General features: G+C 39.8%; 1 protein-coding gene across 1 annotated transcript; it reads right to left on the bottom strand.

The window, feature by feature from the left end:
• Positions 1–4035: 4035 nt before the first annotated feature.
• On the bottom strand, positions 4036–54143 carry fam20ca (FAM20C golgi associated secretory pathway kinase a). The gene is made up of 10 exons (XM_085454091.1): positions 52616–54143; positions 51985–52169; positions 48375–48453; positions 12470–12562; positions 9884–9999; positions 8332–8512; positions 8089–8198; positions 7925–8006; positions 7018–7077; positions 4036–6428 (listed from the first exon to the last, which is right to left on the bottom strand). The coding sequence occupies exons 1-10, from the start codon at positions 53164–53166 to the stop codon at positions 6170–6172; spliced, it is 1716 nt and encodes a 571-aa protein (XP_085310217.1). The 5' UTR covers positions 53167–54143; the 3' UTR covers positions 4036–6169.
• Positions 54144–64694: the final 10551 nt, after the last annotated feature.

The following is a 64694-nucleotide window of genomic DNA, read 5'->3' as shown; positions in this document are numbered from 1 at the left end:
TTTCTTTTTTTCACACGTTCACAAAACAAACGAGACTCAGTGGCACGCGGGCGTATCCGCGTGCTCGCCTTCGGCTCAAGGGCGATTGATTTGGAGTTTAATTTCTCCCCACCGGGTTCTTGACGCAAAAGGATGCGCCTCCGTCTGACCTTGACGGCAGACGGGGTGCGGGGGTGGGGGAAGTTTCGGGACACGCGCTTACATTACCTCCCCAACGCAGACCCCCTCTACTCTCTCTCTCTCTCTCTCTCTCTCTCTCTCTCTCTCTCACTCACTCACTCACTCACACACACACACACACACGGGGCATGGTCACCTGAAAACGTCTAAACCGTCCTATGCGCTTTTATAAATGAACGCTTTCCATCTGCTTTCTAATTATAGCTAAGGCAGGGCTAACTCCCAATTTTAGCTGCAGCCGCGAAATAGCCGTCTTTTAATCATTCATGAGCTCAGACACAGAGCGTCCTCCTGCTGCTGGCACAAGCGCGTAAGCTACCGCCAGGCTGTTGTTCAGCCGAGTGAAAAACAACGTGGACAGGCCCCGCTGCTCACAGAGCAACAATGCCCCCTTCCTTCCCTCCCATAAGGTGAAATGGGACACAAAGATGTCAATCTGACAGGCAGGTGACATTTCGGCCTCGTCCACCTTTAAGGCGATGCCACTGAACGCGCAGAGCCAAACCAAACCACGCAGGGCCCTGAATCATTTCGGTGCAGCTTATCCTCCTGGGGACGCATTTGTTTTCTTTTCTTTTTTCTTTCTTTTTTTGATCAGTGCGGATCTGAGTGGAGCGTGATTTTGCCTACAGCGCTGACATCAGTGGAGATGGACCGGGGTTAGAAACGAGTGCCTCTGAAGCCGCGTTTGAAAGCGCCTCTCATCTCAGCTCGCCATACGCTCTGACGCACACTTGCGAGCTGGGTTGTGTGAACAGTTTGAAGGGAGAGCGGTGTGTTTGTTTACCAGTCAAATATATCTGGGAGGAAGCAGCTCTCTTTGCTTATAATAATAAGTCAGTCTGCGGCACTGAGCCGTGGATCTCAGGGGTGGATATCGGCGTTTTTAAATGGTGTTTATCATCGTTTTGTTTAGTTTTGTGATTGTTTTTTGCCTCCTTTCAGAAGTTCAAAAGTTTGGATTTCAAGAAATGCCAACTCGGCCATACTTCAAGTTCACTGATGGGGGAAAAGCACGGGTGATGCAAGGGTCACGGTCATCCAGGACTCAACCACACACACATAGACACACACGCACACACCTTGGCTCAACTTGGATCAATGGGAAGGAGGACAGGAAAGGGGTGGCTCTCTGTTGCCATAGAGACGGGAGGACAGTGGTGTTGGATACTGTTACTAGGCAGGAGAGGCCGCCATTCTGAAAGCGGGGTGACCTGCTGTGGAGGGGGAAACAACATCAGGGCCGAGAGTGAGGGAACATTAAATATTTCTGTTTAGGTCATTTCCCTCTGGTCAAGTAAACTGCAAATGGTAATCTGGTGAAGTGTGTGTGTGTGCCATGTTTCATTAAATAAATACGTACATCCATGAATAAATAAACAAATCCCAGAATTTGACCTTTTCAAACACAGACTCGATATTCTTTCTTTTTTAATTTTTTTTTACAGACAGCTATTTACAGTTACACGAGTCAGTCTAAAGTCTAATCCCAGCCTAGTGGCAGTGCTATTAATTGCAACAACATGGCTAAAATAGCTTTTTCACCCCCCCCCCCCCCAACACACACACACACACATCATCATCATCATCACCCAAATTGCATCTGTCTTCTTTTGATGTTTATTTTATTATTTAATTATTTATATAGTTCACTCGTGCAGTGCTTTTTTTTTTTTTAAAGCATGTGCTTCCGACCCTCCTCAAATGTAATTTTGACACTTGTAGCATCACGTGATTTTGTTCAAGAAAGGGCAGAGAAACTGGGCTGCTGCCATCAATCCAGTCTAGATGGTTAAACAGGACTACAGGACAGAGTGAGGGAAAACGGATATATTTAATTTTGGGGGGAGCTGTTCCTTTAACCCTTTTCACAAACAAACGAGTGGCGTCATGCCGACACCGTGTGTGTGTGTGTGGGTGTCATTATACCTTCAAACCGACTGACGCTGTCCCATGCTGGTAGCCTCTGTGTCTTTGAGGGACAGCGAAGGTCACGAAAGCTATAATCAAACCAAGCTCATCAAGCGCAGCGAGCACGCATGCACGCGTGTACGCATCACCGTCTGCGTGCACAACCCAGGACAACAAATAACGTCACCTCCACGACACAGATGTAAACAACTCAAACGTGAACGCGAGGTTCGAGCGCCACCTATTGAAATGTGTCCGGGAAGAACTGATTAGATAAACTACCCACTGGCGCCATCTGCTGGGGAGTAATCGGTGTACTTTTATTTAATGAGAAGCAGGAAAGCGGCGCACAAAAGTAGCCATCGAAAAAAACGGGCACGGAAGCCATCATCTGCCTTTGACTGCGACTTTTAAAAACACCAACAGCTAAAAGAAAAGTCCAGAGATAAAGCTCACAGCCACTAGAAGGCTCCAGTCGTCACACCTCCTAAAAGTGTGGCTGCACATCCGCTGCCCCACAAACACCAGGCGCTGTCCGCGGTGCTGTTCGCCGCACTGCTGAGATTACACCGGCAGTAATTTTAGCACCACGGACAGCGCCTCGGTCGCCATTATTAAGCACACCATTAATTTAGTACCTTTTAACACCATCAGCGCTCTGGGATATGTGCATGTATGTGTGTGTATGCTCGGACGACTAATGCAAAGCTCGATATTCTCGCCTTTAAGGACTAAAAGCGTTCTCTAACTGAAGGTTTAAGTGAAAGGCCGAGAATCAGGCTCTATGGAATGAAAGACTGAGCCGAGATTTACACGTGACATCAAATTATGTGATGTTCAGGGTTTGTCTGACTTAAATAAACGGAAGTTGTTTTTTTTTTATTACATCAGAGTTATATACAGCTATATACATTTTGGTTAACAAGTTAGGATGCTGTGAAAAACAATGATTTGCAGATTAATTGAAGCTTACATAAAAAAAGAGAGGCAAAGCATAATTTGAATTTAGCGCCAGATAGACTTTTTTAATGCTGCTGGAGGAACAACACTATTAATCTGGTTAACTGGCATAACATATACCAACATGATCTGTGCCAAGTCTCGTTTAAGACTTACTGAGATAAAATGGAAATCTGGACAGTTTATAAGTCAGCATTTGTAAACCTAGTGCCCGTAACATGTGAAGTCCCCATTATTGGTGAACATTATTTTCAGGTTTGGGACATATATTGTATTATTTCAGCACCAAACCTTTACACATACTCTGGCCGCATGAACCTGTAAGTAAGAGAGGGGTTATCTAGATTCGAGTTCAGTCCTGTGACCCATTAAAAACATTTGGTGCGTTATTCAATGTAAAAAGAAATACAACAAACATGCCCCGAACAACAGATCCCGAACACTTGGGCACTTATTTTTTGGATTGTGTTGCCACTTGTATCAGAAAAGATAAAAGGAAATTGTAGGTGAAATGCTGCCGTCAAAAATGCAAATTGAATTGTTTGTAGTTGTGTGTATAGCCTGGACTCTGCTCACCCTTAAAGCTGCCAGCCTATATTATGGAAATGACCAAGTGGGGTCATTTATGATTCCACTTTATGAGCTATTAATATTTTTTAATGGTTCTATTTGTGTTTGTCAATCTGTTTTCTTCATGTGACAGATATTCTATAATGTGCTAATGGTTCTAATTATAGTTTTCAATCATTTTTATGATTAGTTAGAGCTTGCCTCAAGCCTTCTGCAGCAGTAAATATTGGTATTTGAGGTCTGTTAGCTGTGGTTCACTGCGAACATTAAAATGTCATTATTAGAAATGATGAATTACATTTAAATCAAAGAATATAATGACAAAGAAAACAAACAAACAAAGACTCATAGATGAGCCAGCACAGCTTTTTGTTATCTATGCCACACCAATTTCTGTAAAAGTAAAAATGACAATTTGTAGACGTACATAAAAATGTAAGTTGTTGTTTTTTTTTTATATTTAAATATCACAATAGCCAGTTATTTATATGGCAATATCCTTATAGCTCGAGTCCTAAATGACACCACTTGGTAACTTGAAGGCTAAGTGATCAAACAGCCATGATGAATGTGCAGTTTTTTCATTTAATATTCAGAGGTTGAAGAGTGTTTTGACTGGAAACTCTTGAGTAATCCCAGCCTCGTTTCTATGAGGATGTTAGTCCTCACGGGCAAACACATTTACATCCACCCATGCGTAAAATAAAGAACAGTATAAATCACACATCTGCAGAAACATGCAAACACATGCGCACGCTTTCATGATCCTGGTATCCGGTTGGTTTGGATCTTTCAGTCTTTTGGTTACTTTCTGTTTTGTTATTTGCATGTGCCTCTTTTGTGATTGGTCCGTCCTCACTGTTTATACCTGTTTTAAGTGTCCCCACCTGTGTCTGTGTATAGTCTGGTCTTTTCCTCTGTTAGGATTTCTGCTTAGGCTACCTGAGTTAGTTAGCGGCTCACTCCATGTTGCTGTTTTACTTCTGCATGTTTCCTTGTGAGTTTAGTTTAGTTTTACTAATAGTTGTTGCTGTTGGCCAATAAGGGCTCATTCCACTTCGTCCTCCTGCACTTCATGGTGCACTCTTCACCATTGCTACTCTTGACACACAGGGATTTGTCCTCACTTTTTGCTTTTATTGCACACTTAAATCATTTAGTAAACAGGTCTTCACAGTAACAATGCAAGAGCAGAAAACAGAAGCAAACCACTGTGCAGTGCAGCTTGATAGATCTTCAAAGTATTTATCGGTATTTACAATGAAAATACAAAAAAAGGACTTCGATGTCCCCGTGTCTATCCCTGGCATTTTAACGTCGCTATCCCTGCCAAGTGTTTTCCAAACTTGACATCAGCCACTCAGACTTTTGTTGCTCTGTGAATCCGGTCTGTACTGCCAACCCCAAAACATTCAAGTACTGTATTTCTGTCATTGCACAGGTACTGGGTTAGCCAATACAGAGGACTCTTAGAAGGAAAGAGAAAATTCTACTGGTCCCATGTCAGCAACTTGATTGGTTTTTCCTATCATTTCAAACATAAAAAATATACACAATGGCAACTTAAATAGGATCCAAATTCAAAAGTATCCTCCTGTCCAACTGAATGCAACAGGAAGCAAAACCAGGATGGAAAAAACAGGCTTTTGTGATGCTCTGGGAGCTATTTGGACACAAAATCTGTAACAAGTCTGCATCACAGAAACTGTGATGTTACATCAGGTTGCCCTAATGAATGGCTCATTTGATGTACGTGACCATCATGTCAGTGTGGTGCCGAGTCTTAACATTTGAAGTTTTTTGGTAAATATCGTGGTGTTGTAGTGATGTGCTGTACGTAGTGCAAGCTTAACTTTCGTGGGAGGAAGGGGGTGACAAAAAATACACAAAGCTGAAATAAGGCAATGTGAAGGTACTGTTTGAACTACAGTGTGAAATACTTGCACTTATGTTGTCGAGCTTGTGCCAAGACAAAAACCTTATAAATATAGATTATTGGAAAACTTGATATTCTCCTGGTCGTCGTTTGAGCCAGGAATGACTTAAAACTTGAAAACATTCAATGCAAAACACTGAATTCTGACACATTTTGCAAAAATGAAACGTTTTCATACATCGTCATAACTCATAAAGCTTATTGTCTGACCATATATTCCCTAGTCAGTGTAGGTTCTCATTTGGTTATGTTCTAATATAATAAAACACACAAAGCAAACCGATGCCCTCCATACTCAGGCCAAACAGGACAAAGTCAGAACACAGCAGTGGTTCCTTGATGTCTCATACAACATCTGGTAGAACAAAAATACATCTGTATCTAACAAATACAAAGTGCTGCGTGTGGACAGTCTTTTGTGGTATTTGTAGACAGTTTCTTCCATATAAACACACTTAAAAGCAGTTTCCATATAGGCAAAGATGGCAAGTCTTGGAATTCACTGAATTCAGCTTGATATCAGAAGTAGAATTTATTTATTTATTTTTGTGTGTGTGTCTAATCCCATTAGTTGAACAGCCACGGTCCATTGGTGTCAGCTCTTCGCACTCACTACCTGTGGCCAGGGCCCCTGTGGGTGGCTGTGTCCCCAACTAAATCTTCCTCCACAACATTAACATATCCTTCTTTCTCTATGCAGCCAGCCACGACCTGCAGCACCAGCCGGAGCCTGCGGTCCATGGCCTGAAGGTGAGGCTGAATTAGAATAGGGGATAGGCGGTCACGCAGCAGCGACTCCTCCATCATGGAGCTCAGCTGGTACTCCTCTTTGGCCAGCAGCTGGAGACGCAGGTAAGTTGACTTCCTCATCCTTGAAATGGTGGAAAATAAAAAGGGTTATTGTCCATCTCTTAAGAAAATAGAAACTTTTTGTGTTTAACACGATGATCATAAAACACATGAATCTAGTAAACCCACCAACTAGTACTTTTTTTTCAATTTAATTAAAATGAATTTTATTTATATAGCACAAAATCACAACAGCACTCTCCTCATGGTGCTTAATACTCTAAGGTAAAGACCCTACAGTAATACAGAGAAACCCCAACAATGAGCTGACCCCCTGTGAGCAACAACTTTGGCGACAGTGGGAAGGAAAAACTCCCTTTTAACAGGAAGAAGCCCAAAAACATGCTGTGGAAAAATAAAAGTGAAAAGTTTATTTCATACTAACAAACCTATTTGTTTCAGCGTACCACTAGACCAAATCATATGGTGTGTCCAAAACTGAACTTTTATTCCACGGGGACTGTTGATCTCTGGATTTGACCTTAATACTTGTTTGTTTTTATCCACAATATGACTGTTTGATGGGGCGATCAGCCTCCTTTAGTCCTAAAGCTAAGAGGAGAAGGAACCTATCAAAATAACTGTCATTCACTAACTAACTAAAATCTTACCTGCAGCACTGACTCAGAGGTACCAGGATGGAGAGCTCATCGTGAGAATGCTTTCCAAACCTGCAAGTGTGGGGATAAAGAAAAAAGAATGAATTATCACAAGGATTAAGTTTGTTAGACAAATTTCGAGTTTATTTCCTTATTAATTGTGAAAATGTCCTCTTGAAATGGTTTTTAAAATACTCTATAATGAGAAGAACGATTATGAGGTAAGGTCACAAAGTTCTGCAGCTAGTAGCATAACAATAAAAACAAAACATACTTGATTTAAATCTTATAGGCTTTTCTACTCTACTGGAGCACTCAAAGCAATTTATACAACATGCCTCATTCACACAAGCACTATTTTCTATTCCCAAGTTCTTTCTATCTAACAGTCACACTCTGATGAATCCGCCGGAGAGCAACGAGGGTTCAGTATCTTGCTCAACAATAGTTTGGTATGCAGACCGGTGCCTTCCAATTACTGGATGACCTGCTCTACCTCTGCAGACACCCTAGGTAGTCACAGAGGGTGGAGCTGTATTGCTTCCACTGCTTCCAGTTTTTAGATGACTCACTTCCAAAAAAAAAAAAAAGATGACTCCCTTGTGCACTTGTGCTGTATCTCCTTCAGCGTGTCTTCTATTCACTGCTCATGATCCAGTGAATCCAGAAAAAAATATTGGAATCCTCCTCTTTAGGCTCCTGACCTGATACACAACTGTCGGGTTTGGAAGCTGTAAACTCGTGTGTTTGGTCACACTTTTTGGGCAAAGTTACATATACCGCAAATGTATCTTAATTACTGATTATAATCTGCTACCAACAGCAAAACAATGATGTTTTCATCCATTTGGTGCCGAAGTAGATCAAACCTAAACTGGTTACCAAGACAGACCCTTTTAAATTAGTTGAATATCTTTACCCTCTTCCATTGTCAAGGTGAATGATGAAGGTGTCGTTTCCAAACTTCTCAAAAGTTTCATAATGATGGCGATCCATGTTACCTGTACAGGGGGAAATGGCACATTAGAAGACTCACAAACACACCTTTTTATCATTTTAATGTTTACTTGGTTTTCCTCTTACCCATTAAGAAGTCAAAGATGGTCATGTCCATGATGTCCAGCAGTCGAGTGCCTCGGTCATACGGGGGTGTTTGCTTCACCTCGTCACAGTAATCTGGATCCACCTCCCACCTGTGAATATGCAGAAAATCACTTAATACTTAATGAGTAATTGTTTTTAATGACTCATATGTTTGGACTGGCTAAAGGCATGACTGTGATCACAAACATATATGAATGTTGTGTCTCAGTATCGTTTTCTTACTCTGCTTTCTTGCGTTTGTGGTAGGAGCGCCTCCAGGGGTTTCTCCAGGTCTTGCGTTTGGCTAGGTTCAGATCTGGGAGGAAGGCTGCGAGTGAGCCTTCAATTTGGTCCGGTTTGCCACACAGAGCGTGCTCGGTGGAACAGTAGTAAGAGCATTCACCATAGAAGCAGACATTATTGGCTGACAAAAGAAAAGGTGAAGGCACGGATTTAGAAATGCTGATTTAGTTCACACGGAGACACAGAGGAGAAAATGATTAATGGCGGCGATGAGGAACCGCTGACCCCGGTACAATCAAAGACAACATGCGAAAACTTTATTCACGCCCTCATGCTGAGAGGATGTAAACAAGCATAAGCATTAGACCACAGGCTGCCACATTGCTTTCACTGTATCCGTGTGTGCTGTTCAGTGAACACAACGGGAGAAATAAATCATTCTACATTTCAAAAGAAAGCCTTTTTGCAGTTTAACAGAAAATGACTTCTTACACTACATCAGATTAATCCATCTTAAACACGTTACACACAATGCATCACAACTTCTGATTTCAGCCACTTAAGTGTGATGTTTTTGGGTTTTTTTTACCTTACATGCAGTTTTCTGAAAAGAAGTTACTAAAGAAAGGTTTCTAATCTAAACCATTTACTTTTAAAGTACTTAACATTAACTATAACCAAAATACAGGGGACTGACAAATTAAAGGAAAAAACAGAACCGAAAAACACTTACTTTTGCTGGGTGACCAAACATCTGAAGTACACATGTGTTGGTTCTTTAATTTGCCTCATAAGACCTGAACAAGCTCCAAAAACTTATAATAGGTATTTAAAACCTAGACCGTATGAAGTACATGTAGTTTCCTCTTATTTCTTATTTCTGTTTTACACAAAGGTCTCTATGTTTACACTGTAAGTTTCATTATGATAGCTCCTTTCTGGAAGGCATCTGTGAATTGGTGGCTCTTGATCCACTGACAGCATCTCAGTCTTCCTTGTGAAATTTCTTGAATTGACTTTAAAGGCTGCATTCGTTTCTGTTGCTTGTGCATGTTTACAACCACGTACTCCAAACCTAGCTTACTATCTCAGAAAAGTGGTGTAATACTTGTCTTACATGTGATGAACACAGAAAATGTGAAAGTTTATCTTTTTAAATGAAGTCAGAAAGATCTTATTATTATTAGAACCTGGAGTGTTTCTATAAAAAACAAACAAATCCCAAAACATCCTAATTCCTGCACTGATGAGGTTTGTGTGTTGTCTTGCAGTGCCACCATGTGGAGAGTTCTGGCTATAGCTTTATATGACTTAATTTTTTTCCACACTTGGCATTTTTATTACTTTAAAGAGGAGACCAGGACACAGTGACTGACACTACCCTAAGCTACAAGTCCATACTCCACTTTGCAAATTACAGTTTACAGTTTAACTGAAGTCTTACTAGATAAGTCAGTGAGTTGGGGTTGCTCTGTGCTGTTTCCAAGTTGGATTTATGATGCAGTCAAGTAGCTGCATCTCTCTGCTAAGCTGCAGAGACCTAAGTCTCTACCTGGTGAGATGAAGAAGGTCCTCCACAGCTTCTTATCACGTGTCAGGTCTCTGATTTCTCTCGTCATGTTCACCAGTCGTCCTGCTACTGGGGGAACTCTCCGGAAGTCAAGAATCCTATAAAGCAAAAGAAAGAAGTGCAGAAAAAGCGAATCATTCAGTATTTAAACACAAGTGATGATGCACAGAAGCAGATTTTGCTATAGTGGCAAATTGGAAGACTAGGTCCACATTTTACTGCCTTTAAACCATCGGACAAAATTTACTTTGTACTGAACAGATGATGCTACATAGCAACTTCAGCCTGCAGCTCATTCTCCTGTGGTGCTCCAGGCAGGGCTGAGTATTTCCAGCAAAGCAAGAGAGCTCTGAACGTTGAGCACCTGCTTTGTTTTAACAAACAGCTTTGAACTTCCTCTTTTATCCTGCTTGCACTTTATCTTTGATACACGCACGCCAACAGAGGCTTAAAAGGAAATATTTTCATGTAAGAAGGCGTCATTCTGCAGATTAATACTATGTGCTCGATCAAGTAAAAAGGTGGAAACATTTATAAACTGCTGCCATAAAACACATAAAAAAACTATAATTTAATAAAACTCATCCAGTCTGGATCAACTTGTATGCATAAACGTGTGACTCTTTCTCTTTCTCCATGGCAAATTGCTGAAGGCTCACTCACACGTATTGTTTGCTTACGTAGGTATGTCTCGTAGAAGCAGACTCATATATATTAATATATAATAATAAGAAACACTTCATGACAGTTGTTTTTAAACACAACTGAGATGGGTGGTTAAAATGTGTTATACATGCTGTAAAAACCATTGTAAAAAAAGTTCAGCTAGAAAGTTGTTACTAGATGTAACTCTGGTTCTAAGAATATACACAAGGTCCCTAATGGGCCTGTGGTTGTGTGGGGCTGACCAGAGGGTTGTGAGAGACACTCCATGGCTCTGCCCCTTCACACAAGTCCATTTGTGAATGAATAAAGACTGGCAAAGTGAGACATCAGGAGTTTTTCTGTATTTTGATATTATATTTAGTGACTTCTAGTTAAATTTTACACTACATGACATCATTTTTATGACTTCAGCATTCAAGATGTAGCAATAAATTAATCATCTTTACTGGACAATCTGTTTCCCTCTGTGAATGGCACCAAAACAAAATCAATTTATTTGAACCTGTTGACACCTTTTTTGTCTTTATTTAACTTCCAATACAAGATATACACAGACCATTCACATGATCACGTTCGTTTCTCACCACCAGTATTCAGATCAGGGTAGTTCTATGTTCCTTGGCCCAATTCTTCCTTTCTGTCTCCGCCTTTCAATCTCTTCTTTTCTTATATTATGTCACATAAGGCACCTATTCAACCCCTGTTTAGCCTCTCCCATTATATGTTTGCCGTCTAATAGATCTTGATCTATTTGAAACTAAAGCTAAGCCTCCTGGGAGCAGACAGACACACACAGACAGGCTCAGTGGAACAGAGTTGGCGAAACTTAAGCCCACAGAGGAGAGCATTCAGGAGCGACAAAATGCACCGTCATTTTGGGCCGTGACGACAAAAGAGCACCTGTTCTTCTACATGCATGTGTGTGCCAGTGTGTAGTCTCTGTGAGAGCACACTCAGGCTTTTATTCGTGTGCACTCCACCTTTTACACGCCCTTGAGTCATGCATTGTTCAAAACAGATGGCACGACAGTAGGCAAAGAACAAGCGGGTTTGAAAGTAACCACTGGAAAGCGGTTACTTTTCCTAGTATCATCAAGACAGGGTGGTACAATTTGTAAGAAGTGTCTAGTTTTAGCAGGGCCAAACAACCTCCTACTCTGCATCAATATGAAGTAATATAACAGTAGTAGCTCAGTCTGGTATCCAGAGGCTGCAGTGGTCGGGCAGCTGCACTATAACTCACAGGCACCCCCACATAGTGAATGTGACCTAAAAACAAACAGCTCTTTAGGGGTAACACAGGCACCACCTCCCTGCAGCAAATAACCATGTTCTGGGTGTAATGGCATGTTTGAGATTTTCCTATTTGGCTCTATCTGCCTACCCACATGAACATGTGTTGGCGATCTCATCTAAAAGAGAGCGAGATTGCGTGTTTGTGAGCATGTGTCAGATAATTACCGCACCCTCAAGAAATCCTAAGATGCCCAGTAGTCCATTTATCATCCTGTCTCAGAATCCCAAATGATCAAATCTGAGTGCTCTTCTGTTGATATATTTTTCTACCTTGTCAGCTTAAGTCCTCAGAGCCAAGGGATCATGCTGAAATCAGTATACTCAGCACCAACTAGAGGAGATGATCCCTGCTTTTGGCGTGTTATCTAATCCCTCGTGTACTTAATCCCTTTCAGATTTTCACAGTTTAAGTCCATTATGGCACACCTCCGGTTTATAATGGGGTAAAAGTCGCGGTCGGTGTGACCTGTCATTCTTTCTGGAACAGACTGTGAGGGATGATTAGAAAATGGGCGAAGTAGGGAAGCACATGGGTCACATTCTGGCACCACATGTATGTTTCCTTTTCTTTTTTTATAGTTGAGTGGTAAAAGATGGAAAACTCACCGATCCAAATGAAAAGCAGCGATCTCAGCATTGTGCCTCTCGAAGTCGGAGAAATAGAAGAAATCTGGAGGCGTTTCCTGCTCCCGCGTCTGCCTGAAAGATAAAACACAGCATAAAGCACCGCATCATCAGGAGAAATCAAAGCAGTTGCTTTTTTAATGTGATTTCCTTGCATATACATATATGTCTACACACACACATATACTTTATATATATAATTACTTTTTGCTTAGGAACATGACGATGTGCATTAAAAATTCTGAACGACAAAAAATCAACCCCTGCTTTCATTTCTTTTCAAGATAATTCATCAGGAGGGTGATCTTATAAACAAGTCATTTTATGAATCAGATGTGTTTTAATTTGAATTATGCAGCCTTTTGATTCGTGACATTCTCTTCCCGTCTATGCAAATCTTTTCAACTTTCATCAGATTTTTGCTTCCTGCAGGGCCAAACTCATCTAAGCCTCTGCATCCTTTTCTAGGCCAGAATCTGACTCATACGACTGTAAAGCCTGTGTGGACAAGGCTGCTGAAGGGAAGCTGCACGAGATTCTCCCTCGCATCCTTCAGTTCCTCTCAGCAAACACAAGAAACTCGGAATCTCTGCCAAGTAAGGAAATGCTAGAAGCCTCTTTGTGCCGGTCTTTGTCTTTGGCTCTCACTGTCTGCTCACCCGTCTGGGAGAAGAATATTATCTCTCCATTTTCACTCACTTTCTTTGTTTTTCTCCCAAACCGCACATATATTGACGCACCTGACAACAGCCTGTGCTATAACTCCTCTGCTTGCACAATCCACACATGCACATACTTGTGAATGCTAACACTTTCTGCTCTGCCCTGCCTTGTTGTTTTTTTCCCCCGTCTCGTCTCCTCAGACTTAAGGGCAGAGTGTCACATTATCCCCACTCCACCCTTTCTATTTTCTTGAAAATCTAAAGCGGTGACAACAGAAAATGACCTGTCCTCCTTCTCTTTTACATTTCAGGGAAGCAGCCATTTACCCATAAATCAATTGCTGCCATTGTAATCCTTTCTTTCCAACCCAGAGGAGGGAGGGGAGTAATGGTGTTTTCATTTTCAGGGTGCAGGGTGGGGGATAAAAGATACCGTGTAAGTGGAGAGGGAGCTGAATAAACAGCAGCAAGAGTCTTGGATTTTAAAGGTGACCCCGTGAGTCATCGCACTGCAAGCCGCTGTGATTTCAATGTGACATCAATTAAATAGTTTGCAATTGAGGCGGACTTAAATGACTTGAATGCACTTATAATTACCAAAGGGAATAATATTATTACCTTTTTTTCTGGCATTAGACAATTGCTTTTCCAAAAGTATTCATTTTTAATTATACTTAAGTGTATATTCTGGTTGTTTCTGTGTTCGGATGGGTATCCATACACTTACACTACTGTAAAAGAGATTTTTAATCTCAACAGTTTTACTTTTTTCCTGGCTAAATATGGATTAAATAAAATCATAGATAATCAGGTTTGTGGACACAGCTTGGGAATCCAGAAAACTGCGCTTCCGAGATGTAAATGATAAGTTTTACTACAGTAAGTTGCTCTGCTCTATCGGCAGTCAGCGAGGGAGCCTTTTGTCTTCTGTCAGTAGCTGTGCAGATATATTTTGCTCCAAGCTTTTTAAGCATGCATAATATTTCTGCTTCTGGTTTCATTTTCCGCCATGTGTAAAAAAACGATTGTGATATAAACCCGACTGTTGGGTATTACTTCATCGCCGAGTTGCAAAACCATTTCTGATAAAAGGCTATGGTAGGTGTGTGATGGAAAACCTATAACACAGGGCACAAATACACCGATACAGATCTGCATACGCAAACAGTATTCAAAATCTCAAACAAATTTCCTCTCACACTTGTGTAGACCCTTTATCAGTGAGTGTCCTTGATAATAAAAAAGGCTTTTTATCTGAAGCCTTGTGTGATTAGGCTACAGCAGACCTACTGTATGCAGTTCAGCAGAATGTGTGAGCATGATGAAGCTGAACTGCTTGCCTATGTGGACTCAGTTTGTGCTGACTCAACCGTTTTAATGCTCTTTCATGAGCTTAGGCCTGCACAGTGGGGGGTTATATTAGAGGAAGATGGGAGAGGGAGGGGTGAGAAGAACAGCTGTGTCCCAGACTCTTTTTACACACACACACACACACACACACACACACACACACACACACACACACACACACACACACACACACACACACACACACACACAGAGCCAGGCTGATGATGCATGTTTGTGGCAGACAGGGGGCAGTAGAGACAAACCCACAGACAGAAACTCAATCACCTGGAGCACCATTAAACTGATGAGGGAATAAACAGCTCTGTTCATATTCTCCTGCGAAATAAAGATTAAAGAGTTTTTAGCTTGTTTTTACAAGCCAGGTGTAGGCAAAGTGAAAAGGATGTTTAGGGATGATTCATCTTCATCACCTACCTACAGATAGAAATAGAAAAAACCCCACATGCAGCCACAATCAAAATTATTCAAACTTGCATGTGTAAGGCTTTACAGATAGTGTTTTCTAAGAACATTAATAAATGGGCATAAACCTAAGTTTGCAAAATGGCTATGTCATGATTTAAATCATATTTATTACAGCTGGTTTTTTTTGATAACTTATGGTTATGTGAAGCTACCGCAATGTTCTAAAATCAAGTTAACCTTTCACGATCTGAATTGTTTGAAAGGTATCTTGAAGCTGAAATAAGAACGCAAGATGATTCACATTTATATATAAAAGATGATATGCAAGTGTAGGACTCTTGGCATGAAAGAATGAGAAATTTATCAAAGGGGAATCAGATGTTTGAAAAGAACAAGTGAGAAAAAATAGAAGGTTTCATTGAAGGCATGAACAAAAAGTACAGAATCATTAAGAGACTTCAGATTGCAGAAAGAGTGCGTAAAAGTTGATGAAAACATAAAAAACTGGGATAGATTTAAGATCTTTTTGAGTGATGAATGTTTCTGTGAAACTATTTATATCCTCCTGAGGTCTGCACTCTTCACTGTGATGCATTTTTAATTTCTCCTAGCTATTTGGGATTAACTGGACCTGATAAAATTTAAAACCTAGGCATGACCTTTTTCTAGAAAGTAGAGCACAACATAATAATGCCAGCACCATATAAAGGATAAAACACTTTTCTGAGCCCAAATCTCAGTTCAGAAACTGTTACCTGAACAGCTGAATCACACTTTCTTTAAAGCAATGAAATTCAAAGAAAGTAGCACATAAATCACAGAATATTTAATAAGCTCAAATATTTTGCACATAAGCTGTAAAATGGCAAAGTGTGTGAGAGGCTGTGAGACACCTGTGAGAAAATCACTTAATCTAGGTATTAAGGATATGTATGCTTTCATTACACAAACATGAGTTAACTTCACAATAATAACTTGCCTGTATTTACAACTGCAACTGTTACATATACCCCCACTAATCTGGTTTTGTAATGTTAGCTGGATTCTGATTGAAAATAGAGAATAGGAGAAGGAGCAGGAGAGACAGAGAGATCTGTCATCTATTCGTAACCCACAGCAGATTTCAGCCCTCCTCTGACAGGCTTGTTTGTCTGTCTGTCTGGCCCTTTGTCCTGTGGGCAGGTGGCTAAGAAGACATGGACGGGGCTTTGCCATTGAGACACAATGTATAATATGACGCTGGGATTAATGCTACAGTGCACACATATTACACTGAATGTAATGTATGTATGTATGTATGAGTCAGATGCAAGCATTTGACAGCATCAGACTACAAACATTCATAGTAGTTGGATTATATTTGAATCAAAGGTTTCACTGGGTGTTAAAGTTACCATTTTACATCATATCTGATCCCAGTGAAACGTGATCATGGCATTAAAACATACAAGTACACAAAATAGAGATGCAATGTTAAAAAATGTCATAATACTCCAATATTAATGTTTAATAAAACAGAAATTTATGTGGCTGTCAATTATATTACACACTGGATGTCTTGCAGAGCCCAAAGTAAACATTATACTGTAGGGCCAGGGGCACAACACTGTAGATTCAAGAGTAAAACTGTTAGCAGACAAGTAATGTGCATACACATATTATTTCTGGTCATATTTCTTTAAATATGACTACACGTGCTTGTTTTTATGAATCTCAGTCATGACGAAATTGTGTCCATATGCACAGGCCTCCCCTCTTTAGCTATGAATGGAAGTAGATGCTGTTTACATCACAAGTTTATGAGACATGGCGGTGTGAAAAACAGCCAAACATCGCCCTAAGTATGCAAAGCAGAGAACCGTGATTTAATTCTGGGGTTTTCTTCTGGACTCACAAAGAAAATCAAAACTACTGAATGGAAAAAAGTTAAAGAGGCTATCAACTTTGGAAGTTCCGAGTGAATGGTCCGTGCAGAAGTAAAGAACAAATGGTTAGATTATGAATGAGAGTAAAAAAGTATCAGTTCACACAGGAAAGGAGACTCAGTAGGTACGTGTCAAGTTCAAATATCTCACATTATTTCTTTATGAATAATAACAGTTTATGTGTGAGGAGACGAATTCCTTTGGAGTTGTGTCATGAAGGACATCCAGCATGGTGGTGACTCCTTGTAAATAAGGGAGCTATATTTTAGCAATAAAGAAAACTGGAAATATTTTATAAATTGGTACAACTGTCTCTGTAAATGTCCCACACCACTGGTTGGAAACCTTGGTGTCATCATTGGAAACATCAGCAGCATATTTAAAAGTTGTTAAAAAAGCACCATAAGCACCTCAACTTCTGTTACTCCACAAGACAGCTATCAGTTTTAGCTTAAATATGATCATACCACATCTGTACTGACTAATTATATTGGCTTCCAGTTACATTTAGAATTGATTTTTAAATTTTAAAGGTAATTTTTAAAGCTCTGCATGATTAAGAGATACTTCTTACATCTATGTAACCTGTAAACATATAGGTTATGTATAAACAAGCTAGATCCCTTTGGCCTTAGCGTTCTGTGGATACTCAAAGCACTTTATACATCATTTCTCTTTCACTCTAACATTTGCAGTTCAGTGAAAGCATCAGGAAATCAAAGTTCCTGATCTTGCCCAAGGATACTTTAGCATGCAGACTTAAAGAGCCAGGGATCAAACCACCAACCCTCTGATTAGTAGATAACCTTCTCTACCTCCTGAACCACAGCCAGCATAGTGGCTGGTAGTCTAGCTCGTAGTCTTAATTATCATTACATTTAATTTCTGTTTGTTTTATAAATTTTGGTTTAGTTTTGAGAGGTTAACATGTTCTCTTTGCATGCAAAAGAGCCCCTGGGAGACATAAGCACACTCTTAGGGGGTGTAAGCTTCTGTTCTCCTACTGCTCTTTCAAGCCGGGTTAAATACGTCAGGAATGACATCCAGCGTTTCATCTCTGCCAAACCAAATATGCGGACCTCTTGGGAAATAGGGGAGCAGCCAAAACTACATTTCTAATTTTGTGGTTATGGTAAGTAGTGGTGGTGGTGATACTGATTATTATTAGATTTAATTTATACTTCTTTTAAGGGTTTTAAGACCTGTATTTTCACATTTTTGCTGGTCTGTTATTGGTTTTGATTATTAACTCATTAGATTCCTATTTGTTCCATGGATTTAACTTATTGCTGCTTTTTGCTTGTTTTGTGTGCTTTCGTACTTACTATGAAATCCTCCAAGTCAGATGTGAATGTGCAGTAGTTTAGTGGATATACTAAGAAGACTAAAAAAACCCGAACAATCACTTCACCTAAGAATGATCTCAAGTGCTTCAAAGAAGAAAAGTAGAAAGAAGACCCTGCTAAGTGTTTTCTAACCTGCTTTCATTTACCAATTTTTTGGTTACCATGCAGCCAAATCCAATTCGCTCTCGCTATCCTGACCCTACTTAACTCCAATTATCAAGGATCCTGCAGCTTTTCTCCTTTTTCCTAACATGTTTTTTCCACATACACTTCTATGGTTTCATCTCATCTCTGCTATTTGTCTTATTTTCTCCTCCTATTTTGATGTTTCACAAACAAATTTGAACAAATCACATTTATTTTTCATCCCTCTTTGGATTATGTTTTCAAAAAGTGCTGCATTACAAAATGCCTAATTCACTATGAAAATAGTCCACATAGAGTATTTTTAGTATGCAAGGCTTTTCGAGGTATACAAGTGATTAGCGTGACGTATTCAGGACACTCCTGGGTAAATGGCACCTTGAAGAGTACTCACAACACATCTCAAGGTGACAGACAGGTGGAAGAATGTAGGACCAGAATGAAAGATTGGGAGATAAAACCTCTTCAGCCTGGTGATTTGTGTCAGAGTGTGCTCGTCTGTCAGCAGCACTGCACACAGAAGACAGAACACTGTCGAGGCTCTGTTTGTGTGTGTGTTCTTTACATCTGCAAACAGCAGCTTACTCTGTGGATATATATACATTTTCTGAGCATTCCTGACTCAGTGTCTGCATTTTTCTCTTTATTTTCCTCCACCACTGCTATCGGCGAGAGATGTAAAGAATCGGCCCAGGGCGCCAAGGTAGCTGTCTAGATTGAATTTCAAATCAATGTTACACAAGTTGTGTTCCAGCCTCAGCTATTTTCAACACACAGGGTGAGACACTGCCAGGAGGGAAAGGCAAGTCATCTGCATGTGTGGGAAGTGGTATGTGCGGTATTATCATAAGAATGCTGGGGAAAAGACTTGACTTGAAGAAGATGGATGTTAGCCTGAAAGCAGTGCTTCATTTTCAAAGTTATTAGATACTCGCAAGGTGGGACTGTCACGGTCCTGGGTCTTATGACCCAGTGTTTTGAGTTTTAGTTCATTTTGATGTTTATAGTTTATGTTAAGCCCTTCAGGTTTTCTAAGTTCATTTGTTACCATGCCTAGGTGATTTTAGTTCTTATTAATTCCCCCTTGTGTTTCCAACCCATGTTAAGTCTCCCCTGCTCTTCATGTGTTTCATGTCTGTGTCTTACGTTGTCAAGTTCTGGTTGTCATGTCTGCGTTTCATTATGTTTCCTGTTTTATTTTGGAAGGAGTCGTGTGTTCTTGGTTCTTTGTATTTAGCTTCACTGCTCCTGTCATTAGGTTCATGTTAGTCAGCTGTTTCCTCATGTGTCTCCACTTCCCCTGATCACCTCATGTGTGTATTTAAGTCCTCTGTTTTTGCATGTCATTTGTCAGGTCGTCTGCTCATCCATGCCCTCACTTCAGCATTCTATGTCAGTTCACCACGTTTAAGGTTTTTCATGTTTAGCTTTAGTTCACCCAGTTTAGGCTATGGTTTAGTGTTCACCTGTGTCCTGCTGTTTGTACTCCCCTTTTGCTGGCCTCAATAAACGGCTTATTTTCTGTTAAATCTACGCCACGTTCAGTTTATGGAGTTGCGTTTGGGTCCTTTTGCCAACACCTACAGTCTGCCCTCGCCAGACTGTGACAGGGACAGCGTGGAATTAACACAAAGACTGAAATTCTCAGTGATCAGGTTTCTGGAGCCCAAAGTTTTGATGCAGGGTTAGAGGTTATTCAAATAGTGCACATTTTATTAAACATCCACTGAACTACCAAAAGGAAAGATGCATATTATTTGTCAAGTTGTCCAAACTGGCATATGCCGTTCACCGGGAGGAAACCTAAAGATTAACAGTTACATGTTTGCTTCTTAAAAAGTTCTTTAAATATATTACAGGCATGTTAAATTGACTTGTTTGCATGCACAGCATACTTTCGCCGCCTTTATGCTACCTTTAACGGTCTTTTATTGAACTCAAATATGCATCACCATCTACTGCAGTCTGTAAAATGTTTACCATGGGACATGTATTGCTATGTGGGCTGAGAGAACAGTGTTAAAAACTGGTCAAAAGCTCCTCAGCCTGTGGTTTACTAGACAGAGTTTAAACCTATCAGCTGTAAAAAAAAAAAAAAAAAAAAGGTCATTTATTAAGATTTGTTTTTTTATTTATACATTTATCAAAAATTCTTGCAAGGAAGTCATATGAATACTACCCTATTACCCTAGCTCTGTATCAGCAGTGATGATTGATAAAACTCAATATTTTTGCTTCCAAGTCATTGTGATTTCAAGCTGTGTATGTGTTTGTCTTTTTTTTCCTTCTGTTTTTAAATGTAGGGAGTGTAAAGTTGATCAAGCAGCAGGCCCGAGGGCAGAAAAATGAAGCCAGTGCATAGGTGCCAAAAAGTGCAGTTCCTCTAATGGCCACTTAAAGCTGGCTCTATTCCCTGTAGACTCAAGTGTTAACATGCTCAAATGCACAGCATTTACAGGTGGTTTACAGCTGGTGGAAAAAAATGGTTTGGCCTCTATGCATAGCTTCCCTCTTTATAACCACTGTTTGTGGGGTGAACTCACCTGTTTGGATACTTGTGAGGGTTGAAAACAGTCGTGTGACAGGTGGACAGAGAGCTGTACCCTTACTTCTGCTAACTGGATTATGCAACAAATAATACTGCTTGGTTATGGCGTTATTTTTGTGCTTTCAGTGATTGCTATTATCCACACACACACACAATAGCAGCCCCTCTCGCTCAGTTTTTGCATTTGCACTCGCTGGCAATGTGTTGCTCGCGCTCCCACCATTTCTGCCCATGCACGCTCAACTCTTTCTCTACACCGTTATAGTTGTGCCACAAAACCAGCCAATCACAGACTTGGATGCAAAGAAATCTGATTGGCTGTTCTGGTCTCCAATCAGCTCGAAATGACGAAATGCAATATCCCAAAATCCATTTAGTTCAAAACTCAATCGAGGCAGTGGCGGAGGAACACAGAGTGGCAGAGTTTGAAATATTACTCTTTCTGGGTCACAAAATAAACTTTTAAGATATTTTCATGCGAGAATGGTGCTGTGTAAACTTCAAATATCTGCTCGATTCATCACGACATCACATATTTGCATAAGTGCTCTAACGTTTTCGGAGATGCCTGTTACCCACCAGCTGACCGGGTGGTCACTCGGGTTAAACATAATATATAAAGCTGAACTGAAAAATCATAAAGCCTTTGAACTAAAACAAACGCTGCTGTGACAGTGACGTACACTGTCTTGTTGGTATATATGTATGATTTGTATCATCTTCATTTCCAAACCGATATCATGAGCAGCGGCTTTTACAGCTGTGGCTCCAGCAAACATCAGCTGATACTAGAAATTAATTTTAAATAAATTATAACAACAGCTTATCAAGTTTGAACGTGCTGCTGTTGTTGTTTAGCGCAACATCCGCTGGTTTCCTGTTTCTGGCGCAAAGTGGGAGATAAACAAACAAGAGAGACGATCAGCTGATCATTGATCAGTTTCATGATTGAAATAGCAACAGGAGAGGGAGGGGGGGGAGAAGAGGCAGCTGTGCAACGTAAAGACAGAATAACTCCAGCTTTGTCTTTTTTTCATTCTAGCTAAAGTGCAGGACTAATCGCGTTCCTTTTCCTCTCAATACGGATGTATTGTAATTGGTCCAGTCCAGAGTTGATCATGACGAATTGGCTAATCCACCACCTTTCATTGTTTATACCGTTACAAAAACAAACATAAAAATGAAAAATTATCATCGGCCCACCAGGCAAATGTCCGGTATGCCCAATGGCCAGTCCAGCTGTGTGGTCAGCTGGTGGGTAACAGGCATCTTCGAAAACATCAGAACACTTATGCAAATATGTGATGTCTTGATGAATCGAGCAGATATTTGAAGTTTACACAGCACCATTCTCGCATGAAAATATCTTAAAAGTTTATTTTGTGACCCAGAAAGAGTAATATTTCAAACTCTGCCACTCTGTGTTCCTCCGCCACTGCCTCGTTTAAGTTTTGGACGAAATGGATTTTGGGATATTGCATTTCGTCATTTCGAGCTGATTGGAGACCAGAACAGCCAATCAGATTTCTTTGCATCCAAGTCTGTGATTGGCTGGTTTTGTGGCACAAATATAACGGTGTAGAGAAATAGTTGAGCGCGCACGGGTTAAAATGTTGAGAGCGCGAGCAACAAATTGTTACTTAGCAGGCATACATGTCTGCCGTAGTTCAGAATACTTATAAGTGCTCAAACGACATGCTTAAAACATTTCTTAAAAAACACTGAGGTGACTGAGGTGATTTGAAAAGTAAACAATTTCTTATCTAAAAGTATGTTGTTAAAGTATGTTACTGAGCGTCTAATTAAGTATTAAGTTTTAAAATGTTAGCATGACATCTTAATGCAACCTTTTAAAGTTATAGAGTGTGTATTATTCTGTGTCTTCACTTTATCTCGTGTCTCCTTCCTCATTCTTTCATCGATGTCTGACCTTCTGTCTACATTAAAAGCTGCAAGCATGAAGTCAGCCCTTGAAATTAGACTCTAAATGTGGGGCTTTGAGGGAAGCTGCATAGCTCTGGGCTAGGTCACTATCTGTGACCACCAGAGCTCACTGGCAACTCTTGAGATAGATGACAGAACCCCTCAGAACCAGTGTAAATCGTGTCTGTGAGTTAGAGGGAGCGCGTGTGTCTGCACGAGTGTGCGGTTGAGTCACGACCAAGAGTCAGGGAGTGAATGCGTCTGTCCGACTATCTCATCTGACCAGATGACTGCAAATCTCTGTCTGTGCAGCCCTTTGCAGACAGAGGATGTGTAACATCGCTGGCTTCATCACTTTATTAAAGTGACAGCATTCGATCAGTCGGACGTAGGTCACTGTCACGTTAATGTTCTTGACATTTTCATTCAGACATTTCCGCAAGATTGAAAGAGAGAGCCACTGTACGCAACGCAATATGTGACAAATGTGCTACAGACAAGTACACCACATTTAGTAATCTGCACATTGCCACTAAGAACTGGGTCATTCTGTATGTTCCACACAACGGCTAATGTCTATTGCAAAATAAAAAGAGATTAGTTTTAAGGGCATTCTGCAAACAATCATGTTGTGGATGCAGTTCAGACATCAGTGTTGATCACTGTAGAAGAAAACACCCATGTGTAAATCTTTATTCCCGTGTAGGATAATTTACTGACCTAACAAGCTATCTCAGATATCATGCTGGGCAAATTAGCCATGTGTTGCTATTTTTTTTCTACATTAACCGCCGCGAATTACAGGCTGTACACACTGATTATATAATAGCATATATTATCCCAACTATTAGTTCTTTAAAATAGCAGAAGGTATTTTCTTGCTGACCTTTGGCTTGTCCTGGTAAAAACTTTACACACCTCTGTGACTGTATCGGCAATGATGGACTGATTAAAAAGTTTGACCATATTGTTCAAACCTAATTGCTGATTACTGTGACCTTTATGGAAAAGGCTGCTCATTTAGACATTAAGCAGACACATTCAGTTGCTGCCAGATTAATAGAAAGGAGTGCATCTCTGATAGGGGCTTATGTGTCAGGGATCGCACCATGGCTTATAGGTCTGCTAAGTCCTGCTGCTTTCTAACTACTTTCTGGCTATTCATTTCAACAAGACAGGCCAAACATAGTACAGATGCGTGTAAATAAAGCACACAAACTATTGTGTGAAAGACTCAGAATCAGGGTTAACCACAGGAGTACAACTTTAATATCTATCAAAAGCTCTTAACAAAATTTGACAGTCAATGATTGAAAAGCTTTTAATGCCCCGAGGAGGATTAGTACACATACAATAAGGGCACATTAAGCACATTAACAGCAACGTACTTCATCAATTTAAAATGAGTTTTATCATAATCCCTTCCTACAGTTTCTCTTCTCAAAGACTTTTTTTTTTACAGTGAAAGAGAGAAATGGTGTACATTTCTCTCTTTCACTGTAATATGTCAAATGGAAACTTCTTTGCATTGAGGTTTTAGAAAGGAAAATGTTCCGGAAACATCAGGGCATCAGCTTAAAGTAACTTAACAAACAAGCTAAGCAATTGTCCTGCTATGGGTCACATACCTATATTACTTTTGCATCTGATATGTATTTCCCCCCCAAATTTCTACTCCATCATCATCTTTGACCAGGTCAGGTCTATGGCTAAGTATTCTTCATTTCAAATGTACAACTGTTATTCCACTGTGAAGGCCAATGCATCATGCTTCACAGTCACGTCAGTAGTGATGTGTCGGTCGCGAACGAAACGGCTCTTAGAGCCGGGTCTTTGAAGTGAACGACGCGAGCCGGCTCCTTATTGGGAGCCATGGTTTTTTTTCTTTCTCTCACCCTCTCTCTCGCACTTTTTTTCCGCTTCACTCCGCAGGCGAGCCTTGTGCTTTGCGCTGGGAAGAGGGGGGAGGGGCGGTAGTTACACTCGCAGTAGCACGGGAACAGAGCAGGATGGAGAGACAGAGAAAAAGAGCCAGGAACAACAAAGTCACATTAGAAAGGTATAGTAATGATCCACAACTATTTTCAGTTGCGGATGATAAAGGATTCAGAAAGTGTATTCCTGCAGGCCTATATGACTAGTGATGGTAAATTTGATTCTTTTTACTGAATCAAGTTTTAATGAGTCACTCACCAAAGTGAATCGGATTTTCGAGTCATTTGATTCACTGAGTCAGTTGACCAGAGAGTGCAAAAAATTTACATTTTCACTCAAACTTAATTTGTTTCTCTTTTCATGTAAATCCTACTGCTAAGATGAATGATTCTAAAAAAAACCCCAACTATTTTATAGAGCAAAAATGAGCAAAAACATTTCTAAAATTAAGCAATTTCCTATCAAAATTGCTTAATAAACATTTATTTTGTTTCTTTTTATTTTATTAGTATTTTCCTTAAATGTGTTAAATATACATTTTCTCATCTAAATGTCCACTGAGCTGTGAGCCAGGGGGCGGTGATGCGCCTTAACATTGGTTGCCAACCAAGAAGAAGAAGAAGCTGTGAGCCAGGAGGGAGAGGGTGAGTGAGTGAGTGATTCGTTCATCTATGATTCAGCACAGGAGGGAGGGGGTGAGCGAGTCCTGAGTGATTCGCTTACGCTTATGATTCAGCACAAGAGGGAGGGGGTTAGTGTGTCCTGAGTGATTCGTTCGCTCTATGATTCAGCACAGCAGGGAGGGGGTGAGTAGCTCAAATGTGCTGTTAGCATGTTAGCAGAGCGATGCTACTGTGAACCGAGGAGCTATATTCTTGATGTGAGCTTCTACTCAGGGTTTTTTCTTCTAGTTCAGAGCAGAAATTATTTTGGTAAGATACTGGATGTTGTGTTTTTCTCCACAATTTTAATTATAAGCTAGATACATTACTGCTAACAGCAACAGGGATGAGTCAGTGAGTCAGTTGGGCTTGTGAATCATGATTCATGAGTCAGTAAAGTGATTCTCGAGTATTGAACGATTCGTTCATGATTCGCGCATCACTATATATGACAGAGAATGTGCATCTTCTTTTTGTTTTCACATTTTAATTTATATTTAATTGTGTTGTGGTTTGCAGTGTTTTGTGTTGTTTCACCTTAAATTTGTTTAAAAGGACAAAGCTGAAAATGTAAATGGTTAAAAGTTGAAATGTGAATAGTTGGTTTTTGTATTATATGACTTATTTATTACATTTTATGTAGAGTGAATAAATAAAAGTATATTTACGGTGGCCCCTAGAGACAAAGCCGTACGAACTCCAAAACACGTACAAACTCCAAAACACGTAAAAACTCTGAAGCATGTACAAACTCCACAACACGTAAAAACTCCAAAACAGATAAAAACCCTGAAGCATGTACAAACTCCAAATCACGTACAAAAGACAACAGAAATGCTCCAGAATGCTAGGCGCAGTGTTGAGCTTTTGTTACCTAGTGGCTACACAAGCCAGGACCGGATTTGGTGCGTGGTAGTAACAGGTAAATGAACATTTTTTTTTGATTATTTGAATATATATGAGTGCTTGTGTATAAATACACAAACAATACACATATGCTTTCAACTGTGTAATTTAAGTGATCTAGGTAGCTCTGTTTTGGAAGTTCAGTTAACACTAGAAATGTGTTTTGGAGTTTGTACGTGCTATTTGGAGTTTGTACGTGCTTTGTCTATGGGGGCCACCGCATATATTTATATATAAACATATATAAATAAAACCACTTTTTTTTACATTAGTAATTCCTTTTGTGCATAATTTTATATTATGGTTAATAATAAATTAATTAAAGCAACAAAACAACCTGAAGAGCTGGTTCGGAGCCAAAAGAGCCGGCTCTTTTTAGTGAGCCGAGCCGAAAGAGCTGGTTCTCTAAAAAGAGCCAGAAATCCCATCACTACACAATGGCTGCCCCTCCCTGCTGGAGGTTTTTTCTTGTTAAAGGGAGTTTTTCCTTCTCACTCTCGCCAAGTGTTTTCTTGAAGGCGGTTATCTGATTATTGGTGTTTTCTGTATTATTGCAGGGTCTTTACGTTACAATATGAAGTGCATCAAGGGGACTTTTCTTGTGATTTAGTGCTATTTAAAAAAATGAATTAAAGTGAACTTCGAGTGTTCATATTCGTAGGGAGCTAAATTCGACTCCAATAATAATTGTACAAAATCACTGTTATGTTTTAATGGACCAGATAGATGGAATGAAATCTTCATCTTAATCGATGTAAGTGGCATAGATTGCACAGAGAAAACATGTCTGATCTGCAATGCTGTTACATTTGAAAAAGTCAGCTTTCCAACTTCCTTATTTTTTTTCCCTTTCTCTACCAGCGTTTGGTCTGTGCATTTCCTGTAAAAACACACATTGCTTTCTAACCGGTTGATTTGTAGTAAATTTGTGAGTATTGGAAGCAATGTGAAGTCAGTTTGGTTGATATTCTTCAGCTGGTCTTGCACTCTAATCCCAATTGGGATATAGCATCACATCAAAAACTGAACTGCAAATGGGCAGATGTTGACACTGTTTCCACATATAAGTCAGGCACAACAACAAATACCAATCAGGTTATTACTATGAACAAGTTAAAGGCATGTCTGTTTTTTGTGATACAATCATATTTGCTTGACAGCGAATCTGGCTGCTAAATGGTTGGAAAAAGATAGCCACACATTGTTTTCTCCACATACTAGTATTACCAGAGCCTATTTTTCTTAAATACAAGCAACATTTCTTAGCCATTTATGCTTATTTATGTAAGTGTTTTAATATATAATATGTGAAACTGTCAAAAAACTGCACCTTGCTTGCTTCTTTTTCTATCAAGTACAGTATTTTATTTCTTTTTTTCCCTTCAAATCAATAAAAGGACAATATGAAACAAGTCTTGAACACAAAGTTTTTTCCCCAAAAGTCAACAAGGACACCAATAACGATGTTCAAAAAGGTTGCTGTAGTAGTCTTTGTTTTGTTAGTCTATAGTAGATTTTCTGTGTTGATGGTGTTTGAGAGACCAGCCTGCTGCTCTTTGCCACAAAGATGGCCTTTCTCAAAGTTTAACCAATCAGTAGTCTTACATGCCTTTAACATTTTCAAGGGTTTATTTCCCTCTAGGGCTGCTTTCTCTAGAGTATCGCAACCTTGGGCTGGTTAGAGGGCACGTATGCCTTGATGAACCTGAGCGCTATACTGGTGGGAGCCTAGTGCTCCTGGTAGGGTCACCCATGTTGGACAGGTCCGGGGGGAGAGGCCACAGATAACAACCGTGTGTGGTTAAAAAACACCTTGGTAACAGAAACGGGATCAGAAAAAAACTTGTTGCTGTACTAAGGTCCAGTGGGTACGATAGGGGTACCAAAACTACTTCTGAAGTTTGTAGTGTTGAAAAAGGTCCTGAAAAAATTCATACCAAGACAGAGGTTTGGATTATTGTGAAACAGCCAAATAGTGTCTGGTGTGGAAAATGGCCTATAGAGGATAACAAGGCTTTCCTCATGTTCTTAGTCTCTGAGTCTCAGTGTCTACTCTGCTCCACATTACTTTTAGAGCTATTTTTGAATTGGGCATGAGTTATTTTTTTTAACTGCCAACCTTAATTGACTGGCACGACACATTCAGCCTTGTTCCCCTGAGCTTACTGCTTCATAGTGCTTCAAGTGTGTAAAGAGCTGAAATCACTGAAGAACCGACGCAAAGCTGCCGAATTAAATCTGAGCATTTTGGGATCTCTTCCCTACTATCATCTTAACGGGCTCCCCTGAGTTGTAAGCAGACTTGGAACATATATGGAAAAAAAAAGTAAATCTTATTAGTATCACTTTGTTATTTTGGTTTTCATAAATCCGTTTTAAGGGAACGCTTCTCTGTGTCAAAATGAAACTGTTGTACTTGTTAATGGATAAGTATATTCACTGGTGCTTTTCAATAAGAAACACCACCAAATAGCAGCTTCGTGATATCAGTGGAATAAATGTTTGATGACTCAAATGCTTCAGTTGCATTTCATTTGCTCAGAATAATTTACGTACAGTTTTTTTTCATATTAACACAGCTCAACATCAAGAAGATTTTGTTTTTGTTTTTTCAGTGACAGATATCGGAGATAAAAGAATATTTTTGTCACTCTCATAAAGCAATAATTGGCACCGTTTTCTTTCGTTATATCACTTTACATGATGAATATTAAACACCAGTTAGGAATTTTTGCTTAACAGATTTTTACAGCTTTTCAGAGATTTCTTAGAATCTAGTCAAAGACATGTATTTGAACACATGCCATTTTCCCTTTGTATCTTTGGTAGTATCTGAAGGATTCCTTCTTTTCTTCTACGCTTGAAAAAACTGATTGAAATATGTATGAATGTGTTTCTCTGCTTACATGTCAGAAGTGCTTCATGAGTATTAGTTAGATGTAGCAAAACAGCTCATTAGTGCCCCTTCTAAAACCTTAAAGTTGAACTTATAACCAAATATACCAGTTTCTACAGGAACATGAATCATATCAGACTTACAAAAAGACTATTGAAGTCATACTTTAACCCCCACAGAAGTTTTTGCACATTAACAGATTTATCCCAAAAAATTAACCAGAGTAAATTCAAATATATCATTCATGGAAATTTGACCTTTTCAAAACTGTTAATATTTTTACTTTTCATTGTGGAGATAGTGAATTTCGAACTTTTGCTTTGAAAAAAGAAAAAGAAAAAAAGGGCAGGTGGCATCATCAGATTTACGTAAAATTTGCATGTTGTGTTGTAGGCATGATGCACGGCATCATGACCTATAATTAGGAGGTGAACACAGTGAGAGATATGTGGTGTCTTTTTAAAACATAAATCTATGAAATACTATGGCCTGTTTGTTCTCCTGTTTGAGATGAGAACAAGAGATGTCACAGTGCTAGAAATTGAGTAGTCATTACGATTACCAGCAAAATTACAGTACAAAACAAAAATAGTACAAAAATGTTAATGTTATATTTTGTTGACAGGAAACAGATCTAAACCTTAGAGTGGTTACTGAGTAGCCGACTAATGTTACTTCAAGGTATAATGATATTTGCATTACATCAGTATTAATATTTATATGAAAGTACTTCCGCCCTTGCTCTGAAAAGCATGAAAGCATTGTTTGCATATTGCCTTTTTTAATCCTGCCTCAAACACAAAGTACTTTCCTGCCTGACTTTCTGTTGTTATCAATGAGTCTTGGATGAGCTGTTGCAGTAGCAGAATTAGTCCCCATTTTCCACAAGTAGCTTTTCCTGCTCTTGTGGACATCTTTCTTTTTTTTTTCTTCAGTATGCAAGCATAGACTAGAGATATATGTGTTTGTTTGACTACATTTTTAAACGCTGCTCCTTTGCTAGCTAGCACCAGAAATACCCAGTTAAACAATGCTATATTAGTAATATACGATGGCAGTTACCAGTTTAAAGGTGTTACACCAACCCTCTCTTACGCACTGTCTGTGAATGGAAGTTATAACTAAGTCAGGAAAAAAGCAAACAGATGACAGCTGTGTTAACCAGCGCTGTTCTACAATTCTTTAAAGAATTACCACCTGTATGTCTGCTTTGTTAGAATAAATTGGAATGTAACCAAGCAGATGCGTGACCATGTTCTGTACAGGCCTGTGGACTTCAACGTGAAAGAAACCAAAGCTACTGCTGCTAGCAGTTAGCTAGCGTTTTGCAATTCTGCATAATTCTAAAAAGTTTAAATTTGTTCAGAAGCTTATTGAACAACAGAAATGAGGCTTTCTTTTCGGAAGTAAGTATAAGAAAAAAAACAGTGGCCGACAGTGCTGTAAACAACGATAGACTTGAGCGTAACAAGCAACTGAATAAGGTAGAAAACAGATTTTTAGACGGGAAACTGTTCTTGAAGTACAGAGAGAGAGAGAGAGAGAGCTGTGCATGAAGTGTGATTTTTATCAAAACAGCAAAAGTCAGAAGGAATTCATGACGATGTTTATGTGAAGCGTAGTTTGGATCTTCTTTTGCTGCTGGTTCAGTCAAATAGTTTGGAGAGAGATAAAACCTGCAGCTTTAGAATCGGCGCAAAAAGGGCGTACCTGCTGAAACATCAGAATTAGCAAGCTGTCGGCTTTCAGCCCCGACCGTGTCCGTGCCGTCGGGTGAGAAAGGCGACATCTCACTGATTCTGATCTGTCAGCGGGTCGCGCTTTGTGTTTATGTCTTTGTGCAGAATCCGTGTACCTGCTCTCATTTTCTGTTTTAGCTGTTTGGTGGTTGTTGAAATTTTGTGAGGTTTAACCTGAGATGCTGGTGTTTGGGCAAAATAAATTTATATTAAAAAAATCGATACAGGATTTTAATGAATCGATATCACGTTATCCAAGCTAGAATCGATTTTAATCAATAAATCGATAATCAAAACCCACCCCTACTTTACGCTGTGTATACTTTAGTAACATTTAAAACATGATTGAATTTACTAGAAACCTAATCAGTTTCATATAGCTCCAATTTCTTTAGCTAACATTGTTTTTTTTTTTATCCATTTAAAGTAAGTGTGTGTGCTTTATATGTGTTCTGAGAGTTGATTAGTCAAGTCATTTTTTTCTCTAGTTTGCATGACTGTCAAATTAGTCACCAGAAGAAGAATGGCAGCCTCTGTATATATGCTGCATTTTCAGAATTTTGGTGTCAAAAAAGAAAGTTCTAGTGATAGTCAGTGGTATCTGAAAGAAAATCAAAGAGAAGCTGTAACCTAAAAGACCGATAAAGATCATTTCTTCAAACCTTTTGCTGTCAGGAATGAGCATTAAGCTTGCAATAGTACAAGCAGTGCACAACACACAACTGGTCGATGATGACTGACAGTAAACAACCCACAAATCCCACAAGAAAGGCAGTTTTATCAATACAAATATAACTTGTAACAGACAACTTGCATTGTTTACATGAGGTGTAGTTTGGACTGAAAAGGCCAAAAACTGAGGGAAACGACTTTAAAATTTAGGTGAGACACTCAATAAAGGGCAACACAGACTTTATGGCCCACAGAGGAAATTTGAGCATAAAACGTGCTTCTGATCAGTTGTCACATTCAAATTATATTCAGAATTTGCTCCACAGTTGTAATGTTTGCATCCTGTAACCATGTCCAAGTTTTGTTATGGTTGAGACACCCTTCCCCTCGTTTCTTGGAAGTTTATTTCCATAGTTGTTTTAATGGAATAACTGACTAAAAGGACCAAAAACTACCTAAATACAACTATCACCTGTGCATATGTCTTTAAAAACAATATAAAGATTATAAAGAGAAAATCTAATGGCGTAACATGACATTTACTCTGCTCTTACTGTAGATTCATATACTGGAGTAAGACTGTTTTTGTTCATGTACACTATGTATGTTGGCTGCGTATTAGCTATGTGGATTATTTACTCAAAGGACAGGTCTTTATGCTTATAATTACATTTCGTTTTGTCCCTCTCTTCCTCTCTCTCCCACACCATCACCCACAACAATTCTCAACAATCAGCAGTGTTCCCACAGCACAGGGCCACACTTCGCTATATTTACATATCCATCTACAGTGGATTAGCTCTTTTCAATAGCACAAGTCTGAGGCAATCCTTCACGGGGTGTGCGATTTATGACAGGCTTTGCACAGAATATGAAGTATGAATTATGCAGAACATACACAAACACCAAGGGTATTCTTGGGTCAACAGTGATTAGATGTCAAAAGCATGAGCGTGGGAAGGTTTAGAACAATAAGCTTCATAATATGCCAGAGTATTTTGATATTGCATACTGACAGTCTGCTTTTCACCTTCCTCTGTATGTTTTTTACATAAATAGGCTTGCTGAATATTGAACGGCAGCTCCAAAACCACCTGTTTCAAAAACATTTTCAAGACACTGACAGCTATACCTAACTGCATGTGTATCCACCATGACATGATTTATGTAAAGACTGACTAGGAACAGTAAGAACAGTCCCTTCACACCACTGCAAATATCACGCACACCCACACTCTAAAAAGTCACAAAGAGCATTCTTACAGACCCTTCACAGTCTTTCAGCAGAAAATTCCCGCTCAAGCCTCTACTAGTTGTCTCTATCCCTCAGAGCTTCAGAAATTGTGAAGAAAGAGGAGATGAGAATAGGGAGGGACTGAAGCTTCAAAGAACTCTGTGATGTGGTAAAGTCTTGACACTCTGGTCTTACTAAGGAAAAAAAAGGTCAGCTAACAGCAAAGCCCAACATTACTTCTATAATCAAAACAAACTGGATAGCCTGGTGGGATCGATGAGGATTTTATGAGCTTTGCTTGTATGCATGTGTGCGCAAGATTTTGTTTATGCTGGCAACTAAAAAAGAAAAAAAAAATCAATGGGTATTACCAAGTCTTCATCTCACAGGGAGTGAGTAACAAGCCTCAGTATTCAGCATGACATACGAGCTGAAGCTCTGAAGTCTGAGAGTGACAGTAAGGTGCAGAAACTGCAGAGTTAGCAAAAAGAAAGAGTGAGAAAGATACAGGGAGCAGTAACAATTCACCATGTGAATTATCTCCTATTTACTTTGCCTGATGCTGCGTCTTACTGGAAAGGTCTTGATGACTGCATGTCAGCATTCATAAAAACAAATTGAGGTTATTTAAGGGGAAAGAAAACGTCTCTGACAGAATAGAAACAGACAAAATTCAAGGCAGACTCCCTGACTGCAAATTGGCTTGTGACGGAGTCAGAAAAAGTGCAGTGAAAGGAATACATTCCAAAACCATATAAATCATCCACTTAGAGGCAAGCTGGTCCATCCTCCTGAGTAGCCTGCGGTACAAACCATTAAGAACTTATTTGATTATTGCTAAGTAGTTGCTCAACAGCAAATGGCAATTAGAGAAAATTATGTTAAATCTTGGGAAGCATTAATTTTGAAGCCACACAACCCCATCACATTTGTACAACCCCCCCAACAACACACACACAAACACACATCCACGCACGCACTCGCTCATCTAGGACATGCCTGTGTGGCTTGGCCAAGAGAAGTTAATTGGATTGTCTAAGCATTTTGGATGTCCACTATCTTATCATCTGTAGGGGTGAATATCTAGAGATGTCCCATCCAAAGCAATCGCATTATCTTGACCCAAAGATAAGAATACACACTCATACTCACTCTTTGTATAAAATTATATTTGATATCACCTGCTACAGTTGCAGATCTTCCTTCAACTGCCCCAAAATCTCTACTGGTTATCAGTCAAAGTGCAAAATTGATGACCTTAAAAGGTAATGAGTTTACTTCAACTTGGCATGACCCACAAGATATTATGGCTCTGTGGGCTAAATTTGGACACACTAGCTATGCTGGCTCATTAGCCACATGCTGGTAGTGGGAAATACACTTGGGTTTGAAATAAAATGTAATTATTAGTGATGTGCGGATCGATCCTGAAATATCGATTCCTCCGATACCAATCATTTATGTTCTAGAATCGATTCTCACATTAAAATATCGATATTTTAGTAATTTAGAGTAAATTTGTAGTTTATCATTAACAGGAACACAGTGGAAAGAAACTATAACATTCGGATTGCCTACATTCAAAGGAACTACTTCCTCTTCCGCCTTTCATAGTCATGTGCGAAATACGGCTGTATAAATGTCTCGCAGCCCCTTGGCGTGCGCACTCACAACAATGGCTGAGCGTAATTGTGCGGATGTATTTTACCTCCACAAACAGCTGAGCCGTGGTTTGCAATAAATGTGGCAAAAAAAGTGAGGTGTTGTGGCCATACTTGCCAACCTTGAGACCTCAGAATTAGGGAGACATTCAAAAGGGCTGTTTGGGCGGATAAATATATTTTACAGGGTTTATTTATCGGGTAAAATACGTTAAATGTCACCGTTATTATTGGCCGGCCCGGAAACAGCGGGGGTGTCCAAATTCAGAGGCTGCTTCCACCTGAGGACCGGCCTTCGCGGTCTAAAGAAAGCCGGGTAGTACGTCACGAGCTCCCTCGGTGGAGTGAAACTCTGCCGTCTGCTCCTTGCTGTCTAAAATATAACCGGACACTGACGTAAACTCTTCTGTTTAATCAGTTTTCTGTTTGACGTTTATTCAGCTGTGTGAAAACCCCGGAGGAACCCTCCCGAGGGAATAATAAAGTTTAATTTAATTTAATCTAATCTAATAACTTTAATCTCAGCCAAACCGATTTACTCACGAACAAATAAAACACTGAAAAAGCCAAACAAGAACATTTTTAAGTTATCAAAGTGACTTGTACATCATGTTTAACCCGAGTGGTGAAAGACCGCGGGGGTTTGAAGACGATGTGTCGGTCGGCTCAGATATTTGAAGTTTACACAGCTACATTCTCACCTGAAAATATGTTAAAAGTTTTTTTGCGACCCAGAAAGAGAAATAAGAGTGATATTAAAACTAAGTCGCTGCCGTCATTGTTGGAAACTGGAATTGGCTGGGCCGCGCTATGAATTCTGCGATATGGTTTTTCAACTTTGTTGTCCGGGTGGAAAATCTGGAGAAAGGTGGGATTCTCCCGGAAAAATCGGGAGGGTTGGCATGTATGGTTGTGGCAACATCACTAACCTTGTCAAACACCTCAGAGTAAATCATATCACAAAATATGACGAGCGTATGTTGAGGCGAACTGAAGAGGAGGAGAGGGACAGGTGCTGATAGGGTGAGAGTCTCTCACGGAGTCCTTTAGTCCTCCAGGCAGGCAAGGTGTTCAAATAGCACACAACTTTAGTTTTTTTATTTCTATATGATGAACTCTGCATTATTAAGTGATAAGAAGAAGGTATTCTGATGTCCTGTAATCATTATGACGCTATAATTTGAGATACAATAAATAAAATCCGTTTTGTACAAAGTATCGGTATCGGATCAGTATCGTCGATACCACCCTGAATATTACTTGGTATCGGATCGGAAAGGAAATCAGTGGTATCGCACATCACTAGTAATTATCCTCTAAGGTGCTCTAGCTATAACCCAAATATCCATGAATCCACAAACACATCTCCATCATCCTCTTCTTTTTCTCTTCATCCTCCGTCTTCTGATTTTATCCTGAAGGACACTGTGGCTGCCGGCCAGTCACTCCCTTTCCCATCTGTGTTTACTTAAACTGAATGTGAACACACCGCAAAGATTGTTGGATGATAACATATATACACACACTAAAGCAGCCACAAACATGCATGCACACAGCAGCAGACCGACAGAGAAACTTGGCATCGGTTTATTTTTGATAATCTCTGAAGACTTTGGTCTATAATAGCTTGAAGGATTTGGTACTATTTCTCCTAATTAGTCCAATGTGAGGTTTGTTAGTGATGGATGACCGTGAATGTGATTTGATTAAGTAGTCCCATGGTTTTTTCCCATGTTTTTTTTGTGTTTTTTTCAGTTCCCCAATGAATGTGACTGTTAATTACTCGAGAAGCTTTGGGGGATTCACAACAACCTGTTCTGTTCAGAGCTAAAAGTTACAAGCCCCAACAGTTCATCCATCACAAACAGCTCAGTTTTTAAGGGTCCTATCAGTCATTTTCAGTGCTTTTTCCACCACAGAGTGAAACCTAACTACATAAAGCTAAAAACTTTGATACCTACGCCGAAAAAAGCAATCAAAAAAGTCTATCCGGAAAGCTATTTTGTGGGCGAGGCCCCCGATTCGAGCCAACAGTGTGCGTGCTTTGTTTTTCCCACAGCTGAACTTTTCTATTTAGACCTGTCAACAGTCTTGTTGTGCTTAGTGGTTTGTGGTCAGATGTCGTTTCCTAAATAGAAACCATCTATCAGAGGCTAAGTGGTGGCTGAGAGATGTCATTGTGGTCATGAGTGGGTGACAGCGCAAAAGAGGAAGTGGGGAAAGGACTGGAAAAACAGTTCCAAGGGCTGCATTTTATCCTTGTGTACGAGCTAAGTGGGATGGCCCAAATCCAAAACACTTGAGGATAAAAAGAGTTAATTTATATGTGAAAGGAGTGAGGCGGAGATGTCACACTAAAACCAAGGACGCGTTTCGGGTAGACCCCTGTATATTCAGTTTCTAGTGAAAACATTGCTCAAAGGATACACAACAAAATATTTAAGTGCACCAATGAGACATCGATGGGTTTATGAGACTAATGAAAATGAGAAGAAAAGAAGTGGAGGACTTGGTCAAACATAAAAATGAAAGAATTACAGCAAGATATTCTAAAACTTTCTTTTTATTTATTACTGCTCATGCATCATATTGCAAGTTGTGTTCAAATGCAACATTTAGTGATAATGATGTGTTCTCTGAGCATTAATTGGTCTTTCTTGTCTATATAGCTTAGAAGAAGGTACAAAAGATCAGAACAGATCAAAAGTTGGTGCTGGCTTCATACACTCAGTTCAAAACTCATGGGGATTGGGCTTTACTCATTAAAGACTCCACTGACTCTTATAAAAAGCATCTGAAGAAATGTTTTATACAGAAAACCTTTTCATTTGTTGTTTTATGTTGTATTCTGGTGCTTTACATTGTTAGGATATGTTATATCTTTATTTCATAATTTTTATTGTGAAGCACGTTGTGATTTTCATCCATGAAAAATCCTATATAAATACATTTTCCTTACTAACTTAATAACACAACCACCAAGCACCAAACCCCAAAACACAGCCTTTACTAAGTTCAATAAAGAACCCTGCTTTACTGCTTTACCTCTCTCCCAGGCTGAAAAAGTACTTTTGCACAGAATGCAGAGAATAAATTGCAAAATTTATGGCCAAACAGACAGCAAAGTCAATCAACTCCTCCATAATCAGGGTTTTTTTCTTTTCTTTATTTTTCTTTTTTTTACATTTTTGTTATTTAAGAACTACTCAATACTATTCCATGAAGGATAATAGGGAAACCCAGCAGAAGGTGCCTAAAGGAGGAATCCTAATCACTTTATCCCTGGATTCTTCCTCAACTACATCCATTATAAGCGGAATGTCCACATAATTCCACAGAATTCATAGTGATTACTACATCCTCCGGGTGGACTCAGTTTCCTTTAGCGCCATTTTAAGGCAAAATATGACCTTCATCAGCCACTGCTGTATTTTTTGTTTTGTGCCGGTTACATAGTGTCTTTATTCAAGCTCCATGCCATACTTGCCAATTATCAGCAGCTTATGTCAGCATCTTATGATGTCAATATGAACTTGTTAGGATGCTGACATGGCTCAAAGCACCACTAGCTGATGGGTCTACTTGGAGGTCAGCTGTCATGTGAAATTGTAAGTCTGCCCCCGTTTGTGGATACATCCAGTCTCTGTCTATATTTACTGATGCTCTGTTCCCCAAAAAGTTGTATAACATGAGGAGATTAAACAGATGTGAATGTTATTTTCTCAAAAGTAAAATAAAAAAAAGTTTTACACATACACAAACATCAGAGTGACTGATCTCAGATATCTAAGGTTGCAGTCATTGTGTGAATAATCTTTCTAGCAGCAGCAGCAGCAGCACTACCTCAGTCTCCCTACTCCTTTAGCACAGAGACTCCTCTGTTTGCATCACCGCTGCCAGAGCTGCAAAAAGGAAGGTAAGAGGGTGAGAAGGGAGGAGGAAGCCCAGGAAACCCCTGGATCAAATTCCTGCCTCTTGGTGAAACCAGACCTGGCTGCAGCCCCTCCCACTTCCTGCTCTGACAATGGGCAAAGGCAGGGAGAACCCTCCTTCCCTCCTCTAGTATAATTGATAAACAATGATTGTGTTCTCCTCTTCTCCTGACCTCTGTCAGTAGAACAGAGGAGTCACACATGGTCTATTTGCCACCTTGGATGGCAGAGGCCCAGACAAGCACAGGCCTTACCCACTATGGATGCATTACCTCTGTGTGTGCTATTACAAAAGGCCCAAGTTACAGAGCTACAGTGCTTTCTCTCTGTCTCTCTGTTGAAGAACTGTTTCATTCATTGAGTTCGGAGAGGCATTCAGCTGGACTGTGATAGATCTATCTGGGAAAGGTCGTTATCTAATCACGGTGCTCGGTTGTAAGGGGTGGTGCGATGCATGTGGTCCCATTGTTAAAGGGCAACAGTTGAGTTAGTGACAAAGTAAGAATGAAGCAAGTGTTGTGTGTCATTCACCAACAGCTGTAACAAAAAAAAGAAAACAACAGAAGAAGAATAGTCCTCTTTCTATCTAAGCCTGAACGATTACTCCTATTAGAGCAAAACCAGAGATTAAAAATGTTAAGGCTTGGAAGATTTTATGTCACACAGCGAGTGGTTATCTTTTGTGTTAAGATAAATGCTGGGTCTTAGTCTCAGATTGTGGAGTCACCAAAGCATTTAGTTGACAATCAGCTCTTGCAAAGCTCCCTCAATCAAACACCATGCTCCTGCATACTCATTAAGATAAACAATGCAATTTTGTGTAATTTCAACAGCTATTCCTGCTCATAGCACAATAAGCACCCCAACAGGAACTCAGCACCTGGCCTGCTTTTCTTGCTTCACGAAGAAATGTTTATTTGGAATGTCTAGAAATCACCTCCTGAAGGGAAATGAATTTCCAGCGTTCAGGACAAATGCGGCAGCGACATTCCTAGCGGGAAGCTTAGGAATTCCCCCCATCTAGTATTTTGGACTATAATGATATGCTAGCACACATGATCAACATTGCCATGCACAGCAGTGGCAATGTCAGGAGCCACAACAAGAATACATAATTACAAAAATATGATATGCTTGTACGTGGTATAGCACATGCACTGGCTGAACCTAGAGGCAAGGATGCAAAAGTACTTGTAGTAGGTCTGAAATTCAAATATTTACTTTCTTTCTTTTTTTTTTTTTAAATCTACACATTAAATTTAAAACCTATTTGTCAAAAATGAGGGTCTGTCTCATGAGGAAGTGTAACAGTGAGTAAATGTGTTCACAGCGTGGCTTTGGATGATGGTAATGCATTGTAGTCACTGAGTTAACTGCTGACAGCTGAGAATGTGCTGTTGCTGCAATGTGGTTAAAAAAAACAACAACACATGACCATTTAAGCAATCAAACATCAGTCATCTCCTGCAACTCGGCTGGCCTGTAATCGCATTACGATTAGGCTACTCGCAGCTCTGCCTCATTACGCTGTGAGTGCCTAAACACTTGTTAAACAGAGAGAGGGAGAGAGAAAATGGAGAGAACCTAAAAATACAGAGCAGCGAGGCTCTAAACAGAGGCGAGTGACAAGCCGAGGATTAGTACTGCCTCAGCGAATCAAACAAACAAGTCCAAAAAGGAGCGCGGATGGAAGGTGGAGACAGAGAGAGGGATGGACAGGGAGGGAGGGAGAGATGGTGATGAAAACAAGACTTCCTCAGGAGTTGACCTAGTAAAACATTCATGAGAGAAGTCTTTATGTGAAGTTTGTGTGCGTGAGCAGGGAGGACGTGAAGGGGAGGGAGTTTAAGACTCGGGAGTCTAAAATAAGACGGTCCTCTGCGTTTTAGTGTCTGTGTTGGGAGCCTACAAGAGTGTGCCTGTCAAAACAAATAAATAAATAAGTTACTTGAGATTTGAGACGACATGCAGGCCCGCTTGGTGCCAGCTGCTACACTGCGGACCTCTCGAATCGAGAACAGACACCGGAGTGAGACAGAACCCAGAAGTAAGCGAGACACGAGAAGAAACGAGGGACATGAAAAGAAGTGGATTCTTTTGAGAACGTCCAGCAAACAAATGGAAGACTAAGTGACTCAGTGGTAATTATGCAGAAAAGCCGCAAGTGCTGCGGCACCCAAACACTTCCTTTATTGGTGGGACATAGTTAGATAATAAACAGAACACACAGAAATGATTGACACTTCAATCAAATCATTTCACAGTAAATGTTCTGCTAAGACCTCACTAAGCTATCTTACATTCCCAACTCAAACAGCGCTTATAGTGTGTGCTGATGACTAGGAAAATGTGATAAATTACTGAAGGCAGGTGGCTGTACAGCTGTTAAAGTACAGCACTAATTAACCAGCTCATCTCACAGCCTACAAAAGGTCAACCTATCAAAGAGCCCACACACTGATTACACAGCACACAGACACACATCGAGAGAGAGACTTTGAATTTGAACGTCTAAATATAAATAACCCACATTTTCTGCTTCAACACAGTGTGTAGCTGAGAAACTGAGAATTTCTTTAAGGGGTTTTGCTTTCATAGAAAAGAAAAATATGAATCAGAGCACATCTGAGTGCAAAAGAAAAATACTGGAAATGTATGTATGAGATAGAAATCTGTGTTTAGTATTAACTTTTATGATAGTATCAGCCCGAAGCTTGACTACACAAAGTTTTTGATACAACATCTAATGAAGAAAGGGGGGATAGGGGATAAAAGAGGTGCATAGAGAAAGGGAAAGCAGAAAAAGCCTCTGTAATATAAGCAATCCTGAGCCACATTAAAATGGCTTAAAGAACAAATTAATCTTAAAGACCTACAGAAGGAGTCAGACATGCTCAGAGCCTGAAGAAGAGTCGCTGGGTTCAGGCCCTTGCAGGCTGCCTGGCTGCGAGTACAAAGCTGCATGAAAAACAGATGTTGTGAATGCCTGACACGGTAATACTGAGCGTGTATATCTGTGTGTGTGTAGACAATGAAACATAAAAGACAGTTAGAACCCTCCAGATAACGTTTGATCGCAGATGTCGTTTGCAGAGTACAATATATTTCTCTGTGTTTGAGTTCCTCAGCTTATGACACAGAATAATGTAAAGTTTTATAGCAGGAGAAGAAATTACAAGTACATTTACTACTTCAGTGGTACTGCTACATTTAGACAACAGTCACTTAAAGGTAAAATAGGCTTAAAAAGTACATTTTATTCCAAGTACCGTTGCTTGTTGTGCAAAACCTGCAATCTTTTTCAATGTCCTATGCCACTGTTTCCTAAACGTCCATATATACACTCAATGGCCACTTTGTTAGGTACACCTTTTCAACTGATTGTTAGTACAAATGTCTAATAGGCCAATTACATGGCAGCAGCTAAATTTATTTAGCCATGCAGACATGGTTAAAATAGCCGGCTGATATTTAAAGTTAGATAAAAGATGATTTAGGTGACTTTGACATGGTTGGTTGTGCCAGGTGAGTTTGAGTCTTTCACAAACAACCATCTCTATGGTTTACAGAGAATGGTCAGGGTGGTATAGAAATATATCCAGTGAGCAGCGGTTCTCTGGTGAAAATGCCATGTTAATGTCAGAGGTCAAATACCCACTCATTATAACCAGGATATGCAGAAGCGCATCTCTAAATTAACCTTGATGGAGTTTTGCTACAGCAGCACAAGACCACACTTAGTGCCACTTCTACAGTAGATGGCTGCTTGCAGCTGGAGTGATACCTCTGATAATACCTCCAACCACTAGGTGGAGCTTTGCATTTTCCTTCCAATTTAGTGCTTGAAGTGGGAGAAAGTTGATCAGTTACTTGTGCTTTTAATTAGCGAAGAGCTAAGTGGTTTTGTGATCATGCAAATGTGCCAGAGGGCAACACTGTGATTGTTGTATTTTATTATGTTGTGTTGTGTTGTGCCTCTTTGTGGCCAATCAGCAAGAGGCAAGCTGATTTATTGCTAAATTAAATGGAACTTTGATCATAAACAAATTGGGTAACATGCATCGTTAAATCTCACTACAGCAGATCCTAAGTGCTAAAATAGTTACTATTGTTTTTTCAATCTGTTTCAGAAGCTAGTTCTTGCCTAATACTTGCACAATAAACCAGAACAATGAGATTCAGTGCTTTTAATTTTTCACTTTAAAACCGAATCTGTACACTAATAGCACTCCAATGTGTCTTAAAAAAAAACTAACCAATTTCACAACATTACAAAAAAAGCAATGGCGTCAACATGAATGTCAACACAACTAGGAAATGTTGTACAATAATGTTGCACAACATATAACCGTTTCTTTGGCTGGACACAATGCAATCAGCTTTTCCACATAAATCTTACATTATTTTTCATAGTGTTTCTTCTGACACACACACACACACACACACACACACACACACACACACACACACACACACACACACACACACGGTTTGAATATCAGTTTGTTCAATATTCTATAGATGCACAAATAATTCTGAATGAATGATAAATTCTTACATTAAAAACAATCCAATCACAGACACATACACACACTTAGCAAAGAAAGAAACCTCCAGAACAAACTACATAGTGGGCGTACGTCACACTTCACTTGAAATTTATAGCCTCCTCTATTTCTGTTCCCTTATGATCTAACCACAGTAGCTCTTTTCAGTTTCTCATTGATTGCAACATCCCAGTCAGACAAATTACTTGGCATCCCAAGGTGCTGCTCTGTCCCCTGGCACCTAAGACAGTGCTGCAGGGGCAGCTGAAAACCTGATGAATCCCTCCCCGCCAAGTGCCCTTCATATGAAAGGGCTGATAAAGCCACTAAATCAGGCAGCTAAAGTTTACATAACCTATCAGCAAGTGAAAAGATAGATTTGACAACTCAGCTGAAGCTTTTCATAATATGCAAGATTGAGGTCAGAATCATCATAGAAAACTTCATCACGGACGAGACGACAGGGGTGTTAATGTGAAAAGATTTGACGTTTCATCACATTTAAAGTCTCTCTTTGCGCTTCAAGGCTTTTTGACTTGTCACAGTGAAAATCATTAGGGGAGTGCTAAATGGTGAGTGGTAGGAAGTGAATGAGCTAGTTTTCTTTTGTGTGTGCAGGCAGAGTGTGGCCTTGCAGTCATCACCTTCTCTGTAATATACCCACAGCTCTGAGTGAGTGGCTACAGCTGCAGCTTGGCTCACTGCTCGCGGATTTTCCAGTACCAGCCGTCCCTGATGGCAGGAGCACGAACTCTATAACCCCCAAAGAGTCCTTCTCTTTGCAGCTTGTCTGTAAATATGCATATGTGCGTGTGTGTGCGCTACAGCTATCTGAACATCTGTCTGTAGTAACATGCCTGATTTGTGTTTGTTCACAGAACCTTGAGCTCAGATGGCACCTCTCAATATCTGTCCATCTTATTAGAGCCAGCAGTATTCTCGAGCCCACAGTGGCTATGTTTACAAAGGAACAACCCAAGACCAAGAAAACTTGATAAGATCTCAAAAGTAGTTTTTGCCTTTTCCACCAAAATTGTTGAAAAGGCTTCAGTTAAGTCATGGTGTTGAATTGCAGAGGGTTTTTTGTGTTTATGCTCATAGTTACAGGTGTGCACTTTGAGTTCATGCTTGCAAGCATAAACAAATCTATTAACCTGCATTTGTTGAAAATACTTTACCTTTTCAGGAGCTGGACTGCACCCCCAAACCCACACCCCCTCTCCCCCCCTTCTAGGTATACGTCTGCAAAGTCCTACTTGCATTTATACCACACACCCCTTTCTTGTTGATTGCATGGTCCCCTCTTCCTCTCCTTGTTATCAGATTGTCAGACTCTCTCAAATGTATCAGGACCTGGGCCCGATCCTCAATGAAACCTTTCCCAAACATCAGCTTCAGGCCTAGCTCTTTGCAATCATTATTAAACTTTTGTCATCCACATCTGTGGTCGGGGTCCTTGCTAGTGAACTGTCAGTTGGTATAAAGATGCTCATTATCTGAGTCAATGAACATAATTGTTGTCTCTTTTTGGTTCAAAATTACAGAAAATAGCTATAATAGCTATTAATAGTTGGGTTTGTATAAGGGAACTATTTGTAGGCAGTGTCCAGCATTAAACCTCCCACAACAATGACAAGCCATCTGTTTTTGAACAATACCCTTCAGCACTTTACAAGAATACATGTAAATCAATAGTAAAATTATTCATCTTTTGCAGTCAAATCAATAACAAGAACAGCAAGAAGTTTTTTTTCTTTAGAGGACATTAAATGAATTTAGCCCTAATAGAATTCTCCATCTGCAGAGAGGATCCATAGAGAAATATCAGTTATAACTTAACAGTAGGCGTACAGCAGCTATGAGGATGATGATGGGCTACAATGAACCTGTGGTTATAAAACAGCCTTTGGATGATAAAAACCAAACAGCCTCTTGGGTGTTGCAGCTATGAGGCTTCTGAGCCAACCATGTTGGCTTTACTAACGCTAAGAGCCAAAGCTTGTCAAATTTGATTCAGTTCATGCAGATGAGGACATATTCAGATTCCCCGTGGTTGCTGAATGCCTGTCCTATATACAGTATCTTGTAGCTCATGTGTTGACATGTAGTGAAACTTATGCTTTCATAAAACAGCTCTCAACAGGACTGAGGTTTGTACATTATCAAAGGTAATCAGTATCATTCTTGCAATTCTGAAACCATTCTGAAATGTGAGACTATCAACAACATCAAAGGGAGGGAGTCGAAACAGAGCTGTCAGATAGGATGTGAAGGAGAAATCAATTATTTCTTTGCATATCAGAGGCTTTTACCTCCTCTCTCAAACTTTCAAACCTCCATTTGACAAATCTATTTAGCATTACATAAACATTATAGCTCTGTATACACACTGTAACCGGGATCTTGACAGGGAATAGGAAGGATAGGCACCAGGGACATAAGCCAGACAGACATGGAGGTTTGGCATGGAGTATTTTCTCTCAGCCTGTAAACATGGCTCTAGCTGGAGGACCCAGTTCTTTGACAGGTTGGCATTACAAATTCGCCCCAACCCTCTGGATTACCACAACTACTCATTTGTCTTTCATTGTCAGTACTCCGTCAAGCCAGTTTCCCCTATTTCCATAACAGCCTTAGAACATTTTATCTTACAACCATCTTATATTCCTAACTTCAGTTTCTTTAATCTATTTTCTATCAATTTTCACTGGCTACAGGAAAGATGGCCACAAAGTTACACCACCAAAATTGGACTCTTTTTGACTCATACATTTCATACTTATTTGGAGACATGTCTGTTTGGAGACAAGTATGTCTTGCATATGATAAAAGACTAAGTGTTGATCTATTGGTATCGGCATTTAAAATGACTGATAAATGAAAATTTTAAAAGTAAAGATGAGTTGGTAGAAACACCATTCAACCACGTTATTAGTGCTGACGTTGCAGAGTCTTTCCACCAGGGGGTACTCTGCAACTTGCCTGGTATGCTACTGTATAAACACAACAACCAGCTGAGCAGAGTCAAGCAGAGTGTAAACAAGTAAATAAATAACTACACATAACAAATGTTACAAAAATCTGTTTATGTTTTAAAGAATAAAATATCACCCGATGTGTTGGAATCACCCAATACTGATATCAGCCTTAAAACTCCGGCCTTACAGTACATATCCGTTTGGCTCTAGATATGATTTACAAGAACCCAAACCAAGGACATCTGTACATGCTTGGTAATGCAGGATATTACACACATTTGTCTCTTTAAAGGGAAAAGTAATGAAATCTTTTTGTGGGGAAAAACAAATTGTAGTTTGAAGACTAAATTAGCACCTTCTACTCCAATCTGGGATCATACTTTAAATCATCAAACATAATTATAAAGTCAGTTAGACAGATTAAAAAAACCCCCAAAAAACTGACAATTTTTCTGCACAGGAAAAAGAAAATCTTGTGGAGGTGTCTGGCAAGCTGTCAGCTTGTGCAAGCTCCTGGCCTATGGCAGTGTAGAAATTTGCATTTGGCTCAAAGGAGGCCTGAAACATCAAAGTCTCTCTGATGCACCACTTGATGCTGCACAAAGGGACAGGTGAAGAAAAACAAGTCGACACAAGAAAGCACTGAACTACTGTACCCAGAATGCACTGGTTCCTAAAATAAAAGTGGGACACATCAGTGCACTGACAGAAACAACAAAATGCCACACCGTGCTTGAACAAAAGCAGAGACAAAGGTTATGTTTCTACATTACGACTCTCAGTAAGCACTGATATTTTTGTATTTTCGCTCTGTGGAATTTTGTATAACATCTGTAAACAGTTGAGACAGTTTGTGACAGTCAAAGCAAGAGGCTTGAATAAAAAATATGACAGGCTAAATAAGGAGCCGTGGGAATCGGTAGCATGTGATTCCGAAACTGTCAAAACTGTTTCTGATGGCAACTGACTGCTTTACTTATCTACTTTAAGACATCACAGATTCTTTAGCATTTTAAAGTTTGGTGGATGGTGTAACATTTCAAATCCCTGCTGACAATATTTAAGCTTCCCCTTTCCTTTGACTTATTACTTCATTAAACTTAGATACTACCCATGCAAGCGCCCGTATTACCTAGCAGCAGCCCCTGAATGATTAGACCAGTAATATCAGATTTACCCAGCCAGACACATAGAAACCCAGGGTAATCACCAAACTTAGTTTACTTGACTATGACTAGATGATGCCTGCTGGGTGTTGGCTCCTGCTGTGTTTAAAATACATCCTCAGACCGCTGTGCTTTGAACCACATATTCTCTGACGCTAATTTTGCAAACAGTGCCACATGTTCTAAAATTCATCCACTAATTGACCTTGAAATAATTTGGCAAGCTGGGACACAATGACCAGTTGTTTGAGCACACAGAGTGCCACTACCCTAATGTAAAAAGAAGACAAATGAAGAGTTTGAACACCTGCACTCGCTGAATAAACTTTGAAAACATGTTGCAGGCTCTCTCACCATAAATCAGTCCAAGAAAACAGTTCCAAACTTTTCACAGTTCATTGTCAAGCCAGCACTGCATTCACACGTCTGCTTTCCTAATCCTTCACTGTTCCTCTTATTTATGTGACTTTGGCTTATGTGGTAAAGGGCTTGGTACAATTGAAATAAAGAACCATCCTGAACTACACCTGTACGATTTGTTGAATTATGACATTATGAACTTGTAAAGCTTTACCTCTCTCCCTTCCTCCCTCTGTCCCTCTCTCTCTCAAAATCTAATACTCTCCACTGAGGCTCTCAAGTAGAAAACCATTCAGCGTTTCATAGCAATCAAACCTGGCTCGTGAGCAATTACTTCTGATCGCAGCCCAGTTGGCCTGGACGCTGTTTATCCATGTCGCCATGGGAATTCATTGGGCAAAACTCAGACAGCTGAGGGAGGGGGTGGGGGTGGGGGTATTTCTTTTTCAAATGCAATGTGCCATTGCCAGTATGTATGCCTCCCCAAAGACGCTTTCACGATGGCTCAATGCTCGTTTTAATTAACACATAAGCCTGCTGATGTTAATTAAAAAAGAAGACAGACAATTCCCCATCAGGAGAAGATCGCAAAAAAATGAGGGAGGAGGGGAGATGTGTAGGTGAACACGCAGTGAGATGCGATGACAGTGCTTGGCACTTATTCATCTGAGACTTCGTGTTGCCCTCTTTAAAACATATGCAACTGGTAAATCAAGCTGAGTGTATCAAACAGACTTTTTATAGAAAAACTTGTATAAGAGTATAATCTGCAGTTAGATGTTTAATAAGAAAGTTCCAGGAACAATTGTTACACCTAACGTATATAAAATGTAGTTTACCTGTGTTGTCATGCAGTCACTTCATGTGTTACTTACTTCATAGGCTTGAACAGTGCTTGTCCATAGTTCTGGAAAGTCATGATCAGCTTCAGCTGGGTGCCTCCAGATTTCATGGCTGGGAGGAAACAAAATGAGCTGTTAGATCAGCATCTAAACTAAACTGTCTGAGGCATAAGCATACATGCACAAACACATGGATGCACTCAAAAAAAACAAACAAAACAAAACATGCACAGCTGTTTTGTTATTTGCCATTATGGAAAAATGCAATTTTGCATGAATGCATAATAGAACTATCACATCTGCTGGCCAATTTCCTAGACACTGTAAATGCAATCGTGCCAGTCAGGAGCTGGGTGTGACCGAGAGCAAAAAGTGGCCTGAAGAGCATCTGCTAAAAACTCTGGCTAGTTCTGGATTTAACAGAGGGTTGAACATGAAACGGACAGTTTATCTGAATGGAAAAGAGCGACTGTGTGTTCTCGCAGCATGCATGCAACTTTAGAAGAACATGGTGCTCTGAGAATGACAAAATATCAGTGATTGAGGAAAAGAAGCCCCTTCAATTTTAGTACATAAAGTTCACACACGCTGCCTCAACAGGAGCACATTGCTGAGAATATTTTAGGCACATAGCACATTATTATGGTTTGACTCCAGGATGCCTGAACCTGTTGTTCCATTTCAATCGACCCCTCACTATCTGTCCGTTTGTCCAATAAAGTGACCTAAATGTAGACTTCCATCCATGCGTGTTTAGCTACAAGCTACATAATATAAGAAACATGAGTCTCACCAGATGTTTGTCTGTAAGCCTTCATGAATTGAACACATTGTCAGCAAGTTTCTTGTGCACACTGGATTCACTGTAGCGACTTCCTTTTTCATTCAGACAAATTAACCTCCTGTACTCAGGGAGATGAGCCAGGGCATATGTCACTGACTATCAGTCATGTCCATGGTGTCTCCCAGAGGGTGATGGAGGCTCACTGTGAGATTCCCGCTTTCCTTCGACTCAAACAAAGAGACCGCCAGGCCTGCCCAACTGCTTTGTGTTTCTGTCACAATGGACAAGCTTTCGGGTATTTGCCCATTTATTACAGCGCATTAACTTGATCATATTACACAACACAGCACTTCTGCCTAACCCCAATATCCACATAAGCCCCCTGTAGTGGACCCACTTACTGACTGGATTGCTGGCTGAGTAGCTGACTGCACTCTACCCCCTGCACCGAGCTGTCTTTTGTCTTCATTGACTCTCTTGTTGTTTCTCTCAGAGCTCTCACGGTGTGTTCCTCTGCTTTCCCCCCTCTCTTTTTAGTTGGATATGTCATCCTTGTATTCACATTCTCTCTGTTATGCTCTGTCTGTCTGAATTCATCATACTCAGTGCTGGCAAGCCTCTCCATTTACCGTGACTCATTTTCAAAAGCTTTTGGATTTTTACATACACTGTTGCACACAACAGTACAACCTACATAACCTCAGGTCAGTGCCTTTTCTTTATGACAGAGGATGAATGCTGAGTGAATGCAAAGCTAAAAAAAAATACACTGAGAGCATTTGGCCTTCACATATGACAGATTTGCTGAAGCCAGGTCAAGTGAATAGCACCCTAGAGTAATCCTCAAACTTGGTGCAGCTATACAACGGATCTAAAACCTTTAAGAGATTGCAAATGACTGAACTATGATTTAATGCCATGACCTTGAACACATAAGCCACAATTCTTGAATTCATTGCTCACCGCAGGCCTTCATAAAAATCCACCTTCTAATCGAGAACTAGAAAAAGGTAATCCGCAGTGAAAAATCCCGCTAAAGCTTGGCTGATTGTTTCACTGGATTGTCTCTGCACTGACGTGCAATCACACATGACTTGAACAGCAACAAACCCACAACAAAACATTCTTAAGATTCTCCCATCTGTCTCAGCTGTTCCCGAGAGTATGCATTTGTGTTGATCTAACCATCTATCTTGCTCTGTTTCTCCAGGAGACCACAAGTGAATCGATGTCGCTGTCTTATTCTCTACACCTTCCTGCTCGCAGGTCTTTCAGATATGCTCCAGGCCTCGCCCAACGCTCTGAGATTCCCCCTCTCATGCAGCAATGATAAATCCATCTTGCTCTCACCTGTATCACCTCATGTTACTGTGCGTATGATTTATGAGTGCAGCTGAAGACTGAACAAAAGGCCACAGCCTGCCCCAACAGAGAGACAGACACAAAGGAGGGAAGAAAGGGGGGGTGGGGGGGGGGGGTGGGCACTAGTGAGGAGAAAATGCTGATGAAGAAAACTTTCTAATGCTGTGTCTGATTTGTCATTTTGTTGAGACAGCTAAGTGTTTGTGCTAATTATGGGGCACAAATGTTTTAATGCATGCCTCCAGGGCGTGCACACTAACACAAACACACACACACACACGGACATATAAACACACATAAAGCCACACAGACATAGAGCACTGCTTCACTGCAGACAAACAGTATCTTTGTAGGTATGTCTGGCCGTGAGCAATTATATTGTCTTTTGTTGAAAAACAGAAAAGAAGGGTTAAAGGTAGAGAGAGTGCTAAAGTGAAGGAGATGTGTAGAACGAGAAATTGTGAGTGTTCTTTGAGAGAACGAGGATGTAATAATATTGAGACACCAGACAAATACAACAAGTATTGGAGGCTAAATAGGCATAAGTAACTAACATTCCCCACAAGAACAACAACAAAAACATCAGAAACACCTCGACAAAAATTTTCATCCTAAAAGGGAACAAATGGTCTCAGTTTGGGATTGTGGTCATGATTATTACTCACATTTACTCAAAGTAAGTTTGGCCACAGTGGTAACAATGTAATGCACATCTGCCTTATAACATCTGATCTCATTACATAGAGAAAACAACAACTTTTTTAGCAGCTCTTACTGTTGCGCTCATTTATAATCTGCTTTAAAAGAAAATCATTTCCAAAAGAGAGTAATGGGTGTTTAGAAATGAAAACAATGTTGTGACATTCAGAGTTGATGGGGAGGAAGTTCTCCTCAAATGTTTCTTCCAGTTTTTCCCAGTTATTAAGCTTGTCTGATTTAAGATGAAAAAAAAAAACCTACAACTTTTGTATTTATTATTTTTTCTCTGATAAAAAAATTCCTGGTGCTCCACTTTAATTTTTAGTGACACAATGCAGATCTCAGTGAAATACTGTGATTGAATGGAACAAAAAACAAAAGGGAATTTGAATACAGCACTATCCTTCCAGTGTAAGAGTGTCAAATGAATTTCTATCAAATACACTTCAAATAATTTAGGAGTCATTACAAAAACAAGCAGGTCCAGAGGCACTCCACTTTTTACAGTTTTCAAATTTTATGCCAAAGTTGTTTTTTTTTGTTCATACCAAGGTGAAAAAGCCTTCCCAAGTTGCATTTTTCACACATTAGTATAACATTGAACCTTGAGTATAATTAGGGAAAATATCTTTAAGTTAGTTGGGACATTGCTGCTGTAGGCCAAAATGACAGGACAGAATCTAACAGTTAGAAATTGATCAACACAGACCAGATAAAAGAGTTTAACTGCAGACCCCATCAAATCCTCAACTTCACACACCCACACATACACCTTTTCAGCATAGCTGACTGACTCACCTACGCTGGTGATCCTTTGTGTGACCAGGTCCTTCAGCAGGGCATCCAGCACAGGGCTGTGTCGGGAGTAGAGCTCATAGCGGTTGATCCCGATGTGGAATCGCAGCCAGTTGGGGTAGGATTCTGCTGTCACCTCTTCAGTTGGAGAGAACTCCTCTTCGTCTTCGTTTCCGTCCTCATTGTGCCTGACAAGCAAGTGAGGAGAAGAGTGGGAAGGTATAAGTGATGGTGAAGGAGTAGACAAAGAACAATACAAGCTTATAACAGATGGTTTTTAAAAAAACAAACTACAAAAAACAAAATGCTGCCTGGCTGGCTATGGATAATCCAAGACAATGAAAAGAAAACAAAATCCAGCATGATGGAAAGCAGAGGCCAAGTTGGGTGCTCAAACAAAGAAAATAGATAGATAGAGAGAGAGGTGAAGACTGATAAGGAAATAAAATAGATTTGTTGTTCTGAATGGACATGATAGAATAGAACAGGAGTGATTTTAAACCTTATATAAAAGTAAAAGACCTGGGTGACAAAATGACTTCTTAATAGAGCAAACATGTTGAAGTCAGAGCACTCTAGCTGTTCATGGACTCGTTTAAATCACACAAGTTTAATTTAAATCTCGTCGGCTTACCATCCCTGGTTCCCTGTTGCTCTGGGATAAAACCTGATGTCGTTGTTGACGTTAAACAAAGTGTCATCGTCCGTGAGAGGCGGAAGCTCAACCTTGTATAAAGGATGCTCAAACAGGCGAGAAAGTCGTGAGACAGCACGGGAAGGGACGATCCGACCCCCGCTTGCGTCTCCCATCAGCGGCTTGTGGTCATCTGCCTTCCCCGCCGACGTTTTCATCCGCCGGAAAGAGTCCGCCCTGTCCCCGGCGGTGGTGATCTTTTCCAGGGAATGCGATGTGAGGTTGGAGCTCGGCTCGTTGCTGAAATCCTGCAGGATTCGCAGCGTGTGCTTATTAGGCCAGCCGGCTTCAGCCGCCGTCCTGGCTCGCTGCTTCCCCCAGCCTTGCGACTCCCCGCCCGTGTGGTGTGCGCACTGGCAGCCGCCGTCCCCGCTCTCCGCTCCCGTCGCCCGCTTCTCTAGTTTTGGTAACAAGTCTATCATGATGTGCATGGTGCACGCAACCAAAAACACCATAAGTATCAAGACTCTGAATTTGCGAAACAAGATCATGTTTAGCCTCTATAAATATATATTTTATAGCAAGCTTTAAGCGCACCTTAGCTACAGCACCGACATTGGTGTCTAACACTGTTTTCTGAGGACGAGACAACGATGTTACTTTGGGAATTCTCTATGATCGCTCCACACATAATGAGCGTCAGCCTATGTTTAAAAAGCCCATTTTATGTGCGGTGTTTAATATTTAAAACAGTCCCAACGATTCATTCCCAGACAGGTGGAAAGACCAAGACATTGTAAAAACCCGGACACTTTGCTGGCTCAGGAAGTGCTCTTCATTCATTGCCTTGTTGAGCAGGATAGCCTATAGTGTCAGGAGGACGAGTGACTAAATAAATCTCACTGAAGATGTATCTTAGGCTAAGAGAAGGGAGTGGGGTCCTGCTAAAAGCATCAATAGTCTTCTTCAAATCTGCTTCCCTGTGTCGCTGCCAGCACGGAGTGAGATGTCAACCGCGTCATAACTGTCTTCAGAGGAAAGTAACAGGATGACACTGATATAACGTAGTCCACAAAAGCACAGGTTTCCTAACATTTACGATCAATTTATAAACAGAAAGAGGAATAATAATAATAATAAAAAAACCAAAAAACAAATAAGAGGTGATCCGCTGCAAGATGCCTGGAGGCTGCCCCGCTTCTTCACAAAGCTGCTGCTGTCTGCAAACGTCGCTGAAGTCAAATCAGAGACTGGCTTGGCAGGCTGGCCGGCAGGTGTGTGGGATCCTGGTTGTGATTTCTCCTCTCAGCACTGCTTTGTCTTCCTTCCAAGTGTCCATCCAGAGTGGGTGTGTTAAATATTATGATCGAAGCCCTCTGAGCCCAACCTCGGTGGCGTCATGAGGAAGAGATTGGCTGCGTCTGCACATACAAGTAGCACTAGTGACATGAAAGGCGAGCTTCGGGGATAAAAAGCTGTATGCTGAAACCCTGTAAGGCTGCAAGTCCCCCGCACACAGCCAGAGGGCGTTGGAACTACCTGAAACATTGTGCATCCTATATCACACGGAGGGCAATGGGTATGTATTCCTACTGGATGTGCTTGAAGTGTTCTTTTAGATCATTATCAAAATAAGGAATTGGGTAAATTAAACTGGGACATTCAATAGAGGGATGAAGGAACGAGTGTTTTAGACAAAAATTATTCGAACTGAAGAAATACAAGAAATTAATTTTAATTGTGAATTAGCCATGACTATTATTGTTGTTATTGTTGAGGTGGTAGCGGGTGAGTCCTTTCTATTTCTTATAAAATTTATAGAAACATGGAAAATTGTCATTTAGGTCAGAAGTCTTTCAGTGGCATTGTTACAGTCAAGAAAAGGTGCTTGTAAATCCCTGCTTTGACATCCAAGAGTCACAGGGTAATATGGAGCTGGAGCGGTGTCCATGGAAACCTTAATTGAAGCGTGAGCATAAAGTCGTCATTTACTGTAACTCTGTTTTTGGTTACTGGCATCAGAGGAAAAAAATAAATCCAACCCAAAATGCTTCCTCGAAATTCTGTTTCAGAAGGAAATGTACTTCCCACATAATAAAAGTCACATAATGCCCAAATGTGTTGGCATATTTATCAAGCTATCATCTTGTTTATTTCTTTTTAAATGCGCTTGGACATTTGGAGTCTTTGACAGCATGTTGCTTTTGAAGCAAACAGCAAGTAGCAAGTAATAGCTTGTTTGTCAGGATTTGTACATTCTACTATATATAAATAAAATCACAAGAAAGAAATAATCGCTGCACAGAGCTGCAGACGTTTTAGGCTTTCAAATTACATGGATTGTTTGTTTGATTATCAGAAATCTATTTTAATGCATATTTAGCTACATGTAAGCCACACGAATCATGAATCAAAAGGAAATTAACTAGATTTCCACTTGGTTCATCACAGGTTCTGTACAGATCAGTGGAAGATCCCTGCTGGGTCACTCACAGATCCTCCCTTGATGACCAATGTAAATGTCATTCTGACTTGTAATGGGGTAATTTTGAGTTGTGATGTTAAAGGAGTAACCAAGCCTGTTCTTATTCCATTATGTTCCCTTAAATTCTATTTTAGAGAGCAGCAATTTTCATCCCCTGATTAATTTGTTATGTTCAAAAAGGTTTTGGTTATTTATTGTCCAGAAGTAAAAACTCACAGCTGTGGAAATTGTGCAGTGAAAACACACCAGCTGGTCTTCTCAGAGGTGATTTTTTTTTCTATTTAGTGAAACATATTTTATTTATAATTTCACAGGGACAAAAGATTTACAGCAATTTCTGCAGCTGGCACTTATATCTGGGACTAGACTTTCTCCCCAACTCCGAAGGTGCTATTGAGTTCAAATTGTAAAATCTATACTTTTTGACTGACAGAAAAAAGGGAAATATGTTCTATTTAACCTTGTTATATGATTTTAAAAAAGAAAAAAGTAAAGTCCTTAGCAGTAAAAAAAATACACAAAGTAATAAATTGAACAAATTAAACATATTTCTTTGGCTTGTGCTTGAATGGTGTAGAAGGCTCACCAAGTGGGCTCAATTGGAAGAGCTTCATTTGGTGTGTGCCCCTCTTCCCAGAGGCACTGAGCTGGAGTTCATGCCACTGCCAGATTTGTGCATCTAAATAAAACAAGATCTTAAAGCTAACAAGCAAACAAATTGTTCCCCCAAAGCAGGCCTGCTGTCCCAGTTCATCTCATGCTCCAAACAAAACAAATTGGCACGTGCACACATGATAAGAATCCACTGAAATTAGGAAGATATTCAAATTGCAAGCAGTTTTAAAACCTAACATTATGTGGAATTATAATATCAAGAAACTAATTAAAAAGATAAAATTTCCACCTTTTTTTGAAGAAACGGTAATTGATGCACACTGATGTGTTATACACTAATTGCCCAAAACATTATGACCACTGGCAGGTGAAGTAAATAACACTGATTATCTCTTCATTGTTCCACCTCTTATTGGGTGGGATATAATGGGGAGCAAGTGAACATTTTTGTCATTAGAAGCAGGAAAAATGGGGAAGCATATAGATATGTATGATTTAGGGGCTAAGATGTGATGGCTAGACAACTCAGTCAGAGCATCTCTAAAACTGCAGATCTTGTGGGATGTTCCCCAATCTGCAGTGGTCAGCATCTATCAAAAGCGGTCCAAGGAAGGGACAGTGGTGAACCATGGATGGGTTCACGGGCGGGCCAAGGCTCATAGATGCATGTGGGTAGCGAAGGCTGACTCTTGTGGTCCGATCCAAAAGACTTTAGCTCAAATTGCCAAATAAAGTTATTGCTGGTTGTTGTTTTTTTTTGCTCTTTTGGAAGCAAAAGGGGAACCAGCACAACATTAGGCAGGTGATCATAATGTTATGCCTGATTGGTTCAGTATCTTAGTGTAATAAAGGAAATCCCTTTGGCTGTGTGTTTATTTGCTTTTGTGGCTGCAAAGTCCTTGTATATGATCAGAATTTGAAAACTTTGCACACAGGCACATCTTTGGTCCTTAAAGGTTCACATGTGCAGTGTATCAGCTATTTGAGACATTATCATCTTGCTTAGCAACCACCTAACAATGGGCGTTTATGTATATCTAGCTCCTAATGAAAGCACAGTATAATTTTTTACATGAACATCTAATTTCTATCCACAAAAGTTCAGTTATTCATGATATATCATGATGCCATCACGTTACCTGGCAACCATGAAGCAACAAGCTAATATTCTTTTCTTTTTTTTTTGCTTTTACGCACCTACAGCACCTACGAAAACATCTTATATTTTACTTTCACAACAATAGCCTCTCATTTATATCCACAAAAGCCCAGTAATATGTGATACAGCTTATTATGACGTAAGTAGCAGTCAGCTACGAGCGCCCCTTGTTTTTTTGTTTTTTGCACCTAGAACATTTTATAAAAGCATTGCACCATTGTATTGTCATGGCCAACAGCAAACAATAGTCTGTGTACTGCTATATAAAACAATCCAGTTTCACAAGCACATCCAGGCTTTTGTGACATTAGTTTTCTCAAATAACTCCCAGTGATATAGTATTTATTAATATACTTATTACAACAATAATATCATGAGATATGAGAAGGAAAGGCAAGAGGGCTGAATGACCTATAATAAGAATTAGCAGCAATTTATTCAGGTTTTCACATGGCCTATTGTGTTAGGTTATAATAGTTACATTTTTTAAGGTTCTAATACTTCATTCCTAAAGCTACTAATACTGCAGCAGTTTTTTCAGGTTACACATACGATATTTCTTGGTCCTGAGGCATCATTCCCAGTGCAGTTTCTCTGCATCTAATTTGTTTCTGGAAATAATGGTAACCTTTGACCCAAAGAAGGAAAAGTGACTGAAGATGGAGAAGTTCAGTTACATGGGGATCCGCAGTCATGCTGCATTTCATTGTGGAAGCTGGTCTTATAACATTTTGATTAGCTCTGGGAATTGAAGAATGAATCGCCTTATGTTTAAAATGAAGGGAAGGAGAGGAAGGGAACAGATGAAAAAAAAATCAATGCATAGTCTGGTCTAGTGGGGTCCATTGGAATCCACTGATGAATATTTTTTTTCTCTGTCTGTGTGTCTGAATATTTGACCGTAGGGCTCGGCTGTTCCTCGGGTTGGAAGTAGACTTTCCAAAGTTCAACTTGAGCTTCCAGACTACACTAACATCAAATTAATCTGGTTATTTAACAACATAGGTTTTATAACTTTAGTACTGGATGAAGGCAAAACACATTTCTGATCCATTTATATAAATATACATCTTTTTTTTTTATTACTGCTATCCATAGAAGCACAGGTAGGTTCAGTCACATATAAACCTGGTAGGCAGTTATATGAGCCTGATGATTTGTTGCACAGCTAATATCAAGATGAGGGAGAAATGGCTGTGCAAATGTCACAAGTATAGATTATAATTAGAGAATAATGTGACCAAGTAAAAGCAATAAAAGCGCTGTTTTGACAAATGGCGTGTCAACACTGCTGCCAGGATAAAAGAAAGGAAGGCGTGGCTGAGGGAATCTGAACGCTACTGACAGAAATGGAAAGAGAGAAAATTATTGTGAGAGTGGGTGCTGAGTAATGGCACATTTATTCACATGACTGAAAACAGGTTGAAAATGATCTTCTTTGGGGACATATGAGGAAAGTTGTGTGAAAAGGGCCCATTAATGAGGCTAGGCGTCTGTACTTCAGGCTAAAATAATTCCACCTACTAACTCAATAAAACTTGTTTTTGGTCAGACCCATTTTTATTAAAATTCTTTTGCTCTAACTTAGCAGTAATATATTGTTGTAGGGTGTTTGTGTGTCTGTGTCTAAGTACGTGACCTTAAACTGAACCCTTTTACATGCTTTCAATTTCAGTTACTGCACAATAATGTCAAATGGAATACAATGAATGCATTCATGTTATGGTCGTTTTAATGTGCAGGATTTCTATATAAAACATTACTCTACCACATGGGTCACATTACATCTTTCATTTGGACCCTTTGCTAATCACAGCACGCTGCAGAATTAGAATAATGAGACCACTGGTGCCATGATCAGCTCTACAGTGGTCCCGCTGTGTTGATCTCTTTATCTCAAAGACTCACAGGGTAAAACTGAGCTCAGGGATTTTCAATTTGAAAAACACAAGGGTGTGACCTTGAAAATGAGTCATAGAAAGGATATATGTTTTGTGTGAACTGGTAGGTGTACATGGATAGATTTCCTAAAATAGACTTGACAAGGTAACAACAGCCACTGGTCCATCTGCCAGCAGAGTGATTGACCAGTGAACTCTCAACTGTCCATCGTTCATCAAAAAGTATTGTTGTTACTTAAAGTCTCACTTCATTGCCAGCTGAAAGGTCTCCATTTTTTTCCACTTATACTTATTAATATCAAACATACTCAGTTTTAATGATAATAGTTATTTCACATGTTTTTAAATAATCTTTTTTTTTTAAATGTTGATTTCTTTCATTAAGTAGAAAAAGCTACCCAAACCTACTTGTTTGAAAAAGTATTTGCCCCCTAAACATAATAACTGCCTGCACCACACTTTTTAACTGTTGGTATTATGTTCTTTTCATTAATAGCATATTAATAGCAATTTTATAGATATAACTGGATTTAAAATTCGAGAAGTTAAGTGTGACAAATATGCAAAAATGCAGAAATCTAGAACGGGGCAAATAATCAACATTTCTGGTTTTGACAGGTTCTATGCTCCACTGTTGGATGCTCGAATAAGGGAGAAGTAGATACTATATCATAAGCACACTTTTGCTTATCAACCTCACTTAGAGGTTCTTGAAGTGGGCACACTTCAAGGACACACTTTTTTGTAGTTTGACATCAAACATCAAGGTTAAAGTGCAGACTTTCAGTTTCAATTCAGTGTGATGAAAGGTGTGCGTGGATATCAAATGCTACGTTTCTTCCCTTGAGATGCTGTGCTAGGCCGTTACCACCGTCACCTTTGGCTGCTACTTATTCATTGGTCACTGCCTTCAGTTTTACATTTAATACTGAAAAACAAGCTCTATAGTGTTGAGATCAGGTGGGTGACTGATCAGGCTCTTGAAAAACGACTCTGTTTCTTTGCCTTGAAAAATTCTTGGGTTGGCCTTTCTTTTTTGTTATACTGTTGGGTCATCAGTAAAAACTGCTGTCCGATCAGTCTGGCTGACTCTGAGCAGAGAGTATAGCCCTGTTCTGTAGGCCAGAATTCATTCTGCTGCTTCTCGTAGTGATGTGGTAAGCTTCAGATCATGAGCTGTTTCTCTCTGTTTTCTTCTCCATACCTTTTCTGCCATTCTGATACAAACTAATTTTGGTGCTATCTATGCAGACGCTTTAAAAGCTTTTTTTTCAGGCAGCTATTCTGGCCTTCTTGTTCTTCAGTGTAAACAGTACTAACACTCAAGCTAGATGTTGTGAAGGGGTTTTTCTTAACCAGGAAAATAATTCTGTCATCATGCTCTTTAGTAGTCTTATGTGGTCTTTCAGGCCTTTTTGATGTTACAGTAATGTACAATTGTTGTTGGCATGCACAGAAGAAAAATAACAAAACCTGGGCCTAACTGTACAAGAAATAGAAAGCCTGCTGTATTCTTTTCTTTTCAGTGGCTTGCTTAAATATTTTGCTGATGATTCAACACATTCTCTAAGTGACCACAGAGCTTTTGTCGGCTAAACCTACATTTAGGATACGAATACCAACTCTGGTGTCCTGTACTTTGCATGCCTACTATCTATCCATGACCTTGCCTGGCACACATATCAAAGTGTGCAAATAAAACTGTTGAATTTGAAACTGAATTGCTCTTTCTTGTTGGTGTACAATACCTCTGCTCTCACTGTTTGATAACTTCAACCCTACTTATTTTCATAAATAATTTAATTGAAATATTTACAACAACCTTGGCAATTAAAGACCAATTGTTGGCTGGAGTTTTCTTGACTGAAGATTATTGCAATTCTCAATGTTGTGTCCAATACCTGATTAATTACCAGGTAGAGCAGGGGTGGGCAGTTCATTTTCCACGGAGCAACATGAGACAAAAAATCCATAGTAGCAAACATTTTACCACAATTTAATTAAGATTCCCCAAAACAATCATAAACAAAATGTCCATGGTTTTGCAAAATTTCAAATACTTAACTTTATATAAAGTGCAATTGCTGTTTTTCCTTGTAGTTTAGTTACCCAGTATTTTATTTTTGTTCATTGAGAGAATTCTTTTTGTTTTGGACCTGTGCTTGGACAGTCTCGGTCGTTGTGTTCTTGGGCAAGACACTTCACCCGTTGCCTACTGGTGGTGGTCAGAGGTCAGAGGGCTCGGTGGCGCCAGTGTCCGGCAGCCTCGCCTCTGTCAGTGCGCCTCAGGGTGGCTGTGGCTACAATGTAGCTTACCATCACCTGTGTGTGAATGTGTGTGTGAATGGGTGGATGACTGGATGTGTAAAGCACTTTGGGGTCCTTAGGGACTAGTAAAGCGCTATATAAATACAGGCCATTTACCATTCTTCTTAGAAAACTCAAATTTCTGCTCTCAGGATACACACTCTCTTTAGCACTTTGCCTAGGCTGAGCCACTGGACAGGTGTTTGGTAGCCTATGTAATCATGTTTAATCTCATGCTCCTCCAAAAGCATAACAAGCTGTCTGTAATTCAGTGCTCTTTCCCTGCTAAAGTTAACTATTTTAATTTCAACATCAACAGCATGGTTTATCTTTTTTTATACATTTTTTTACTTACACAACACCTGCAGTTGTACATTATAATGCCCCCCCTCCCCCAAACAAAGCAAAGCAAAACAAAACAAAACAAAACAAAGACCAAGACATTTTTCCTTGTCAGATCTGGGAATCTATTGGTTGTAACCAGAGGTGTGGACTCGAGTCACATGACTTGGACTCGAGTCAGACTCGAGTCATTAATTTTATGACTTTAGACTTGACTTGAAAAAATGTTGTAAGACTTGTGACTTGACTTGGACTTTTACACCAATGACTTGGGACTTGAATTGGACTTGAACCGGTTTACTTGAAAAGACTTGATATTTTACCCCAAATATAAAATTTAACATGCATATTATATAGAGATTGAAAATGTGACGTCATTCTCGGGTAGAACCGCAAAGGATTCTGGGAACTCGTGGCAAGCGGTACTAGCGCACGCAGGCTTTCAATTAAAATCAGTTATACAGCAATAAAAAGAAACACAAAAATGTCAAGAAGCTGTTGTATTATTAACTGCAATAGCCGGTCGCATGACAGCCACGGGAAGCCGACGGGTAAAGAGATCGGTTGTTATCGGATTACGTCGTTGAAGAGAAATTGTTCGAGCCATGTTTCCGAAGTAACAAAGACGCGACGGATGGCCTGGATTGCAGCCATTCAAAGACCAAATATAACGTCCCAGAACACTCCAGCTCACAGGTTAGTCTGCTCCAAGCATTTACACGAAGGTCAGTGTTTTTTAGTAGTTAATACCTCATTTTCATAACATAATTAGTGATATAGGTTACAAGCAAGTCTGGCGCTGAACAGAAATGGTCGCGCTATGCTCCTTTATTTATTGTGCATAAATAGTGAATTGTCCTGACACAATATTGCGTTTCGCTTCTGTTATTATGGTACATTGACAAGAACATATACTTTTATTCACAGGATAAAACAGTTGTTTTTTGTATCACTAACTGCCCAGTACGATTACAGCATACAATATTATTGTCACTACTACATTTCTGTGATGGGTACCAGAAATTATTTCCACTACTAATTAATTACCGTTGAGCTCAAAGGTTATATTAATAAACGGTTAAGGAATGTGTATTTATGATGACGATTTGTGAGACTGGTAAACTTATGATACGTACGATGGTCTTTCGTTCTACACGGTGCATTTCAAGGTCCTGCACCCATCCGTCGGTAAACTGTACCTGGGCTTGTTGCAGTGACCTGAAGTTACTAAACTTCATGAGTGTATGCACTCACTCCAAGAACCGTATGATTATAAATATGCATATAAATATGCTAAGATGAGATAGCTGACTTCATCTAACTAGCAAATGTTGTCCAGGCTACGTTGGTGATGCAGTTTTTTTTAATGTGTATGATATTTTTGTCATGCGATTTTAAAGCTGGTCCTACAACCGCATCCAAGAATAACATGCAGCTTATCTCAGAACTGTCGGTGAAAATTATTCTTGGAGCTAAGTTTAATTGAGCTGCATTTTAAAGAGGTGCAATTTCACAATTTGTGTATATTTTCTAAGTTCACTATTTTGTCATGTGTTGAGAAAAACACAGATTTTAAAATTACATGGTCTAATATTTACATTTAGCATAACTGCAACATTTTTTTTTCTTTTTTTTTAAAGACTCGAAAGGACTTGAAATTCAAAGTTTCAGACTTGTGACTTTACTTGGACTTTTACACCAGTGACTTGAGACTCGACTCTGACTTGCCTGACATTACTTGAGACTTGACTTGAGACTTGAGGATAAAGACTTGAGACTTACTTGAGACTTGCAAAACAATGACTTGGTCCCACCTCTGGTTGTAACACCTTGTAGTTTGTTCCATTTCAGGCCCAGCCTTCACTGTCTGTTGTAGTCTCTCTTACTGAGAACATTGTTTCCAGCTCCTCCGTAATCCTCCGAAGACATCCCAGCTGTTGTCCATAGCCATGGAAAAAAATATTCAAAATTGTCTGCTTGTCCCCATCAGACCATCAGAGGATGGCTTACTGTTTTTTGTGATTCGGTGGGAAATCACCTAAGCTGGTCTCGAGTGCTCCATCCCTCAATGTGGAAAGCTTTGATAGGAAAGGTTCTTGTATTTTTCTGTTTGTTTATTCTCAGAATGACCATTCAAACTGTAATCCTGAAACACAGCAATCTGCTCTGCACAAACTAAGCACAGTTATTTACGCTTGTATCCTAATTTTTCATTGACCTAATGTGGGACGGGCAGGGACAAACAAAGGGGCGGATGTGGCCCAGAGTCTGTACAATGCCAAGATCTGAGATAGAAGATAATCTTTCCTCTATTGACGTCAAGTGTCTGAAGAGAAGCAGACTAATGACAATGAAGGCCACGTCTCATTATAACGTTTGACAGTGTTTGTTCTCTTGGTGTGCAGAGGTCAGATTTCACCCTTTTTGTCTCTTTGTGTGTGCATACTTTTGTTTATGAATCCTATTTCTCACCACAAAGAAATGAGAGCGTTATTAGAAGCTTTATTAAGCTTCTAATAAAAAAAAAATACGAACACATAGTAAAAAGATTTCCATTCAACTCACTGGTTATTATGCTTATCACAGAGACTAGTTTTGTGTCTTTGCACTTGAGGACATAGGAGAATGTGATTTATTGTTGTTGCAGCTGTGCCTTTTTTTATAATGCATATTGTTAAAATAAAAATAACAATCACTGAAAATCACATTCAGTGATTCAGTGTTGGTCTTCCATGGTCTCTTGTGTTCTGGGGGCCTCTGGATGTCTGGAGTTTTGATCTCCTCCATACCCACTTCACACCCTGGAGGACGGGGCTGTGGCCCCCCCACACTCCCTAGCAGATCATTACATGGAGAAACCTTTGGAATACAAGCATGCTGATCCACACAGGTATGCACACATGGGTATTCACAGACGCGGACTAAAGCTTTCTTGGCTGCTGCCTCAAAGCACACTGTGCGCTGTCTATCTTGCGTGCTGCACAATATCGTTTATTATTTAGTAAATATTGATATCTATGACTAGCTAGTTTATTGTGATGGTGCTTTGTTTTCTCTATTATTATGTTGCTCTTTGTTGTTTGCTGTCTCCTCTGTTTGTTTTTTTTTTTTTTTTTTTTTTTTTTTCTCCATACAGGTGACCCAGGAGTTCTTTTTTTTTCTCTCTCTTCCCCCCCCTTCTCACCGTCTCTTCTCCCCTTTGGTTTTCTTTCTTTCTCTCCCCCTCTTTCTCTCATTCATTCCCCCTGTCCTATTTATTAAAAAAAAAAA

This window comes from Copadichromis virginalis, linkage group LG4 (assembly GCF_057382275.1).
Source record: "Copadichromis virginalis isolate Kocher_CV1m ecotype Utaka linkage group LG4, C_Virginalis_male_GT1.1, whole genome shotgun sequence".
In the NCBI taxonomy this organism is placed as follows: Eukaryota; Metazoa; Chordata; class Actinopteri; order Cichliformes; family Cichlidae; genus Copadichromis; species Copadichromis virginalis.
Note: the sequence above shows the minus strand (reverse complement) of the source record. Positions and strands in the feature narration are given on the sequence as shown.

Bases quoted from the DNA above. Each gene is read 5' to 3' on its own strand.
- fam20ca (XM_085454091.1), bottom strand. From the start codon at position 53,166: ATGATCTTGTTTCGCAAATTCAGAGTCTTGATACTTATGGTGTTTTTG. The intron at 48,454-51,984 runs GTGAGTCAGTCA...GTTTCCTCCCAG, and splicing joins ACAAAGGATCACCAGCGTAG to CCATGAAATCTGGAGGCACC. The intron at 8,199-8,331 runs GTAAGAAAACGA...GCATATTCACAG, and splicing joins CACAAACGCAAGAAAGCAGA to GTGGGAGGTGGATCCAGATT.